Raw genomic sequence first — 72,089 nt, 5'->3', positions numbered from 1 at the left:
CCTAGCCCCACCTGAGCTTGGGGTGGCAAAAACCTAGAGGCAGCACTGCAGCCGTGCCCTGGGAGAAATGGGTATGTGTAATGGAGTGCAGTGTTGTGTCTTTTAAAGACTCAGTAGAGCCTGTTTTTTGTTCAATTCCTTGGAATAAAAATGTTGGGTTAAAATGCTTCACAGTAGCACACCAAGCAATTCTGCACTTGGAAGGGAAGCTCCCATCCACGGACAACATTCCCATGTACAGCTGTGTGTATGTACCTGTGGCTGCCTGCATACCAAAATGCAGAATTCATCTTGTACCTACATGTAAATAACCCTTAGAAAAATAAATATCACTAGTTCAAAAAAGTTTGGGCTATTTATTTCTTCTGCCAAACTAAGCCAGGGTAGAGATGAGACCAGGATTTAAAACAAACACACGCCACCACACAAAAGCATTTGCGTGAAGTTTCCTGCTGAAATTAGATTAATTGACAGAGCTTTAAAACAAACACAAAAAACCAGGACAACCCTAATTGCTTATTACAGCTGATGGAGATGGGAAAGGATGATGAAAGGAAATTTAAGTGACTGACACTACTTCTTAGTCATATATTTACACCTTTATTTTTGTTTCACAATTTCAGTTCGACACTATTAACACAACCTTGAATTTCCTGGCTTTGTTGTTAAGCGCATTGTGTCCCCTCCTGTATTACTTTGCAGCAGAGGATCAGGAAACCAAGAGCCACTGCTCCCTCACAAGCAGCATGGCAGTTTCTTTCCATCATGCAAATACAGCACTAGAATAGAGAACCAGCCAGCCTCCAACCATGTGCTACTTCCCCCAGGGGACATGATCTGTGGGTTGGGAGTGTGTGGCACCTCCATTAACTATCCTGTGTGCTGCTGTCAGTAAGAACTGGCTGAGATGTGCACTTCACAATGAGCCCCGCACAATCCTACTTGTGGCCCCTGTATTTGATCTGATTCAGCAAGGTACTGAAAGTAAAGTTAATTGGAAGGAAAAGAAAGGAAGATGAGGGGGAAATAACAGTGGCATCAGTAATAAAGGCTCTCTTATTCAACTGTCTGAATGGGCACTGAACTGCTACTAATGTTCATCTGAAAAGGAGATCAACATTGAATCTGTCATTTACACTGTATTTTGACATGTTTTTATGATTGCACATTATAGCATGATGTTTTACTGAGAGCAATAACATTTGAAACGTTATCGAATTCATGCATTGTGCAGAGCCAGATGCTCCTCTCCACTTAAGCTAATAGAGGGAGACAAACCAAAGAAAGTGGGTGCAGGGCATGAAAGGGGGTAGCAGAAGCTCTGTGGAAATGTAGGCCTCCTGCCACCACCTTTGAAAACTTTAACAGGGCGAGAGGCTGTTGGGGCCAGGGCCTGTCACTGCCAGGATATTGGACTAGATTGGCCACGGCTCTGATGTTGTCTGGCAATTCCTATGTACGTCTGAAAATAGTGCCACTGGGGAGAATAGAGGGTGTGTTTTACTCTCATCCTAGCTCCCCATCTCTCTTGCAGAGAGGCCAAATGCAGATGCACAAGAACACTGCTTCCTCAGCATGACTGAGAGACTCCTTTACCGACCAAAACCACTAAGTGCCCAAATTTAGCCCTCGCTGCTTAATTAAAAATTGCTTAACATATCAGCCTACTCTTTTCCTCCCTAAAGATGCTTATCTGCCCTATCGGAAAACATTAACAGAAGAAAGACACATTTTTGTAAACCTTTAAAACAAGTAATAGGAAAAATCCTGCATTATCCTCATGATCTTAGTATTATGCAAGTGTCACTGCTTCTCTCTCTGACGCAGGATGTGAACTGCTAGGAATTTAAGAAACTGAGCTAGTCACTCATTCCCAGCTTGGTCTAGAAAACAAGCTGCCTCCCATATTTCCTAGGACCCTGATGAAAATAATTTATGCACGTGCTTAACTCAGAGCACAAGCAGGCCCATGAACTCCTTCAGTGGAACTACTCACATGTTTCAATTCAGCACGCACTTTGCTGAAGTGAAGTTTAATTGCTTCAATAAATCAGGCCTACATGAGTATTTATTATCAGACTGTATGAATGTGATGTCTTGGCCTCAGATTTGCAAGCGTGGTGTATTAATCATCACACTTTTCTCCTTGTTCATGTCAGCATTGCTGTTGAATTACAGGTGTTGCAGACAGAACAAACATATTGATTCCTCTACCCCAACCCCACTAGAGGTTAATTTACAGGTCCATCCCAAAATATAGGTGGCAGTATTGTATCGTAGAAGCGTGCCCGTGCACTGTCTCTCTGCAGAAGCACGGAAGGGAGAGGAATCACTGATGTGCTATTATTCCTCCCTCCTTGTACAGCCTGCACAAGTGTGGTTTGTGGATTCATTTGAGCACTTAACTGGACAGTGCAGAGGAAATAAGTGGGAGACACCTTGATCTGGAAAAGATGAGATGTTTCAATCTGTACTAAGTAGCCGCTGCCCATAATGATTTTAAAAATAAAACAAAAATAAATGAAATATATCAACAATTAATATTGTCATATTATGTCACTAGTCGTACATAATATAATGTGTACTGCTACTACTGACAAGTCATGAAATATTGTAAAAATAATACAACTACTAAAATGACATAAAATCAAATTTGAAACGTTTTGAAATTCTGAAAGCAATCCAAAATGAAGTTTTTTTTCAAAACTGGAAATAATTTTTTTTTATTTCAAATATCCTCTCCCTGGAAATTTAATCAGAATCAACATGATTTCACAAAAACATCAAGGTTAGTCAAAACAGAATTTTCCAGTGGAAAACTGTTTCAATGAAAACTTTCCTAACTACAGCTCGAATTCCAACATATCAGGGGCTACCTCGGAACATCTTGGCTATCAGTAAGTTACATGTGGTGGCAGCTCATAACTCTACGATGACAGCAAAACAAATTCATTTCCTCCTGCTCCAGAAGCACAGGCCTCTCTCAAATATCCATGAGCTGTTAGCAGAATGGGGTTCTAGGACACAAATGAGCAGTTCTGATTCCATCCAGTGACAGTGATGCACAATCAAAATTTTTTTCAAGAGTGATTAATGCCTTTCATCCTGAAAGATAAAAGCATATGAACTACATACAGGCCAGGCAATGTTCAAATGCAGCCACCTCTAGGGTGGGGATTGATACCCAACTGCTTGACATCACTGCACTATTGAACATTTAGTTAAAAATGCTTGCCCTGAAAGCTTTAGGTCAATAAACACCACTAAACAACCATCTCCCTTGGAAAGATGAGTTGAACCTGCTAAGGCTTGGATTTATCATGGTTATAAGGAGCCCAGGGCATTCAAAGGCCCCTGAGATTCCCTCTGATTGTGCAGCATGCAATATGGGTGGGAGGGGAATAACAGTCAGCTAGAAAAAATACTATACCTTTCAAACGTCCAGGGTGATTAACAGAAACAATGCAAAAATATTTTTTTAAATTCTGAAATACACCACAAGAGTCCTTCTAAAAAGCGAGCAGCAGCAGAACGGCAGATAGCAGTGTGTAAGGGCACTCAGGAAGGGGGATGACTCATTGTGACCAAGCAGGGCGAGGGCTGTGAGTAGGACTGGCTGAGAGTAAATGGACGTGGGTGGTTATGACTGAGTATCACCATGGAGGAGCAAATTAGCGAGACTTCATTCCAGTGACTGTTGGAGGGGGAGTCATACAGCAGCAATTTCATCCTTTAAATCTTTTAGAAATAAATACACTTTCTTCAATCAGAAAAACAATAAAAATAAAGCTGATTTTATACAAAGATACAAACCAGAATACTCTAATCATTAAAAACCTGGGGTTATATCATGTGGTCCTTACTCAGGTACTGATCTATGGAAATCTTGGGTATGCCTTCACTGCAGAGTTACCCCGGTTTTTTAGCTGGGTTTCAGCCCTAACTCCCCTACTGTTCACACAGAAAAATCTTTTACCAGGGTGCTTTGAAACCAGGCGGATTTATCCCATGGGGAGTAGAGGTTAGAGGTTTCACTTTAACATGAGCTCCTACCTATCTACTTAGCAGTGTACAGGCTGTAGCCTGGTTTACAGAACTTAGGTGCTGATAGTCCTCCAATGTCCTACCACTCTCCTCTGTGGGCTGGGTTTCCCTGCTGTTTTATCTAGTGCATTGTTTAGAACCATGAGATAGGCCGCTCCTACTGCCTAACCTGAGTTACTGCAGTGTCTACGTGGGTGTGACTTGAGTGTTGTCTAGCAGGGTGGAAGGTCACACCTGGGTTTTGCTTATCCGGGTGCCCTGATCTAGGTAAATTCTGCAATTAAGACATACCCTTTGCTTGAGTAAAACAGTACAGCAGATGCCACAGTGAGGGGAGATACAAATCCCGAACGCCTTTCAAGAACAATTCAAAGCCTGTCATCAGAATTTACTGCTATTAACAGCCTTGAGAGATGACCGGATTTCAATTTTGCAAAAGCCCTAGACACAAAACTTTCCACAGAGAAATCATCTGAGCAAAAAAAGGTTGGAAACACACAGCCTTCATGGCACTGTAAATAGCTTTCCAGATTGAGCGATCATTATAATTAAAATGGAGCCAAGTGTCATGGAAGAGCAGTAGCTAAATTACAGGTCTGAGAGTTGGGGAGAAGAGCATATCTGACTGCATGACACTCAAAAATAGTAAATTAAATTTTGAGGTCCAATACACTGTAATCATATCCAAAAGAGAAACAAGGATGAAATGTGAACATGCATCTAAAAATCTTGTCAACTTAAAGTCTATTTGTAAAAAATTTTGAATCATAATCAGGGAGCAATACCTGTATACACCAAGATTTCTCCAAAGCATATAGCAGAAATAAAAACCAGACGCTCCCACAGACCTTCATGGAAACAACAAGGACAGAAGTCAGATTCTCCTGATCCAAAAACCACAGGTTTGCTTTCATTTGCGCTAAAGGATAAGCTTAATTAGCTGCCAGCAGTACGTCACTTGTCCCTATGATACATTTGAGCAGTTCTGATCATCTTCAGTAGAGGGCAGGATAGCACGTTTGTTGTAATTAAGTGGGTAGACTGTAGTATATTGGAGAAGCACTTACACATTGTACAATTAATTTTCTTTAAGTCACCTACATGCTGCTTCAAGATATTTTCAAAATCAACACCTTTCTCTGTTTGCAAAAGCGTGCTGGGTTTGTTAATCCACATCTGGAATAATCCAAATCAGAGCTGTCACTTTGGATGGGCTATCACCAGCAGGAGAGTGAATTTGTGTGGGGGGGTGGAGAGTGAGAAAACCTGGATTTGTGCTGGAAATGGCCCAACTTGATGATCACTTTAGATAAGCTATTACCAGCAGGACAGTGGGGTGGGAGGAGGTATTGTTTCATATTCTCTGTGTGTATATAAAGTCTGCTGCAGTTTCCACGGTATGCATCCGATGAAGTGAGCTGTAGCTCACGAAAGCTCATGCTCAAAATAAATTGGTTAGTCTCTAAGGTGCCACAAGTACTCCTTTCCTTTTTGCATTGAACTTCTCTAAGAAAAATACTACATTAGAAAATCCATTCCCTTCACAAACTAGCCTCCTGCTGAAAGGCAGGAAAAGATGCAGGTGCACCAATCTGAGCAGGACAAGCTGGGCCTGGGAGACATTTTGCCAAGTGACATGCTGGAAGAAATTAACGGAAGACCTTTCTTAAAATTCCAACAGCAAATTGAAGGGAAGGCTGAGTTGATTGTCTTGCCTGGAGGAGCTCGCTCCCTCTCTGGAATCTGGTAATTCACCCCTGGTGCTTCTAACATCACTACTGAAGAACAATTTTATTTTACAATTGGAATTTTCCAAGTGTCAAATATTTTAAAAATAATTTTCAGGGGCATGATAACCACAGACCTCTCTCCAAGGTCCTTACCCACCCCACCCATTTGAAAATAGCACAGCATGGTGCTGAGCATATGTATCGGAACTCTTCAAGAACAAAAGTATAAAAGTATAAAAACCGTAGGTCCAGCAAGTGCACTTAAGGGAAGTTTTGTTTGCCACAGGTTGTTGCATTCCCTTCAAATGAGATAATCACAGTGGCCCCTTCTGTCTTTATAATCTCTGAATCAGGGATAATGTGGGGGGAGGGGAAAGAATGAATAGGATTCCCCATCTCACTGTTCCCCTCTTCCAGCACACTTTCATGTGTTCAACAGTGGGTATTATGAACTGGGAAAGGAGGGGGACTTCGCTGGAACCACCTGTTAAAATTTGCCAGGATGTCATTGATTTGGTTCTTTGGTTGCCTAAAATATTTATCCACAGATCTTTGATCCTAGGAGCTGGTTTGATGCCATGCACTTTGCTACCATTGACACATAGAACCATGGGCAGAAACTACCTAGTTCCAACAGCAGATGATCAGGAAGAACCCTAGCACATCAGATGCATAGAAAATATAATTTTGAATCATTATAAAAAAAAATAGGTAAGACAGACATTGGGATAAAAGTGAGGACTTCAGCAGAAAGTTTCTTCCCCTCCACCCCAACAATTTTTCAGAATGGACCATTAGGGATATGATTTCCCGCCCCCCCTCAAATCACTAAACACGAATTTAAATAGAATAAAATAAATGTGATGTTACCAATTACATCTGCTCCACTGCTACATTTAAACAAAATTAAGCAAAGTACAGTCAGTAAGATCATATGCAACTACAGTGATAAAACCAGAATGAACAGGACACTTTATCCCAGACCAGCCTTCTTATGAAGAGGACAGGGGCAGAAGGAGTAAATTCTGCCTTCAGATTTGTATGCTAGAGTCATACTGAGGTTAGCTGGAGTTGCTCCTGCATATCTGAAGTCAACATTTGTCCTATAGTTGTTATGAATGTCTTTGTCAAAGAGAAAAGGTTATGTCAATCCAAAGCAGGAATCTAATACTGCCTATTTCCTGCCTATGTTATGAAGGGAAGCTGGCTGGCAGGGCAGGTTTATAGCCACAACATTCCCATTTTGTTCAGTGCTTACTAGATCTGCTAGTTTTACGAAATTATCCAGAGGACCAGAAAACTCTGTTTGGCCAAGTGTGAAGTTGCTACTATTTTTAAAAATTGCTAACTAAAGTGTCTCTACACTTCCCAAAGGTGCCATTAGAGGAACTTGACTATGGAAAGTATCGTGCAACAAGATGAAAAGGAGAAGCAAGCAGGAGTGACCCCCATCTCTCTCCATCCCTTGAACCCAGGATAACACAGGAGGGGAACTTCAACCCCTTCTGGGACTGATCACCCCAATCCGTGCACAGAAAGCTTGGCAATTCAAACCTAGGCAGTGCTTTTTACATGGATTCTTTTTAGGGAAGCCCTACAAGCCAGCAGGGCTCTTATGGTAATAAGCTGTGATGTGAATTTTGAGGATCTAGTCAGTGGACCTTGTGTTCAGCACAAGCTATAAAGGTACAATTCAAATGATACCATAATTACTGAAGCAGTGAAGGACAAACATCAAAGGAGCCAACTCTATTGGCATTAACTGTGACTAATACCAAGTATTCTCCAGGTACTTTAAACAGGGAGATCTATCCTGAGTCAGCTAATTATGGGTTGAGTCCTATTCTCATGGAAGTCAGTGGAAAAAGTCCTATTGATTTCAGCAGGAAACAGGTCCAGTTCCAGTGCTTAGATAGTCGGGTGACGAATGCTATCGGAAAACCTTAGTCCAGTAGTTGCCTATGAACTCCGGCCATGATGCTGGTCCCATGAAAATGAATGGGAGTTTTGCAATTGACTCCAACGGAAGTAGGATCTGTTCCCATATCTTTGGCTCCTTATCCTTGCTGCTTCGCACGCCTCTCTTCCCTACTTCCTGGTTTTCTTTACCCAGAAACAGCCAGTGTATATGTGTGCTTGCGTGCACGCATGTGTGGAGGTCTCAAAGGGATCTTGCCTCATTGCTAAGCAGTGCCCCTCTTTGGCAGGCACATTAAGGTAGAGTTTAGTTTAAGTTATTTCTAGCCAATTTTAAGTAAGAAGCACATGGAGTAACCTCGTGTATAACAACTGGTAACTGACACCCTTAAGTAGAATTTCAAGTAGGAAATGTCTACTGTCTTCAGAGCTGTCTAAAAGGAGCTATTTTAAAGTGCTCCATTTGAAATCTGTGCTTTTAAATTCATTTTACTATTACAGTCATTTCACTAACTACTTAATTGTAGCCATCTATCTGCGTCTGTCTCACTCCGACACCCACAGATGCACCCACCCACACGTCCGCCCACGCAAGCCTACACTCTGACTCATGCTCAGAATGGTTGTCAAAAACCCCACTCCCTGCCTAACGCAAACACTCTTGTGCTGCTTCTTTGATCTATTTCCATGTATTTCTATGAGTCATCTGATCTGTCTCTGATCTAAACCCAGTAGACTAGAGCCTACATGTGTGATGTTTTGCATGCATTTGACTTGAAATCGAGAGCTGCTTGGGTGACCACACTATGGTAAGCAGGCATGCAACATCAGAAAATTGCTGGCAACCTTTGCCATAAACTAATAGCTGATTTAGCCAAAATAAGAGCAATTACTTCCAGTTAGAAGTACTATTCATGCTCTAGAAACCACAGGGAAATATACCAGGGATATTATCATCCTTCAGAAATAAAAATCATAATAATGCTTATAGGCACTTTCCATCAAAGAATCCCCACATGGGTTATAACTGTTAATATATAGCTTCTTAACACCCTAAGTATTATCATCCTCATTTTGCAATGGGGAAATGGAAGCACCATATGATTAAAAGCACACTTCAATGACGTAACAAGCTATTTTATTACTATTGACTTAAATGGTTTTAAGTCAAAGGCAATCCAGGCCACTTACCACCTCAGGATCAGGCCCTATAGAACTTACCCACAGTTGCCAAGAAAGTGTGTGGTAGCATCCAGTCTATAGCCCTGGCGCCTAGGTCTGCCCCACAACAAGACCATCCTTCCTGCTATCCTCGGACAGATTTTCTGTCACTTGTTATCATCTGTCCTCATTTGGATAATCCATTGATTGCCATTCATGATAGGGCTTGGGATGTGCAGCGATTCCCCACGAACAGGGACATCCATGGCTGCATATGCAATATTCTGATTGTGTCTATGATCTGTCTGCAGACATGGATCATTTGTTGAGCCACCTTCCTGACAGAGCTCATGGGTTGTAACATGTTCATGATTCAGTATTCTATGAAATACCTCTGTCTTCATCCAGATGCAAATATAGGTGACGTGTATCACAAGATCCAATTTTGTTGTGTTCCTTCCCATAACCTGTACTTGCCTAACTGTTCTTTTACTATAAACATCTTGGGCAGAGAACACCCTTCTTGAATGTTTGGAAGGCATCTAGCATGTCGTGGGTGCTTCCATAAGCTATGAATGCTTTGGTGCTCGACTTACGTGTTCAAAACAATTAAGTGTACATTTTAAAATACCTTTCATGGTGAGTTTGCACCTAGTGTTGTCAAGTACCAAGTGTATTGGGGAGTTTCTATTTGTACACAGTGTAGATGCATCTTAGAATTTAAAAATAAAAAGGAGCCAGCAGGGGTTATCAAAAGATTATTGTGAGTCATGCTGAGGATACTAAATATGATGAGAACCAGTAATAACAACCACTACCACAAAAAATAGAGACTTGAAAGCCTTGCAATTCTAGGGCCTACTCCTGCTCTCACCGAAGGCAATGGCAAAACTCCCACTGGTTTCTCTGCAAGCAAGGTCAGGCCCGAGATTCTGTGCTTCAGGCATATCAGTGGAGAAGGGCCACACAGGGCCAGATTCTCCTTTCAGTTACACATGTTTAAAACTAGAATAACTCCTTTTTATTTAGTGGACTTTTACTAATGTAACTAGGGTGACCAGATAGCAAGTGTGAATAATGAGGACAGAGGGTAGAGGGTAACAGGCGCCTATATGAGACAAAGCCCCAAATATCAGGACTGTCCCTATAAAAATTGGGACATCTGGTCACCCTAACTGTAACTGAAAGCAGAATCCTGCTACGGGGTTCCAAGCTTCCTAGGTGCTCTGGCACAATCGGCTTTTTATTCCCATTTGTGTAATGGGTCCCATCATTATCATGTTCAGCAACAGCTGAAAGATGTCAGTGAGCAGGGAGAAATGATGCACATTGCTCTCCTACTACCAAGCAGAGCATAAATGTACAAGAGTAGAGAGCCTTTGGGAGGTGGCTGTTTGTTTAAACCATGCCACCAATTCAAAGTGTTACATTTGATTTCACATAACTTAAGTCTTATTCCTAGCACGTGAAAGGGGCAATATTGTTAGCTGCAGAGACACTAGCCCTTAAAAAGCAAGGCTGTTTCTGCACGGCAGGGAACTTCACTATGCGTCATGGCAAAGATTCTGTCTGGGTGGAGTGGGCTGATTATTATTTTAAACATCTTGTAGTAGTGAGACATGAACTTCCATCATATAATTTGCCGTTGCTTAATTTACAGAAACTAATTCCATTGCTGACTATCTTTGTAGTGACCAATCTTTACACTGAAAAACAGAGGCAATGATTACATTTAGATCTAGCTGCTACTTGGATAGCCACGTTAGTAACATCAAAGATAGACTGACAGATTAGAGGAGTAGTCATCACTACACGTTTTCAGTTCATGATCATGGTGAGGATAGCACGGCACTTGATATTCTGTTGAGAAAAGTATATATTTTTGTAACAAACAGTCCCTTCTCCCTATTTTCTTACTTGTTTAGGAGGACGGAGAGTGGGGACGGGAATGGAAAATTGTTGCAGGCTGCATTTTCTGTTAGGTTACCTTTACCTCAAATTCATTGGGCCTGATCCCATTAGGCAGACCTAATAAAATCAAAAGGAGTTTTATGGTTTGCTTGCCTGAAGAATATAATTGGGCTCAATCCAACTTCCAGTTCAACCTGTGGGAGGCTTTCCACTACTTCCAGTGAGAGTTGGATAAGGTCCTTTGAAATCTACAGCTAAAAAGCACCCCGTTGCTTATGTAGTAATTTATGCAGGATCTGAATATTAAGGAATTAAAAAAAAAAGGATTCTCTGTGGCCATACAAACCCTACCTCAAATATTTTCAAAGCATTGGATGCATCTCCATAGCACTGAGAATGAGGCACAACCTTCTGTCAAAAAGCAGAATAATCCTTCTTCCCCTTTTCAATAGAATTATAAGAATCTAGTGGAATAATCAGAGCTTGAGAGTGAAAATTTCCTCTGTGCAGATCTTAAACTCTTTTCAGTATTTTACTGGAATATAAATGCATTGTAAAAGCATCTAGAAATTGCCCAATTTCCCTTTTCATTCCTATTACTGTTGGTTTTTAATGGGGTATCCTTAAGTAGTTGAAGTGAAGTTAAAATATTTCTGTTTATTCCAATATTTCTGTAAGTATTTAACTGATAACAGCTATAAAGACAAATACTATCTATAACCTGCACACAGTTATATCTGATACATGTGTGCTCCTGATATTCAGTCATTTCTCACCCCCAGGGCTGCTTCATGCAAGAAGCGGAACAAACGTGACAGCCGTGTGTGTGGGTGAGTACATGGCTGTGAGCGTAGGCAGGTGTGTGGGTGTGTGTTTGTGCCTCTGCCTGTTTGCGTGTGGGAGTAGAGGACTGGTGTGAGCAAGAATACATGTTAAAAATCAGAGCCTTGCTCAAGGTCTTGCACAACAATTTTGTTTGCATTTCTTTAATTGATTGATTGTTTTGCAATCAAGCCCTCAGGGCTGGACATCTAACACCATGACTATTCTACTGAACATACAACTAGAAGAGTTTGGGATATATGTTTAACTTCAAGGAAAGCTCCCACAGCTTTTGGGGTCTCTGAATACCTATTTTAAGACTTCTCTGGGTGCAATACCTGCTGTCTCTTGGCACTTGACCACTCTCCACCATGAGCCCTCTTCTTCCTTTTCAAATCACTAATAAAGTACCCAAATGCTCATGGGTGTTGAATGTGTTTGGAACAGGGAATGTTTTTGTTTCCACTTTGCAGTTATCACATCTACTACACATGGATTGTGCTATATGTCATACAGTAATGTAGATACAACATGCACAAATAAATAGACTATATATATACACACACACACAATACTATATATATACATTAAAAACAAGTACAGCTGGCAAATCTCAGTTTAGGAATTAACAGAATTCTAAGGAGTGAAAATATAGTGGCATACTATAGAACCTGTCTATAGTATACATTTTACAGGGCACCCACCACACAGTATCTAGGGCTCAGAACGCTATAGGCTTTTTTCAGTTTCCAGAATATAAGAAATAAAAGCTGCTGCTATTTTAAAAACAGGCAGGCTGCCAAGGCAGTGGCCTTGTTAACCATAGCACTGCACAGCATAGGCAGTGAATTGGATAGCAGCCACCCCATAGACAGAGGACTTGGCTTCAGTTTTAGCTTCCATGCTCAGCTACAGGTACTACTGTTTAGCATTCACCCAAATTTATTGCAGCTCAAGCTTCATACAGCATTTGAAAAATATGTGTCTGAACATTACGAAGAATACCCTATAGGACATAACCTACAGTAACTTGGTCTAATGTGCTACCAATACATGGACTTAGGCTTTGTCTACACACGTACCTGCACCAGTTTATTTAAAGCCCTCTGTAGACACTTATTTCAGTTTCGATTAAACCTGTTCCTAGTCAATTTATGTCAAACTGAAATAAGCCTGGTTTAAACCAAAATAAGAGAGTGTCTTTTGAACCAGTCCAACTCAGTCTGTTTTTTAAAAAAAAAATCACGCCTAAGTTAAATCAGTGTCAATCTGCAAGCCCATAGCTCACATATTAATGGAAATACACCATTTGAGGAGCTAGTGCTCCTCTAATTGCAGCTGGTGCCATCTAATCCTGTCGAGAGTAAGACTAACCAACACAGTGCTAAGAACATTGGTGGCAGCTGGTGGAGGTCAATCCTGGTGTTCCCAATTTTACTAACCCCGAAGGACCTAAATGATAGAGAAAGCCTATAATGATCCGGGCACTATATTCTCTGATTCCTAAGGGTTAGCTCGCTGGCAAGTAAAACCTGTTTTTATTGTACTCCTAAAAGTACTCAGGTACTTGTATGGCCTCTATCATCCTAGCATTGAGCACCTCAGATCTTTAATCTTTTTATCCTCACAACACACTCATGGAGGTAGGGAAAATATGTAGTAAAGTCTATGGGCTGAATTCAGTTCTGGTGCAGGTAGATGCAGCTGCCCTGACTTTGGGGGAACTGCATCCTCTAAACAAAGGCTCAGGCTTGCTCCCATTGGGAGAACTGGACCTTATGTTCTAGATGTTATTTAAATTCAAAATTTCCCACAGATCGAGCTTTTCCAGCCCTAAGCAGTCAAAGGTAAGGATATACCTTTATGATAACATCATAAACTACGTATTTTATTCCAGGATAGGCCATGCATGGGGATTCCTGATCAGTCAGTAACAAAGCTTTTGCATCAGGCGTATTAGGCTGGAAACCCTCCAGAGAAATCTATGTCCTCATCAGAAAGCACTGAAGAACTAGCTCTCTTACTATAGCCTACTTGTACATAGAGTGAATTAACTTGCTATTAAAAGGAAAGTTAACCTTAATGGAGTCATTAAGCTTTGCTCATATCATAATCAGTAATCACGTGATCTTATAACTTTGACACTCCTCCTTCCTTACTCCACATCTGTATTGTTTGTTACCCTCAGTTGGTGCATCATGCCTAATTTTAGACAGTCTGCTCTCTGGAGCAGGGACTATGCCTAGCTCTTTCTGTAAGTCACCTAATGCACTTCCAAGTGGTGGCGGTCATCACAATATTCATCTGGTATCTAATGGCCTCAGACATGGTTAATCATGAAATACTGTACCAATCTAGTTAAAGACACCTGGCATACTAAGATTTTTCTCCCCTCCCCTTCTCAGTACAGTCATTCAGACTTTGATCCTTGTGATTTCCTGTCTCCACTGGTAAACAGAAGTGTTAAAGTCAGGCTTTGGCTGCCCGCTAATGAAAAACCCACACTAGAAAGGAAAGCAAACATGCAAGGGAGTCCTCCACCCACTGGAGGATTTTCTGTTCAATTTGAAGTTATGCCAACAATCAAATGCCAGGATAGACTTTAATAGGCAGAAAAGTTTGCCCTGGCAACCTTCCTGCAGTGGAATAGTGTGAGTTTACTAGCGCTAGCTCACAGATCTGTTGGTGTTTCTATTGTGAACCCCTCTTTTCAAGAATAAAAATTAACTGGGCCACAAAAATTAGCTACCAAGAAACGAGCTGAAGCTTCAAGGGCTGCAGACCATGGGGAGGTGTGTCTGTCTGTGTGCTGGGGGAGAGGGAGGGTCACTCATTGTTTAATCTCATTATAAATATATGGGAAACATCCGTATATATTTGTACAGTGCCTGTCACAGTGGGGCCCAATCTTGGTTGGCCACTAGCAATACAGTAATAAACATGATTATTAAGTACTTATAGGGCTCTCATCACTGTAGCATTAAACACCTCGCAACCATTAAAGGATTTTTTCCTCACAACACCCTTGTGAAGTAGGGAAGTGCTGCCCCTATTTTACTGATGGGGAATTGAGATACAGGGCAGATTAAGTGATTTGCCTAAGGTATGGCTGAGCTAGTACATAAACCCAGATCTCAAGTCCAGTCCAGTGTTCTATCCACTAGACCATCCTTTCTGTCTACATGGAAAGTTAAAATCCAAATTCAAATGTGAATTGCCCAGTGCATGCAGGTGTTCAGATCCAGGGCTGTAGCTCCACCCATTATATCTGGTGAGTCAGGATGGACACAGTGCCTGGCATCTGTTCACAACCTTCAGGCTGAAAACCCAGGAAATAGGAGTAAACTGCAGTGATGCAAATTCTGACTTTGCCCATCTAAACTAGGGGTTTTCACTGGAGCAGCTATATTGGGGGTTGGTCACTGATGGCTGAAACCCACAGTGCAATTATCCCCAATTTACAGAAGACAAAGCTGAGAAACAAAAAGTGATGAAGTGATTTACCCAAGCAAGCCAGTAGCAGAGTCAGGATTAGAACCCAGGTTTCCCCATTTTCACTCCCATGCTCTAGCCATCAAGCCAAGCTGCATGAGCATCCCCAAGGTGGAGTTTGGCCCTCACATTTTTAAATATGTGAACAAAAAAGACTGTTTGATGAGCAGTGTTGTAAAGGTTTTATTTACATGAGCTCAGTATTACCCTCAAAAGTGGGGCAGCACCCTGCACAATCACAGTCTGTTCATGCCACATCTGTTCATCTGTGCAGTACTTTCCCCTCTGCATTTTCTCTTTTGAAGTGGAGAAGTTATGATACCATTGCTAGAGTTAGATCTTAGCGATAATTTCTAGAAAAGCAGTATCATTCCAGTCGCTACACTGATTCTGCAGACACTTACACACACGAGTAAATGTGCACATTTGTAGGATCAGGCCTTTGGTTTGCACTTCATCCTGAACACTGGTAAAATATAAGGAGACTGTCAGGTCACATGTGGCTTAACATTTAAGCTTTGTAAAAATAAAACTACCACAGAACTTACGTCCAGGAGAAAGGTGGGGGAGGAGGGCTGTTTTTTTTTTAAGTGTATATATTTATTGAGCATGAGAAGAAATAAGGTAATTCCAATGGAAACAGGGTTTAACCCCGCCTCCCCAAAAAGGCCTCCTCCCCCCATTCTTCTTTCATGTTTGCAACCCATTCCTAGGGGTCCTATGTATAAGGGCAGACAGTGAAATTTAAGTAACTGTTAACAACAGCAAAATTAACGAGTCTAGTTTCTCTGTCCAAGCTCAGAGACTTGAAAACTGTTTAAAGAGGAAATGGAAAGTTGAAAAATGCACCCCTCTCAGATGCCTGGGCCAGATGTGTCTTGCTGTATTCCTGGAAGTAGCCCCACTGAAATGAACAGGGCTACATGCAAGGTGTCTTTTTAAAAAAAATTGGGGCAGATGTCAAAGTGTAAGCATAGAGAACATTCTATTATAATCCTGCAAAGACAGGGGGAGGAGGAACCACAAATAATAAGAAGAGAATATTAACCTATGAAAAGTCCATGGGGCAAACCAAAGTTGAGGGCACTACGCCCCTTGCCCCATAGCAAATGATACTCCTGGCTACCTAATTGAGGTAGGATTTATCCCTGTGTTGAGTTATTCTTTACTTTGTCAAGTTTTTTCTTTTTCACTCTAGCCTTAATATTCAGGGACTACTGTACACTCATTAATTCCTATTTTGAGCAATGTGGTGGATGCAGATGCGTTTAGGCATGCAGTTCAAAGCAGTGGTATGACCCAACTCTCTCAATTGTTGCACCTCTTTCTCCCCCCTCCTCCATCTACTACCACTCACCACCATCAGCAGTGGTTAAGTGGGGGACTATGGCCACCAGCTAACTATGCTTGCCCACAATTTAAGCACTGACTTCAGGACGCCCACCCTCATTTTTTCTTAGTTGTGTCAGCTTCCAGAAGCATTACAGGCTTCCAGCTATGAAAGGTTGTGTAAGCAAGGCAGAGCGCCTCTAATATGTGGAGATGCATATCTTTTGGCACGCTCACTGCTTAAACATCTTATTGATTAATACCCAAGGACTGCCATTACAGATTTGCTTGAATGGATGGTGAATTACTCTAGTTATGGGATAAAGTTCATACATAAAGATTAATCAGCCATGAACAGAAGTAACAAGCGAAGATTGCATGCTATAGTTATTTGCTGTTTATTTCTTTGGATTTCTACAACAACAAAGAGGTGCCCATCCAAAAGCTCTGGGCGCACTGCCATTATTTAAAGACACACGCACAGCATCAGCCAAACTCCAGGCAGCCTCACCCCCTACAGAATACAGCTGCAACCAAATTATTAACAAGCAACCCAGGGCCTCGGACCCTGCCCCTCAGAAGTCACACTCTTCTTAACTACTCAGAAAAACAGGTGGGCTTTGCACAATGACTTGAAGGTCAATACATCTGGGCTATTTTGGACCAAGCCAGGACATTTTGGTGGTGGTGTGGGGTAGGCAAATTAATCATATTCCAGACTGGAAGGGAGAACATCATGCCAGCAGCCCCTCTCTGCAGTATATCAAGGGGACCGCTAGCTTGAGTGCCTCTGCTGACTGCAGTTGTAGGGTTATTGCATGGAACAGAGGGCATCTCTCTCTCTCCTCAGACACACTAATTTTTCTTTTCTTCATAGGCCAAAATTCTGCCCCTTTGAACATGGGGCACTCTCAACTGGGGAGCAGACTCCTAGTGGCTGAGTGGAGGATTCAGGAGGCCTTCTACCCTAGCAGGCTGGCTCAGGGAGCCAGCGAAAATAGGACGCATTGTTCTAGCAGCACACATGCAGGGATACTTTGGGGCTAGCCAAACCGCCAGCGGAGTCACTGGACACAACAGCCTAATGCTGAGAGAGTTCTAATTCCATATCGTGCCCCCTTCCTGTGTGGTTGTGCTCGGGGTGAAGAGGGCTCTGCTGTCTCTTTTCTCCTGCCCCCAGTCCACCTTCCCAAGACAGGCTGGAATTCCCCAGCCCCCCACCCCGATAGTACTATGGTTTATGTTTTGCTGTGGATCTTAGTTACATCAGTTGTCACAAAGGTCGTTGGCTCTGAAGGCAGAAAGAACATCAGTAAAAGAACATTCAAAGCACCAGCTGTTCTAAAGCTGTAGGGACTGGGCTCAAGCAGAGGCTGAGCATACCCCAATGTCACAGTAGCTCAGAAATGAGGGATTTGACTACTCAAGTGCTAAACAATGACTTGTTTATTCCCATTATTATAGCTGTCTCCTAACAGTAATAAGGGAGGAAAGTCAGAGCTGGATATGGAGTAGCGGGCAGCCGAAGTACTTAGTAGCCTTACAAACACAGACTCTGGCCCTGCACGTCAAATGTCGGCATCCAAATTCGGCTTCCAAGTTCTGCCAATGGGTATACAGAGTGGGTAAACTCGCCCCATGCTAGGCAGAAAAGGGAGTGCTGCTCTTCCAAGCCAGGAAGATAAATGGGAGCTTATAAGAGATGTGGGAGCTGTGTTTCCCCTCCTCCTATCCCCATTTACATACTGTACCTGCTAACTTTAGCCCCTGGATACACGGGCAGCCAAATACTCATTGTAGCTGCCAAATGCTCCTTTGAAATGTCCGTTGGAGTACTCGGATAAGCACCAAATAAGTGTTTAATTATCACTATAGTACCTAAAGCTAGGGCTGCTCAAAATTTTTGTTGAATCTCTCTCTCAAAGGAAAATTGGGTTTTTAATTAGATGTATTTGGGGTTGTTTGTTTGTGATTCCCCCCCATCCCCCACCCCAAGAAAACTTTGACTTTTAGTTGAAAAACCAGAACATCTGAAAACTTTTTAGTTTCCAGCCAAACCCCCAAATATTTCAGTTCATATTTCAGTTCACAGTGCTTCAGGGGAGTTATAGTATGGGCATCTCCTGTTCTCATTCTTCTTTATGGGCTGGCCTTGCCTGCCAGAGTTCTATCCTCCATGCTGTGGGTGGCTCAACAAGGAGAGACCATAGTGCATTATGGGAGGCTCAGAGTAGGGTGACCAGATGTCCCAATTTTATAGGGACAGTCCTGATTTTTGGGTCTTTTTCTTATATAGGCTCCTATTACCTCCCACCCCCTGTTCCGATTTCTCACGTTTGCTGTCTGGTCACCCTAACTTAGAGAGGAAAATAGGAGATGAAGCACCCAAACTACAACTCCCAATAGGCACTGCAGAATCATTTCTGAATCAAAATATTTCTGATTTTGATGGAAATATTTTGTTTTTGATTTTTCTCCAAGTTTTGCCAACCCAAGGTCTCTGCCAATCTGAATTGGGGGAAAAATTCCTTCCTGACCCAGAGCATGTTAGCAAGACCCACCAGCCAGACACCTGAGAAATAATTCTTTGTAGATGGGGAGGGCTCTGAGTTACTAGTGTCCCATCACCAGCTGCAGGTATTTGTTAACAGCAGAAGAGGATGGATAATAGGCCATTACAGGCAACGGCATCATCCCATCCCCTCCATAAACTTATCAAACTCAGTCTTAAAACAAGTTAGGTTTTTTGCCCCCACTACTCTCCATAGAAGGCCATTCCAGAACTTCACTCCTCCGATGGTTAGAAATCTGTGTCTAATTTCAAGCCTAAACTTGTTGATGGCCAATTTACAGCCATTTGTTTTTGTGCCAGCATTGGCGCTTAACTCCTCTCCCTCCCTGAGGGTTATCCCTCTGATGTGTTTAGAGACAGCAATCATATCTCTCTTCAGCCTTCTTTTGGTTAGGCTAAACAAGTCAAGCTCTGAGTCGCCTCTCGTAAGGTAGGTGTTCCATTCCTCTAAGCATCCTACTAGCTCTTCTCTACACCTGTTCCAGTTTGAATTCATCTTTCTTAAACATGGGAGACCAGAATTGCACACAGTATTACAGATGAGATAACATCAGCCACACTATCAGAGGCTCGTTCGCCTGCACATCTACCAATGTGATATATGCCATCATGTGCCAGCAATGCCCCTCTGCCATGTACATTGGTCAAACTGGACAGTCTCTACGTAAAAGAATAAATGGACACAAATCAGATGTCAAGAATTATAACATTCATAAACCAGTCGGAGAACACTTCAATCTCTCTGGTCACGCGATTACAGACATGAAAGTTGCGATATTACAACAGAAAAACTTCAAATCCAGACTCCAGCAAGAGACTGCTGAATTGGAATTCATTTGCAAATTGGATACAATTAACTTAGGCTTGAATAGAGACTGGAAGTGGCTAAGTCATTATGCAAGGTAACCTATTTCCCCTTGTTTTTTCCTAACCCCCCACTCCCCCGTTCCTCAGACGTTCTTGTTAAACCCTGGATTTGTGCTGGAAATGGCCCACCTTGATTATCATACACATTGTAAGGAGAGTGATCACTTTAGATAAGCTATTACCAGCAGGAGAGTGGGGTGGGGGGAGAGAAAACCTTTTGTAATGGTAGGTTTCAGAGTAACAGCCATGTTAGTCTGTATTCGCAAAAAGAAAAGGAGTACTTGTGGCACCTTAGAGACTAACCAATTTATTTGAGCATAATTGGTTAGTCTCTAAGGTGCCACAAGTACTCCTTTTCTTTTTGTAGTGGTAAACACCCATTTTTTCATGGTTTGTATGTATAAGAACATCTGTATTTTCCACAGTATGCATCCGATGAAGTGAGCTGTAGCTCACGAAAGCTTATGCTCAAATAAATTGTTTAGTCTCTAAGGTGCCACAAGTACTCCTTTTCTTTTTGCGAATACAGACTAACACGGCTGTTACTCTGAAACCAGAGGAGATCTATTAAGGTTAACTGTAATAGGTACTGGAATTAATTTCCCTTAGTCACTCCCACGACCAGAAGATTCTGAAACTGACCAAGATGTGTGTGCCCCTGTTAGGGCATAGAGAGATGTGTCTTTGGAAAAATTCAGTGATAGTGCAATTAACGTACCTGTGGTGAAGATGGGGCACTATACACCAAAAACTTGACAACTTTTTACAGGTTTGAGAGTTTGTGTGTTTTCTATTAACACAGTCACAATGTTCCCTCCTTCCCCATTCATCTACATTAGAACTAGAGCCAAAGCCAAATGGGCAGGGTGTATCTGTCCAAATCCCAGTGAATAACTCATCTAATATCAAGCAAAATATATTGCTGGAATCCTCAAGTAATAATTTGATAGTGGGAGAAAGGCTGAATACAGAGGGGTAGAAATACCTATAGGTCCTCTACTTCTTAATGTTCTGCTTGGATGATATAATGGATTGTGGCAGGGATAGTAGGACTGGGTTGTCCCTCTTGGGTTTTCTGGCAGAGAAAACATCTCCAGAAGTATCATACAAATGAATGTGGGGTCAATTTTTCAAAATGACTTAGGCTTGAGGTGCCTAAGTCCCACTAACTTTCAATGAGTCACTAAGGGACCTTTTAAAATATTACCTGCAAACCGCTTCTGCTAAAGCCCAAATTGCTTAGGGATCTATTGTCACTTGAGTTGGCTGAAAACTTTCCACCAGAATAGTTTTCCATCTGAAAATGCTGATGTTTAAGGAGAACATTTCAATGTCAAAAATTTTCAAACAGAAAATCAAAATGTTTGCTTTTATATACTAGAAAAAAATATTCATAATAAATTATGTAACATAACAAAAATCAAAGTGAAATATTTCAGAATACAGTTTTGCAAAACATTCAGAGACTTGAACTTTTCATCTCCATTTGGGATGAAGCCAAATTTCAAATCTCATCATTTCACGTGGGATGAAAATTGTGGGGTTTGGTCAGCTCTAATGGTCATACAAATGCAGAAAATGTGTATATTGGGGGTATTCTCCACCATCTTCACATGGTTCACTGTGAGGAAACGGCACTGAATTCTCCTTCCAGGAGGGCTTAGTGGCAGCATAGAAAGGGCAAAGGGATGTGGATTTGTAGTTATTGGGAGCTCAAGGTTCAGTGCGAAATCCTGGCCCTCATCCATAGATCATGGGGCATCAATTCAGCATGCCTGCTCCTTTGTGTGCCCTCCTAGCCCACACCCCTGAAATCAATTTTGTTCTTATGTATCCCACATTAAAGTTACATATGTCATTTAAATGGAAGCCCTCACGCAACACTGCAGCATATGCAAAGCACAACAGCTGTAAGCCAGAGTACCTTGGCATCATAACTAGTCTGGGTATTCATTTCTTAATTAACATTGTACCAGATAATAGCAAGGAGACTTCTTTAATTATTATAATAAAATTAAACCTAGTATTAAATAAGATTTAATTTAAATTAGTTCTTAGATTTTGTTCTCCTGTTGAATATTTAGTTCCAGTCTAGGGTCTGATTCTGCCCCCTCTCTTTCAGTCAATGGCAAAAATCCTGTTGATGGCATTGGGAACAGAATCGGGCACCAAAATTTACAGACTATGTTACTGGGTTATGAAGAGGGACTATATTTTGCACCAATTCTATTATTCACCTTTTGCTTAGGTACACTTCTAAAGGCCGCTATATTATGAACACTCTTACAGAGTAAAAGTCCTGAGCAGCTCCAACTTCAGAGCCTCTATTTGCATCCAGTACCTGTTTGCATTTTTAGATCTGTTATTACGAATTAGAGCTAGGGCTCAAACCACAAAATTCAGATTTGAATGCAGATTTCCCAAAAGACAAGATTGGTCAAACACAGAACTTTGGTCTAGCCCGCTATAGAGAAAAAGGGGATAATTCAGAACTGACATTTCAAGTTAGTCCATTAGAGAGAGAAAAGATGGTCGTGTAGTAAAGGCACTGGACTGGGAATCATGAGAGCTGGGTTCTGTTTCCAGAGCTGCCAGGCACCCTATGTGACCATAGGAAAATTTCTTAAACTATCACTCCCTGCTTTCCCCATCTATAAAATGGGAATAATAATGCTTCCCTTCTTCAGAGGTGTTTGGCTGTGGTAAGTGGTAAGCTCCATAGAAAAATCCTACCAATAAATAATATATACACTGAAAGTCTCACTTCTTTTCCCATAGTTTGGGGATGTTTACCTCCAAGCTCTTCTCTATTAAAAATGGAATAGGTTACAATAGCAACGCTGTCCACAAAGGCTGATATTCATACTGTTATGCTGAAAGGTGCTAATGGCTGCCATCAAGGTGGTCTTGAATCCAAAGCCAAAAAATGACCTCTAAAGTTAATGGGTGTGCCAAGCATTCCCTTTCAGGCTCAACAGAAGGAGCAATTTATGTCGTGAGAGAGCTGCAGACACGGGAGGCTACTGCCCAAGGCACTAAGCCTTATAGCCTGTCTGAGTAGAGCTAAGTCAGGTAGATTAGCAGGGGTCTTCTGGTTGTCCACTCAGTCTGTAACCAATATCACAGCTCCTGTGTTAGAGGCAGAAAGTGGGGTGAGCATGACCCTGAAAGGAAGCTAAGAGACAGAGATTCTTGGGAACAGAGCTCACTGAAATGGCATACTTGGGGATTTCTGAGCAGGGAAACTGCCTGCTAGTTGTTTCTACTGCGTCTTGGAAAATGGGATCTTCTGTACTTTTTTTTGTAAATAAGAAAAGATTACACCAAGACTATACCTAACTCGTGGCCCTGATCTCTCATCCAAACAGAAACAGCCCTGAAAGGGCCCAAATATTGACTAACCACTCAGGCCAAAGGGGCAACATTGTGTGTATTCAGGTATTTGATCTAAAATTCAAATCTGAAAATTATTGTGAGTTTGGGAAATAGCGCACTTCCAAACCCCTTGTCTGACTCTTTGTCTTTAGAACCGCAATACAACTGGCTTGATTCACTGAGTCAGGCAACCCTGAAAATGAACTTCCTTGTCTTGCTGGGTTATCTTTATTAGTTGTAATAAAGAGGGGTAGTAGCTTCAGTGGATGCTTCTGAAATATTTGACACCAGCAAGGTTAACCTTGACTTTTTGCCTTCATCCCACTCTGATGTGCATTCGACACCCAGTAGCACAGACACAGACAAGGCACCCGGATAAGGTTTGTAAAATTTTGAAGATGTTTTTGAGTTGTGGTGGGTGTCTTATCCTTTTAAGGCAGTGAAGGCAATAATAAATAACTGAAATGTTGTTATTAGTCCTTAAATCAATTGACACTGACAGTTACAGCCTAGATATAGCACGAAAAGCAAGAGGTTTACCAAGAACACTAGGGAAATGTTTGTTAGCATTAATTCACACAGATTATCTTTCAGAAGTAAAATGGCTTGTCCAAAGTTTATTAGTCAGGCAGCCTCTTTCTCTGTGTAACCCAGATCAAGGCAAAATAGAAAAGAACATTCTTAAAAAGGCAGAAAATGTTAAGCAAACTCCAAAGCCCCAAGACAGACATTTTGGGGACAGTAGAGTTGCATCTGTTGCCCTTCTGCACTGATCAGTTTGCAAAGAGTTACAAATACAGCATAACCATTCTATCAAAAATACACACTTGGAGCTTGAAGATACTGGAGTCATTTAACTCCAACTGACACGTACATACAATGCTGCTGCTGCTGTCCTTCCCTCCTTTCTCCCCCACCCCACCATGCCTTTATAGACCCAGAGCCTGAACACTCAGCACATCCTCACAGCCCGGGAGTCAGACTGAGATCTCCTGACATTGCTCAAGCCATCATAGCTGCCTCTTCACAGGCTAAATCCTGACAAGTTCTGAGCATCCTCAACTCCTATTGATTTCCTACTTACACTGCCCAGGACGGAGGCCTCTCTGCAATCATCTTACATGCAGAGAACCTGCTGGTAGCTAAAAGGACGATTGTAGACTCCAAAAAGTACAGCAAGAACTTATTCGTCAGCTGGACCGCTGTATTATTATAGAAAAGGTGCCAAGCCATAATGCAGAACACAGATGGTTAAGGAGAGATTATTGGGGAAGAGGAGAGTGTAGGAAGAATTCCTGGGGGGAAAATGGGCTATTAAACGAGGGATTTGAAGGAAGAAGAAAAGAGATGCACAGTCAAGAAATGGAGGTCTGGCACAGGTGTGAGGGATAGCACCATAAAAGACTTGGGACTGAGTGTGTGAAAAAGATGAAAGGAGTACAGGGAAAGGTCTGGGAAACATAGGATGGGAGAGAGCAAGAGAAGGAGGAAATGTAGTCAGAGATGTAGACAGTGCCATCTAGCAAGTATGTGACACAGCAAGAAAAGAATCCAGACTCCCAACTTCCAGTCCTATGCTTTAACCAGGAGACCATCATTTCTGTCCTATGGGGAAGGAGCCCTTGGGTCCAACTCTTTCCCCACAGGGAAAAAAACCAACAGTACTAAGCCTCAAAAATACCACATTCTATAGCGTTCCTGTTTCAACAGCTTCATGCAAGTGCAAACAGCACAGTGAGGAATGGGGATACAGTATGAACACAGAAAACTTTCACATTGGAGTATTACAGTTAACTGCAGACCTAAATCTTGTCTGGTTTTATCCAGCACATGGGAGAGCAGAGTCTCACCTCTGTGTCTTGCCACACCAGTTCTGCCTCACTAGTGGCAGCCTGGTAGATGCTTTAGAAATCTAAAGGCATTGCACATAGAAAGAGCCACAAAAGTTATAAGTAAGATGGCCAAATATCTTCTGTTTAAATGAGGGGTTGAGGGAGGGGGTTGGAAAAGGGAAATGTTTGGTGAAAATACATCCAGTGATGCTGAAAGTGGTCAGGTTTTGGGTCAAAAACTGGAAAAGTTTTGCTTTGGAAAATCATCTTCAAAATGCCGGGGGTTTGGTCACAATCTCACTGAAATGTAATTTTCACAGGGGAAAAGAATAATTTCCTCAACAGTTCTAGTCATAAGCGACATGCACAAGACAATTTTTCACAAATATTGAAAGTCAAACATCACTGGAATGAGTGGTAATTATTCCAAAGTAATTATGTAGTGTTGGAAATGCCTTTAGGGCATGGTCCTACAAATCCTACCATAAATAGCACTTAGTAAAATAAGTCCCAGTAGTAATAGTTGGCAGCTCCATGCCCTTATTCTACATACACTGTACTACATACACAGAAGATTAGCTACGTATATTCACTCTGTATATGTTTCACTGACCATAATGGAGGAGGGGGGAATATCAGCAAAGGAATGCATGCAGGTTTGTGTACCTGCTTGTTTACCACTGAAACTAACAAACAACCAAATATAAACAGTAACAGATGCACAAACACACCCTTGGACAAAGGTATTTTGGACTCCGATCGTTAGTCTCTCTCATAGTTACATGATTTCCCCCTTATTTTCTATACACCTATGACTTGCTGACAGTGCACCTATTTATAGTTTGTGAGAGAGAGACAGATCCAGAACTAGCCCTTTATTTTTCATACCTTACAAGAGTTACTTTTTTGGTTCCCACTTAACCTTTTTACATCAAATGTTGCATATTGATATTAATTCATTACCAAACAGAAAGCTGGCTTCACTCCTTTATAATTAGGATGATTGTGGAAACAAAAAATAAATTGCTAGATAAATGTTCTATTGACCTTACATAATGCTAGTGATGGTCTGTCACTATTTTAATAAGGCTCCACCCCAATCCTTTGTACTAGTCCCGTTGCTCACAGACAGGAGAAAAGAGGGAATGGAAGCTCTAGTCTATTTTTTTTGTTGTTGTTTAAACAAAACTGCTATCTCATATGCACAAGAGGAGAGGCAGCACCACTTGGCAGCTTCGGATCAAGTGCATTGGCTGGAAATGCTTCTTTGTTCCTGACAAATATTTGGGGTTAAATGATGGCCCCACTGAAGTCAATGGGAAAGTTGGCATTGATTTCATCCACTGAGCATATTAGGAATACAGGAATTAGGAAATTAGGAATTAGGTTAATTTGCTGCTAGAATTTTAATACCATACATTCGGGATTCCTTGTTTGCCCTGTAAAAAGTCTCTTTTCACACATCAGAAAATGAGAACAAAGCAAGTTCTATTTAGCCATAGGATTTAACCACCTATTGTAATCCTTTGTTGATTTAATCTTTTATTTTAATTAAAAGACTTATAGTTTGGTTTGCAGCTTTTTTTTCCGGCACTTAGCACAAGTTTTGCCATCTGTTGCGCAGGATTCTGCTCCGGAATGATGTAGCACATCATTCCTAATTCCTCAAACATGTAATTCCCTTCAAATATTTTTGATTTCCCCCAAAATGCATATGGAAGGCTACAGAAATGTGTGCGCCAAAACCTCCGCATGGTTTAAGGAGAGCCATATGAAACACTGTCATGAAAGCCAACAAGATAGGTACAACATTATGGTACACTTCTGACAGGGGTGCGGTTAGTAGAAAAATTTTTGTGCTATGTTTGCAACAAATCAACTCAATCCCTTCATAGCAGTTATGTGCATACATAGGTTTGCATTAATTCCCAGGCACTTCATGGGAACAGATTACCAAAGGGATGTGGTAAATTCTCCACCCTTTCAAATCTTTAAATTGAGATTGAACAGCTTTCAGATAAAAGTTGTTCAGTTAAATGCAAGAAATACTAAGTGAAAGTCTATGGCCTGTCTTACGCAGGAAGTCAGATGAGACAATCATAATGCTCCCTTCTGACCTTAAGATCTATTACTGTATGTTCTAAGCAAGACAATGCAGTTTATCTGGGGACAAATTCTGCCCACCATGTACATGGATGGGGTCCTATCTAGATAGTAGGAGTCATACATGGGCTCACATGAGCACAGAATTAACTTGAGTTTTTCTTGTACTGTCAGGCATATACTTTCACGTAGTTCAGAGGATACTTATGTAACTTGAGAGTTGCCCGCTATTATGTCTGGTGTACTAAGCCTTTGTGCATGTGGAGAGCTCAGTTTGGTCAGCATAATGCACACAGTAAAATTCCTATGGAAAGGCTTCATAAAATCCAGATAACTACTATACAAATTAAACTGGCCTAAACCATATAGGACCTGAATGACCATACCTATATCACATGCCACAAACCCACTGGTTCCTGATTCTGATGCCCTTAGAAGATAATCAGATGCATCACTTAATGCCACTGGTCAGTCCATTTACAATCCTAGAATCTAGGCCATTGTCATATCTACCCATCCCACTTTATTGCTCCAGTTTTCATCTCTATGTAACTGAGGCTGAATTTACTTAAATGTCTCCTGGCTTTCCAGTGGACTCTAATGAAGAGTAGGTCCACTTTCTCCAGGTGTCTAGACCGCCTATGATTGGTTATCATCACTTCCAGACCCAATAGTAGGAAACTGGTCATTCCTATAAGAACTTTTTCGAGATGGAACAATAAAATCAGTCGCCTCCTCCTATCTGCAGCTTCCTGGATTAATTCTCATTGGTCTTACATAAATCTCAACAATTACTACAACCAGCTACATCTTCTGCTCTCTAGCCCACCACATTCTTATACCAGCAACTTTGACTTTCTCCTACCGGTGGCATAAATTAGGGTCTCTTTTAGACCATCTCAATTACTCCCCCACTTACACTTATGGGGCAACCTGATGTGTAGCATTTGCATTCAGTATTACACATCCTTCCCCATGGTATCATAATGCTGAATAATATTACACACATATTGTATGTTTATACCACATAGATGGCTATGCAAGCCAAACACATAAACAGACGTGTGTCAAAATCCTGGTATAAAGTTATATGAACCGACTTTATATTACACTTTAAGAGGTTGCTAAATTCCTCCCACAACCGAATTTCAATAGCTAATAGCTAACTCAGTAAAAGTTATATTAAGGATCTTCTGCAATTGATGCTCGCCTCAAAATGGCCACTGAGCTATTACCCAAGATTTTCAGGTCCATCTTCCCCCCTCCTTTTTCCTACCCTTTAAATAAAAAAAAAAAAAAAATCAATCACTTTCTACCAGACAACGGAATGTTGTTAGCCCTGAATCACCTGAAAGGGAGAAAAAGCAAAGACAATTATAAAAATATGATAAAAAAAAAGAGAGAGAAAACATTGCAACACACATAAACATAAGCCAAATGTGATGGTGTGGTATACTTTAAAGCTTTTATTGCAAGTTTGGAAAGACTTCAGTATTCATTCAGGGCTCTGTGACTCAGCAATCATCCGAAATTCTTGGTAGTAAGATTTATAATGCTCCCCCCCCATCTTTTATCTATTTCTATGAAGTAACAATTCATTGTTTTTTAAGTAAAGAAAACATTTTAAAAGCTTTTTAAAGTCTTGTGCAAAGTACAGCAATAGGCAAGTTTTTAAAGGGCAAATGCCTCATATAACTAAAGAATTTGCGGTGTGAAAACCTGAGCATTTGCACTATTCAAAACATTTTCTATTGTAGATCTAGGAATATACAAGGGCATCCTGCATATACTGAGGAATTTTGCATATAAGCAGCCCTGGTCTACACTACAAACTTGTGTCGGTATAGCTACAGTAATTTAGGAGTGTGCATTTTCCACACCCTTGAGCAAAGAGTTATACATTAAGTCCCAGTGTAGACAGCGCTATGTTGATGGGAGGGCTTCTCCCATCAACATAGTCACCACCTCTCAGGAAGTTGAAGTACCTACGCTGATGGGAGAAGCTCTGCGATCAGCATAGGTAGCATCTTCACAAAGCGGCAGAGGTGCAGTTGCCCTACTGCAAGTCTAGACAAGCCCTAAGCATAGCAACCTGCATGGAGCTAGGAGGGAGGAGCACAGGTTGCAAAAGGGTAGAGTTTGGAGGAGGCACCAGGAAGCCAGGCTTTGTGCCTAGGGTTAGAATGGCAACCGCACCACCTCTGTAAATATTCTCTTAATAAAGAGTCCATTTGGTTTCAGGAACATGGAATACTCATGTTATTTCCCAGCACATGGCACATGAAACATTGAGTTACCCTTCTCTAGTTGTCTTAGGTTAAACTAGCATTTTTTTCCCCAAAGACCACTACGGCATACCAGTAGCTCTCAACCTTTCCAGACTACTGTACCGCTTTTCAGGAGTCTGATTTGTCTTGCATACCCCAAGTTTCACCTCACTTAAAAACTACTTGCTTACAAAATCAGACATAAAAATACAAGTATCACAACACAGTATTACTGAAAAATTGCTTACTTTCTCGTTTTACCGTATAATTATAAAAGAAATCAATTGGAATATAAACATCGTACTTACATTTCAGTGTATAGTATATAGAGCAGTGTAAACCAGTCGTTGTCTGGATGAAATTTTAGTTGATACTGACTTTGTTAGTGCTTCTGATGTAGACTGTTGTAAAACTAGGCAAATATCTAGATGAGTGGATGTACCCCCTGGAAGACCCCAGTGCACCCCCAGAGGTACACATCCCCTGGTAGGGTTGCCAACTTTCTAATTGCACAAAACTGAAAACCCTTGCCCCTTCCCCAAGGCCCTGACCCACCTCTTCTCTGAGGCTTCACACCCCACTCACTCCATCCCCCCTCCCACAGTAGCTTGCTCTCCTCCACCCTCACTCACTCATTTTCACCCGGCTGGGGCAGGGTCACTGGAGGGGGTGAGGGTGTCGGCTGGGGGGTGCGGACTCTGGGGTGGGGCCGCGGATGAGGAGGTTAGGGTGTAGGAGGGGGCTCCAGGCTGGGGCCGAGGGGTTTGGAGTGTGGTAGGGGGTTCTGAGCTGGGGCAGGGGTGCAGGAGGAGGTTTGAGGTGCAGGCTCTGGGAAGGAGTTTGGGCGCAGGGGGGGCTCAGGGCTGAGGCAGGGGTGTGGGAGGGAGTTTGAGAGTGAGAGGGGGCTCAGGGCTGCAGCAAGGGGTTTTGGAGTGCAGGCTCCAGGCAGCGCTCACCTCGGGCGGCTCCCCAGAAGCAGCAACATGTCCCTCAGTTCCTCGGCAGAGGTGCGGCCAGGCGGCTCTGCACACTGCCTCCACCCGCAGGCGCTACCTCCACAGTGCCCAGTGGCATCGGATCTCAATGGGAGCTGTGGAGCTGGCACTCAGGGTGGGGTGGGGGTTCCCCCATGGCTGTCCCTCCGCTTATGAGACAAGGGACATGTTGCCGCTTCCAGGAAGCTGACCAGAGCTGCCAGGGTCCCTTTTTGACCAGGTGTTTCTGTCGAAAACTGGCACCTGGCAACCCTAACAACTGCCGTATGCAATAACTGGGTCAGAAGAGCAAGAACATACTGCAGATAAAAATGTCACTAAGCTTCATAGACAAAAGAAATGAATAGAAGAACAAGCAGGGCATGACTTGCTTAATATCAGTTATATTAAAAGTTGAGACAACCACAGTTAACATCATGATTCAAAGCATTTTACTCACTCCTCCCAGAATTCAAGAAGGATTTACCACCTAAAAATATAAAAAATAAAAAGTTGTTTTAGCCATACACTAAAAAAAATATTCTCCAATACATAAACATGTTACAATCACATTCATACACCATGGTGAGTATCTGTACTTCTGGGCTTCTGGAGGAACCTGGCTGCTCCTCTTGCCTCACAATGCATCCGAGGCCTGTCAGTATCTGTCACAACATGCAGCGTGTCGTGTCTCACTGCTTAATCAAGCAACAAGCAAAAATGAAAAAGATTTGGATCTAATATGTGAGTGGGCTGATGTGTGCAAAAGAAATGAATATGAAGTAAAACATACTGGATGCTAAAGTAATAACCATATATATTCAAAAAAAGACTGGAACTGATCCAGGAAGGGGAGATACTAAGAATGATTCAATACAACTTTAATAAAAACAATGTAAAAGTTCCTATCATTCCAGAATTTGTAAACAGCATAAGAAACAGCCAGCTTCTGATCTTGGTAATACTGGTATAAGTCCAGCACATGCCCACTGAAATCAATTAAATTACTTCAGGGTGGTTGTTTTTTCCTTTTTTTTTTTTAATATAAACACCCATGTAACAGAGAATTTTAGCCATGGATCTTATGTTCTTGGGAAACTTCATGTAAGCGAGGGAAAGGTCCCACTATTGTGGGGAACTTTCCTGGCTTACACACTACCCCAGTGGATATGGCTAGTGAAAGGATCTAAGTCCTCGCTCCCATTCCCTTTACCCAGAGGCCTGCCTGACCTCTAGGACTCCCCTTCCACTCTCCTGTGTGGCTAAATCCTTGTAACCCTACAAGGCTGGGGCTTGTTGTGGTCACTTAGGACAGAGGCTAGTACGTCCCCACTCCAGGGTACTCTCTCTGCTCTGCACGCTTCCCTGACGCACTAATCATTACGTACAAAGCAAATACAATTTATTAAACAGCAACTAATTTTAAAAAATAAGGAAAAAATGGGAAAGGTTACAGGAAAACATTTAGCCCTGCTCTGTGGCCCGGGAAGATCACAACCAGCGTCTCTGGAATGTAAGGGAACTTCAGTCTGCTCCTCACAAGTCCCAGGCCTCCTGCTCAGGCCCTGGCTGTACTGCAGGGGTGCAGCAGGTCGGCCACTTGCTCTGGCGGTGGCCACACGCCCTCAGGAGCTAGGTGGCAGGACCCTTCTTCCCAGCGTCACCCCCCCTCACGTCAGGATTATGATCCCCCTCCAAGTCCAGCCTGCAAGGCGTCTCCCTGCACTGGTCCCTCCGCCCAGGGTCCCCCTCACTCTCCCCAGCTGCTCACCGCACCCAACTCCAACTCCAGCTCCAGCTCCAGCTCCCGCCTCAGCTCCAGGGCTGCTGCTGCTCTGCCTCCAGCACAGCTCCCTGTGTTGCTCCTCTGGCCCCTCGGCCTGCTGCGGTGGCTCTGCTCCCAGCACAGCACTGCTCCCCTGCCTCTGCTCCCAACATGGCGCTGGCCCCTGAGCTGCTTCTCTGGCTGGCTCTGCTCTCTCCTTAGTTCAACCCCTCTGGCCAGGCAGCTCCAGCTCAAGCAGAGGATGAGACCCCCCGCTCCTGATTCCCTCATTAGCCTGCCTGCCTTGTCAATCAGACTCATCTGGAGCACTGACCTCTCCCCACTGGCCCTGGGAACTGTCAGTCTCAGGATCTTGATTTCCCATCAGCCCTTCCCCCTTTCTTTTGGTACTGAGAGATGGCCAACTAAAACCCCCCTACTAAGTTTAAGTAAGGGGCCAACAGTAGCCTTACATTCATTTTGAATACAGTGATCAGGTCTGGTTTCTTATTTTTAAGATGATTTCTAACTGGGCTTTTGGGTCATGGTGAAATGAGTTGGGAAAGCACAGACATGCCTCCTTGGAATTCCTGATGGATGCTGCCTGCTATGGCACACAGCTTTGAGTTCTAACAGGAGCACTGGTAGGCTAGACATAGTTGGAGGCCCAGAAAGATGAAAATTGCAGGGCAAGCTATCTAGGGGAGAAAACAACTCTTCAAAACACACACTTTTCACATTACATTTTTTAACCCACTACAGCAGACAGCTGCTTTCAAAGGAAATGGACCATGAGAATGACAAACATGACCTGGGAAAAATAAATGAGAGACTTGCAGAAGACAAATAAAAAACCTATGCACACCAACAAACTGAGCTTTTGTTTCTTATTGCAGCCATCTACATTGGCTGTGGAAGCAAAACAGTGTGGAAGAAACCAAACTCAGTAACATGTCTGCTCAGGTTACTAATTTAGGCCCTGATCCTGTAGCTAACTCAGCCAGGGCATAAGGGTCAGCCCACACAGGGCCAATTTCAGGATCAGGACCTTAGGGCCCAAATGCATTATATTTACTTATGTGAGTAAGGCCTACTGACATGAGTAAGGACTGCATGAACAACCCGATAGTAAACCCAATGACTCTTCATAAGAATGTGAGATCAGCCATACTGGGTTATACCAATGATCCATCTAGCACATTATATTGTTTTCCAAAAGTGGCCAACGCCAAGTATTTCAGAAGGAATGAACAAAACAGGCAGTCATTGAATGATCCAACCCATTGTCCACTCCCAGCTTCTGGCAATCAGAGGCTAGGGACATCCAGAGCATGGGGTTACATCCCAGGCCATCTTGGCTAATAAGTTCATGGAAGATAGTCATTTATAGACATATCTACAATAATTCATTTTTGAACTCTGTTAGTTTTGGCCTTCACAGCTTTGGCAATAAGTTCCACAAGTTGACTGGGAGTTGAAATCTGTTCTAGAAAGATTAGAGCTGATGCAATTTAAATTAATGTCCAATCTCAAGAAAAAGGACCTAACTTCTAAGATTTAGATAAGCCACAATACTAACAAAAAAGGTCAATTTTGTGGAAAGATAACTGGAACTGGTAGAAATCCAAGTAAGGTAGAGGAGTACAAGAATGTTACGAGAATCAGCAAATAAGGGACTGCTGAATCCCCATTCCACTGTGTAGCTGAGGACAAAACTTGTCTCCTTCCTAACTATTTGAGAATGCCTATAATATTCTGTGTGGATTTCATGAAAGCAGTTTAATTTTATTTGCTTTTCAGTGGTTGAGACATTTTGTACATCCTCCCCTTTGCAGATACACTATGTGCCTAACAACTCTCTGGTTATACAGTAACAATGATCAGTAATTTTAAAAACACCTTGAACACCTAAGAGAATCCCCCCCCACACATTAATATTTTGTAATGGGGGTTCATGTCTATGCATCTTTTTCAAGGGCAACTGTATTCAACCCACAAGCTCTCTCAATAGCCATTTTGTGTCTCTTGTAAAACATCCATCCCAAACGCAGGGAATGATGAGATTCCACCTACGTACTCACCACTGAGTATCATCCTACGTACTCATGCCTGAGTGACCTATCTGTCAGTGCATACAACAGTAATAGGAGAAAGGCCTAGCTTGCTTAGGATTCTGTGGGTGTTTAACATGGCACTTTTTAAGCAGCTAAACACAAATTTATGATGTGTAAACTTTTAATGGCATATAGATGAGTCATTACAGGGTTTCAAAATGCGTAACTATGATGCACATTCTAATTCAGCTCATCACCAGTGGCTTCCTGCTAATTTGTTTGGTTTACCAGGCTGTGCACAAACCTTGGAAATCCCTGCCGTGTCCTATGATGAAAAATATTCCTTGCCTTTGCATTCTTGATATGGTTTGTGAAGAGTCAGGATTTTCCTATTCTTTTTGGCAGTGATTTTTCACTGACAACTTGTGATTTTTATGATCCAATAGTGCTGTATTCTTGCAGCATTTGGTTACAGTTGAAAAATAAGAAACAAAAGCTCAGTCTGATTGTCTGCATAGGTTTTTCCAAGGTGCTTATTTATAATTTTTCTAAATAGCATAGAGAACAAAGCCATCCAGAATCCCTGAGGTAATGAGAAATTAACTGTCTATGCATAGGTTTTAAAGGTACAGTAGGAATTCATAATTGCTAATAAGTAGATACTAAATATTTAGGAAAGCAAACATGATAATTAAATAAGAGCTGGCTACAATGATTTAAATTAAATCGGTCTAGGCTAAGATACAAGAGGCCAGTGTTTACCTTCACTTACATGTGTGTCTTCTGATTGGCTGCTGTGGGGCTATACAATCATGTATGTCACCCAGTGTACTATGTACCACATCATATTGTAGTAGATGATAGACTTCGCAAACTCATATTTTGAAGACCCTGGAATTGTCTTTTTAAGAGAAGCAAAAACATCAAATATTTTGGTATCAAAGCATCAGCTCCTGGGAAAGCAGTATCCTTTACACAGGACATGTTTGATGGGGTAACTATACAAAAACCAAAAAGCCAGTACAGATATGGGAGGTTTTGTTAGTTTGTCTGTCTACAAACTAGATGGCTCAAGGTTTTGGCAATAGTCTAGGTTAAGGGTTCTCAAGCTCTGGAGCATGGACCACATCTTACTAGAGAGATTGTCCCATGGGCCACCGGCAATTTGCAAGCGCACAACACTCCCATGGAAGCTGACACAGTTGCTTACCAACTCTAATGACCACTGGTTGAGATCCGCAGGTCTAAGTCACTGCTTGCTTCACTTGGTTCAAATACAACCTAGCGTAGGAACTAGTGGAAGTTTTTGCCATATTATGAGTCTTTGATGGCTTTCATGAGCAAGAGTAGGGGGACACAGTATTGCTCCAAGCAGATAGGAGGACACCTCCCAAAAAACACAGCAAAAAGATGCTAATAGTTTCAGGAGACAAAACAAAGATTGAAGGGAAACAGAAAGTACACTGACTTCCAGTAGCAACTTCTACCGGGTCAGGATTAAGACTCATAAACAGGGCTGCACAGGAAAGCTTCCCTTGGAGAATACTCATTCTACTCCTTAACTATTCATTTGCTTTTTTTCTGCATTGGTTAGGTTAGGGATCCCTGAGAGCATACCTTATGAAGGAAGCAATTAGGAATCTACAATCTTTCCCCTCCAAAAGGACTTGACAATAGTCATCTTTAATATTCTTTTCCTTCTCTGCCCACAGAGTTCTTTTTCATGGTGGTGTGTAGGTGTATGTGAAGATTTTATCCTTTCCCCACTGAATCACCACAGCATGCCATCTTTTCAATCCTTCTGCAGAGCAGAATGGAAGCAAACATTATTTCTCTTTATTTTCCTGGTAAGAAAATAGACAGATCAGCAGTGCAGTCTAGCTGGAGCCTAGCTAATGATGCAGAAAAGACTAGTACTGTATCTCCCAATCAATGTAAGGAGTGTTGCCTAAAGGAAGAATTAAAGGTTAGTCCTTCTCTATAGCTTAAGCCATCAAGTGAACCTACCAGCTTCTTTCTGCTTATTGGCTACATTAAGCTCCAGTCAACCCTTCTGTGCCTAGTTTAAGAAATGCACAGGTGCTGCAAGACCCAATCAGCTGATGCAATACAGGTCTTCCTGCTTTATCAAAGCCCTGCTGCAGTAGCCATCCCAACCTAATTCTCGATCAGACCTTGTGAGTGTCTCTTAGGTTTAACCCTCATATAAGGAACAGGAAACATTTGTATCTCAGGGATTCCATTCCATGCATGTCAGTCCCACCCTTCCTATAAGCATTTTTAAAAAGCATTATCATGCCATGCAGCTGACAACAATGAGTAAAAGAAAGAATTGCTTCTATAGTCACAGTGGCACCTTTTATTCTGTTTTTAGCTGAATGCTGAAATATCCCATCATAGCCAGCTATGAAGAAAGGGCCAGATTCCAAAACCAATCTCCAGTTTAGTAACCTTACTCCATGAGCAGTCCCACTGAGCTCAGTGAAGCTACTCATGGAGTAAAATACTATTCAGTGTGAGTAAGGGTAGCAGAATGTAGCCAAAATGCTTACTAATTCCCAGATCATTATGTTAAGAAACATGTGGCTTTTAACCCTGGGTCACCAGAAAACTTCTCAGCACTGGGAACTATTTCTGGAGCAGCTGCTCTATTACAAGCTTTCTTTATTTTTAAAAGGTGAAGGAAATGAGGCTTTGCAGTTAAAAGTTTATAGTCATTATGAATAAAATTGTGATTGGATCCTCTTCCCTCAAGCCACATAAATTGCCTATTCAGAACCTCAGTGATAAGGAAACAGCACTTTAAGCAGGTGGCCAATAACCAAAGTTTACATTACAATGACTTTGTTGCCTGCACCAGGATAGTCACATCCTGGAATGTATGTTGATTGTTAAATAAACACCAGCAGCTAGGCTACAGTGGTAGGTGGTTGGGTTTTTTTTGTTTTGTTTTTTAAACATTTTATTGTTTTCAAATGTAGTACCTTCCAGTTGTGGGTCTTGAAGCACTTTTATAAACAATGTTAAGTTTCACAACGCTTCTGAGATGCTTTAGATATATTAACCCCATTACCAACAGAGGAACAAGAGGTTAAGGACCTACCCAAGGTCACACCTGCAGTTCACGAGAGAAGAGGAAACATAATCTAGATTTCCTGACTTTCAGATCTGAGCTTTAGCTACTAGGCCAGGCTTCTTAGCACGGGGAAAAGAGTACTTCTAATGACTGGTGTGCGCATTAAAAATAACCAAACACCATGAATAAACTGCCTGGTTAACTTCTCCGTCCCACTGCCCTCCTCATTCATAACAACCTCCCACTTGTTTGTATGTTGTCTAGATTGTGAGCTTCTGGAGGTAGCACTTGCCTTCTCGGCCTGTAATGAGCCTAGCAGTACTAAATTAACGGTGAAGCATGTGCTCCTTCCAAGCTTTCCACATTCACGGATAAGGATAGGGTGGAAGAATATTATATTTAGTCCTTGGCAGTCATTCTCCTCCTCCTCCTTATTTTCTCCATTCTCAGGGCCATTGTTTTGTTTTGTTTAGTGGGAGGAGGTGAAGGAGGGTGTTTTCCTCCCTGAGTCCATCTGACCAGTTCTGTTTTGAAATGCTCCTCTCTGCTCTGACTTGCACCTGATTTCTTGTTCTGTACCAGTGGTTTTCAACCTTTTTTTCATTTGCAGACCCCTTTGGAAATCTTAGACTGTCTGCAGACCACTAGGGATCTACAGGCCAGGGGTGCCGGAACAGGGAGGGCCAAAGGCTCATGACCCTCCCACTTTTGAAAGTGGACGGGCCTGGCCCCCCTGCTTTTTTTCTGCCTGAGGCCCCATCCCCCCCGCCAGGCCCAGGTAAGAACAAGCCCAGGGAGCTCAGACAGCTGTGGGGAGCCACGGACTTTCCATCTGTCTGGGGTAAGGGTGGGTCCCAAGTGCAGCCCCCAGCCCATGTCCCCATCCCCCAGGCTCTCCACCCAGGACAGATGGAGGGTCTGCGGCTCCCACCATGGTCTGGCTGTGGCTCTTAAACCTCCAAGGCCCTGCCCCCAGGCCGGACTGGAAGCCGGTTCTGGGTAAGAGCCTCGCAGGCAGCTTGGACCCTCCACCTGTCCTGGGGGATGGGGACATAGACCAAGAGCTCCTCCCCTACCCCCAGGGCAGGTGGAGAGGCAGAACCGGGGCATTGTGGCCCTGCACTTTTAGGAAGAATCTGTCACCCCTGCCAGACCACAGGCTGAAAACTCTCAGCTGTGGTGCCTTTCTGTTTTTATATTTCTATGCTTTAGTCTTCTACCTAGCTTGTTCCTCTTCTCTCAGTCCTCCTATCCCTGAACCTACTCCCCCTTTACTGTGTCAACCCTATATCTCACCCAACCTCCCACTTAGTCTCTTCCCAGAAACAGGCTTCTTTTCAGAAAGTGAGGTGAAGTGTGGCTGCTGACCCAGGCACCTGCTGACAGTGGCAGAATGGCTGAGTGGGATAAAGACTTACCACTTGAAGTGCTAGCCAAGGCCACAGTCCCTACTTCCACGTGGCTCTAGTCTAACAACAGATGGGACAGCTTGAGATCTCTCTCAGAGTTGTGTGTGCATGGAGGGAGAGGAGAGAAGGACAGGGTGGCCACATAGGGCAGACTGTGTTGCAAGACCCCTGTGCCACACATGCATGCAGCTGGCCTGTTGGCAATTTGACTTGCCCAGGTGACTGAGGCCTGCGGAGTTTACAGCAAATGAAAGAACTCTATTCTAAAGACATCCAGGGCATTCCCTGTTTTCGGAGTCACGGTGCCAACCTTTAAAGAGGATTAAAGTACATGAGCAGAACTACACAGGGGAGAGGCTTCTGCCAGCAACTGTGGCACTTGAAGCGTCTCCTTCTCCCTCACTGCAGGTTTCTGGACGACTCCTCTTCCAGGAAAAGTAACCCCTCGTTTTGGAAAAAAAGGAAAATAGGAAGAAAAACAAGAGGGGGAGGGGGGGAGAAAGTTGTCCTGGTGAAATTTATTTTTAAGCAACTAACAAGTGCATAAGAACAGGCATCATTTGCCAGGCTGGACTTTGGTCAAAAAGTACCCTGGGGGGAGCCAGAATCCATCAATTCCCCACAGCCAGTAGGCTGAGTAAACCTTCCCCTATACCTGCAATGGTGCCTCTTCTTCATCAGCAGCCCAATAGGGTACCCACTCATAAGCCCAGCCCATCTCTCCTCAGAGGGGACTGCTGTCAGCCAAGACTCCCTGCCTTGGAAAAAATGAGTGATAGACTATTTGCCATTATCAAGTGTATGAGGGATCTGGGAACATCTTAAATAGTTTTGTACCCAGGAAGTTAAAACTATTACACAGCTGCACATTGAACATGATAAAAAGTGCCTCATGTATTGGGAATGACATGGTCCATTGGATTATAAACCAAAATACCATCCTAGAGCTAACCCACTGATGACAACTTAATCATACTGTATTTACAAACTCAAAATAAAAATATCTATTATATACTTTAATTTTAGTAAATTTAATACATTAGTGTTTACAAAATAAATGTTGTATTCTAATGAAACCATGATGAATGAAATGAGCTATTTTCCCCTCCACCTGCTGTAAACCAGACCAGTAAACTCTTAATATATTTAAGAGCTTCATGTGGTCCAGCAGAGATTTTGGGCATGTTAGATGTTGACAAAACAAACAAAACAAAACAAACCAGAAGGAAGTTTCCTGAATCTTTAAAAACTTGTTGCTTGTTAAATTCTATTACTAAACTTGTACAATTCAAGCCTTTACAAGCTTCCAAACTGTAATACTGTACACGAAACTACCCAGATACAAACCAGTACCATGACTAACATAACGAACGGAAGAAACATACTTACTACCCATTCTATTACCTCTCAACATAAAGGAGCAAATATAACAACACATTCAACCTCTTATTTCTAGCAATGAAGTTGCAAATTCCACTCAAAGTAAGTTTCTTCAGTAGTGAGACAGTACAATACAATTCAAGAAACATTTAAAAAACTCAAACGTTTTAATAGTATAAAAAGTTGTTTACTGGTGTTTCTACTATAAAGCTTCGTTCCACAAATCAAAAGTGATAAAATAATTAAACATGTTTACAGTGATCAGAGACTGCAGTGTAGACATTCCAGCTCACATTTTGTTGACAATTTCAGTACAACGTACATTATGATTGAATAATCATTACATATCTAGGACACAGCAAAACTGCAGATGAAGTGCACACCTCACTGTGGAAGTTTATCCATTACTTGGTGACTTACTTCCCCGCCTCAGAGAGCACTGTGGGTAAAAATTATATTCAAAACTAAGGTGTATAGCTATTTTGACTGCAGAGATGCAACTATACAATAGGAGTTACACTGACATTATGGATGTCTACACACACACACACACACACACACACCCCCCCCACATTAAATACCAAAATCCCTAAGTTATAAGCTAATTCCTTGTCTTTAGACAAAATGGCATCTGCAAAAATGAAAAACATACAAAAAAAAGAGTCAAATAAATAACGAATACAGATGTTAACTAACATATACAAAGGAACATATTGGCATACTGTATGCAGTATATGGTATACTCATAGAATCACGTGGGTTGGGAAGCACCTCATAATGGGTCATTTACAAGTAACGTATCCCCTTCCCCCTATTCTCTGTTATTTTATTGTTCCTGGATATTGAATATAACCTTTTGAATACTGATGCATGAATCCTGCATTTTCCATCTTTGCCACACTTGTGATGCATTTTGTCTTTAACATCCACAGAGAACTTCAAAATATTCTAAGTGTCTGAAGCACAACTTTTGCCATCCTGTCCATAATGTCTAGTGTTCTGAGTTCCCTCCCATATGAGAGCATAGGAGCCCTGGCTTAGCTACACAGTGTCTGAAATGATTGTTCTGTCTAATGAAATTGGAGCCAATAAGCAGGATGCTCCCATATTCTGGCTAATATTTTCCTATTCACCATTCCCATGTAGTGGATAGGTATATACTGTAAATGTATTACACATAGGCTGCTGAAACCATTAAAATAACATTAATAAGTGTCAAATGTGTCTGCTATAATACAGGATCAGCTTTATCAAATGCTATATCCACATAACATTTTAAACCATGAAATATTTTATGCATTTGGTATTTTTTCCTACAAATACCATTGCAAACTTGCTGTTAGTTGTGTCACTCTAGGTTTTCTTACACTTTCTCCAAGGATTTTTAACTCAAATGTATAACAATCATATCTATGCTAGATACATGTAAAGTAGACATTGAAATTTCAAGTAAAATGAACTGTAGCCACATCTACTGGACTCCATACGTGTCCCAACATCTAGATTTACTTTGATAAGTTATACAAATACATAATACATTCTTAAATAAAGGAGGCTCACAATATTAATTTGTGAACCTTTCCACATTATAAAACCACTTTAAAGGAATGTGTATCCACCTGTATTACTGTTTTGGATTGCAAAGTCTCTTGTTTTTCAGTCTCCACAGACTGCTGTACCAGTTCTTAGGCTTTGGCTATGAAATCTCTTATTTGAATGAGGCAACACTGGTTATTAAGGCTTGTTTGTTCTCTTCTAAAGATTTATTCTTTATTCTGATGCCATTTTCCAGAGTAGGATGACTATCTTGTATCTTCAGGTTCTGTTTTTATGACCTTCCTTTCTATGTTGTTAAAAGCTGAGTGAGGAAAGTCTTTTAAAATACCAAGGCCTTCTGCAAAAAAAAAAAAAAAAAAAAAGGGGGGGGGGGAGGGGGAGAAGAAGAGGAGCTGTTAAATACTGTGTCGAAATAAATGTCTTCTGTTTTTGCCCACTGAACTACATGGGTGCTGATGACATATCAACATTCACAGAAGACAAGATTCTGCCCCACCCTCCTCCCAAGGCATATGAGCCCTGAACTATGTCAGAACCACCACAGTTCCACAATCACTTCTCTGTAACCCCCCATTCAACAGGAAGCAGAGCTCAGCAATACTGCTCTCTGCATGAGCATGTGGAATATTCCTGGATGTGGGAAGACCATGGACTAGAAGGTTCTCCAACCACACAGACCCTTGTTACAGGCAGCAGGTTGCAATAGGGAGGGGTTAGGATAGGCATGGATAGGATACACACAGCATTCTGCCAAGTGCTCAAACAGCACAATAGTCTCAAGAGGAACCGCTACTATACACCCACCCTTGAGACATCTCATTATTATTCCTAAACCTTGAGGAAGAAGAGTCTCAAGACTGCTCTTAATATTATGCCAATGCACCAGTTTTATATGTAAAATGCTTTGCCAAAAAACACAGGCATCCAATTCAGACTTCATAGTGGAAGAAATATTCTTAATAGCATTCGAGATTTTTCTCTGTATGCCTGCATTAAACCACAGGAGAAACAGTGACCATAAGTCACTGCATAGAAAGGCTAGCAGAAGCACTTAAAAGCCAAGTCTACAGAGTCAAAACAACAGAAACTCTGCTGTGGCTGAACCAGGTTCTAAAATGGTTTGGTCCAACCCAGATAGATGGGGCTAAATCTTTATAAACAGAGTTGAAGGCACCTTTTCAAAAAGTCTGTTTGTAATATCATTTGATCCCACTCACACAGACTGAGCCAGATCATGTTACAACCATGTTCCGCCACAAGAGAGCTCAACAGCAGTTGTTCTGCTTGGCTGTTTTGTCTGTGTAGATGGGTCCCAAGACTCCTGCCTTATGTGTGAATAGTTATTGCATCTCCTGCCCAAAGCATAACTGAAAACATGGCAATACTTAAATCTCTCATCAAATGTTCAGTATGTTTCTAGATTAACAAGTCATTCAGAGGTTTCAGTTGCAGCTTGGTTTCAAGGTATCAATCTGCAGACGGTGTCTAGGAACTAAATTCTTCTTTGAAAGGGATAAGTAGGTGTGTGGCTCCCCACAAACTTTCTGAAAGCCACCTGTCAAAGGACGTTACGGGGCAGCTTGAGGTGCTTTACAATGGATAACACTTACCTGAGGGCAGAGACTTTGCCTCCCCACTGGAGTAAAGTCGGATCAGGTCACTGCACAGAGGCTTTCCTACGTGCTGCTCTCCGTCTAGCGAAATGTGTTGCAACTGTCTATTTTGCAGATTTGACATTCGGAGATTCAGGGGCCTCTCACCTGAAAGAGGTCAATACTGAAATATTCAGTATTGAGTATGAATCAAAGCAATGCTAGAAATCAAATTTAAGGCTAAAAAAAGGACACCACCATTTGATCAGTGAAAAACATTCTAGATTTCAACCATGCAGGAGAGATTTCTAGTACGTAAAATGCTGATTTGCAGATGACCTTTCTTCCTCTCCAGGCTGCTAGTGCTGCTACAGATTGGTATGGCTGAGCATCAATCCCTCATTTTCCTCAAACACACGTCAAGATCCAACTTCCCCTTCCATGCTGAGCTTTGTTAGTCACAGAATTTAAGGCCACAAGGTACCACCAACTCATCTAATCTGACCTCCTGCATACCACAGGCCAACACCACACTAAAGCTAACAATCAAAGTTAGACCAAAGTATTACAGGTCACAGGTGGCTTGACTATCATGTGCCACAGCAGAAAATAGGAGAGACCAAAGTGCCCAATGCCCAAGGCTCCTGCAGCGGCCGGGAAACAATTGAGACACACCCAGATGGCAAGTGACCCTCACCCACATGCTACAGAGGAACTGAAAACCCCCAAGAAGGCCACTGCTAATCTGAGGGGAGAAATTATTTCCCAACCCCACATATGGCACTTGGTCACACCCTTAGCATGTGAGCAAGAAACAGCCAGTCAAGAACCTGAGGGAAACCACATGAGGGTTCAACAAGCCTGCTACGTTGTGACTCTGTTTAAATCTTCACAGCTGTACTCTCTTTACATGGCATTCTTCTGAAAATTATTGGTCCAAAACTCACAAAAAAGCTGCGTAATTTGTAATGTCACTTAAGAAATAGTTCCTTCACTTCCCCTTCTACTCTATCTCTTTTTTTAATCCTTACCTCCTTAAATATTATGTTCTTGTTCTAAAAAGAAAAAGACCTTTTTATATATTATATTTTGCTACATTACTAATATTTAATTTCATTTCACAGTAAAAACATCATTTAAAGCAAAACAAACCCTCTCACGTTCTAAACGTAACACAGACACAAGAATCCAATCTAATCCTCCTTCCAACAAAAAGCCTCTGGACACGCTATGGGGATTACCATGGGACCCTTTTAGAACACTAAAGACTGTCAGCTGTAATTAAAATGTTCTTAATTCTTGGGGATTGATGTAACCAGCTCCCCATCTTCTGGTCAACTATTGTGTACAGAGATAGTTAGCTGGAAGTGATATCCACCAAGTCACCAGCTTTACCTTCTAGGTTAGTAAGCAAAAGAGTAAAAGTCTTCTTCCTGGGAAAGGGCCTTCTGTATCTCTGCCAGAGACCCAGAGGATCCCTTCCCTCTCCCATACACTACTTCTCTGAAAACATCATAGCTCAAGCAGAGTACTAGGATTCCTTGTGAATGCTATGCCCCTCCTTAAAAATCAGCTGGAGTAGTCACTGTGAGATGCCCCTGCAGCACCCCCTGGATGAGGTGCAAGAGACTGATGAGGTGAGATGAGGTGCAAGGTGCATGAGGGAACAAGACTGCAGTACAGCTCTCCTGCATGGCAGTACACTGAACCACAGTTTCTTGCCTACTTGTAAAGTTTTAAATAGAGGTAATCCAAGGGCCAAATTCTGGCCCCAGTTACAAAAGTCTATATACAGAACATCTTCACTGAAGTCAATGGGGTTTCCCCAGAGTTACTGAGCAGAATCTGGCTCTATCTCTGGTTGTATCATTTAAACCAGTGGTTCTCAAACTTTCCAGACTACTGTACCCCTTCCAGGAGCCTAATTTGTCTTGTGTACCCTCAAGTTTCACTTCACTTAAAAACTATTTGCCTACAAAATGAGACCTAAAAATACAAAGAAGTGTTGCAGCACACTATTACTGAAAATTGCTTACTCTCTCATTTTTACCATATAATTATAAAATAAACTGATTGGAATATACATTTTGTACCTACACTTTTGTGTGATACTTGAGCCTGTTTTTCACTTGTGAGCCTCGTCTGAAGCTGGAGTCCTGGGGGTGGCAGGGCTGAAGCTGAAACCCAAGCCCTGCTGCCGAAGCATGTAACTTAGCTTTGCAGAGCCCCCTATGGCATAGGGCCTCAGGCAACTGCCCTGCTTGCCACCCCCTAAGACCAGCCCTGAACTTGTGATCCCTCAAAACCTATCCCATGACCCTCCTGGGAGTCGCAACCCCCAGGTTGAGAAACACTGATCTAGATGAGTTGACTACCCCCTGCAAGACCCCTGCGTACCCCCATGCACCTGTAGTTGAGAAACACTGATTGTGACTGTAAGTTCTTCCAGGCAGGGATCTTGTCTTTACTTACCTGCTTAGCATCCTCCACACTGCTGAAGCTATATGAATAACATCAGTACTAACAATGTTTGCATAACACCAGACAAATTGGATGGCAGCAATATCATGCCTGGAAGCTACTATACCTTGTCCATCCACATTATCTAACGTCACGCCATTGGGGCTGTGCTCTTCTGAGCTTTGTCTGTAGTACCCTGTGGAAAGGCGTCTCTCTGAGTGTTGCAGTCTCTCTAACCCTGCTTGGTTACAAAGAAACTCCATCTGTTTGGCCATCACCTTTTCAGACTGCAAATAAAGCAAGAATATATATGGATGTTGCTCTACAGGAAAAAAATAATACCAGCAGGTAATCAAGCAAGCAGTCTAGATATAGTTCTTTGTTGGCTCATATGTACACGTGTGCTTTACAGCGACCTCAAAACTATCAAGCAAACAAAATATTTTTGCAGCCACTAAAGCCATGGAAGACAGTGTCATTCAAAGTGCATAAAAACATGTGTTCTGTTTTAGCCAGTCAACGTGATATTTCTTAGTTCTTACCTGAGGAGAACAAACTTTCTGTACTTTAGGACTGCAGTCTATACTTACAGAAATTCCCAAATGCAAGATCTGTCTCTTACTTATCAAATTTAGCCCTATTGGAATAAATGGCTCTACAAAATATTCCAAGAGCAATGGCAACATCTGCTAAAAACTTATGCCAAGATTTTACCAGACATCTTGGAGACTTTATTTTAGGAAACAACAGTACACAAGTTTAAAAATCTGCCATTGTGAAAGTGTAGGATGACAGTATGTTTGTGGGGGATAAAGGTGTGAAATGTCTGTCTAGAAGATGAAGAAGACCTATACACCTCGAGAGAGTGAAATTAAACAATGTGGAGCAAAGTGGGAGGGAATGGTGTATAAATGTTTGTCATCAACTTTAGTGCCAAGAGAATTTTAACTTTCAAAATGATCATGTTCCCAAGGCTATGACTAAACATCGTATGAAAATAAAAATAAAAAAAAATTAAAAAATCACCAGTTAAAAAAATGTCCATTTCAAAGAGCCACACAGAAGCATACAAATAGAAAGGGAAGCAAAAATATGTAGAATTAGCATCCATGGATGCTAGCAAACTGTGAAGTTCATTGATTTCTCTTTGTATTTTATAAGTGTCACCATTACTACTTGTCTCTATTAAAAAAGAAAGAGCTGATTCTTGCAAGGGGCTGAGCGTCTCTTGGGAGATGTGAAGTGACCTCAACTCCCACTGACATCTGTGTGCTCAGAAGATAACACAACAAATTAGCTGACAGTGTAAAAGAGAAGACCACGTCCTAGGTTCTCCAGTAAACTGATGACATTTAGAGCAGGGAAGGAACCTGTTCTGTGTTTCTCCTATAGAACAGGATGACCTCTAAAGTGGTCTGAGTAAATATAGAACCTTGACTTTAGGTCTCGGCACATAGGTAAAGGGAGAAACAATTTTTTAACAGTTTACTTTCAAGTGTATTTTAATCGATGGTCTACCTGGGGATTCTGTTAATATTTTACAAACAGAAACATTACTTTTACTTTTAAAAGGGTTTCACTTCTATGCGGCACGTACTGTAATGTCAGTATCGCGTTCGTTCCCAACAGTAGATGGTGCATTCCTTCTCTTGTCTCAAGCCTAGAAGGTGAGATCCTTACTTCCTTGCAATGAATGAAGATAAAACTATAGAGTGTCATAACAGCTCAAGAGTTAAACCCATATTAGCAGTGGTATTATCTCAGCTAGCCCAGGTGATCTTTGAGAAATGAAGGTAATGATTTTAGTCATCAAAATATTATACAAAAATCAGCCTAGAAAGCAACTGTTACTATTCTGGACAGCATCTCAGTAGAAACCTGATAGTTTCATGTGGTTTGTTTACCTGGGAATTAAGAGCTGCCAAATCATCACTTTTGCCTTTCGCCAAGGCAAGTGGTACTTTCTCGTGTTGATAAAGTGTTTGGACTGTGTCCTGGAAATCAGGAAAACCATCCTGTTGAGCAAAAACAAACAGGGCATACGATTTTGTTTTGCTTTTAAAGAAAAAGCAATGTATCATATGACTTAAAAGAGAATATTCTTTAACTCCAGTGAAAAACCTGAACTGGGATTTAAGACCCTGAAACAAGTTAACCAAACTATGCTTCAGCAGTGCAACATACTGCAGCAAATACGATCTGGCTCATACCACTTGCAGATTAGAGGCTTGTGCCACGCCTAACACATCCAGGTATAAATCCAGAGAAATGCCATTGACTTCAATGGAGTTATTCTGGAGCTGAGACAGTATAACAGAGCAGAATTAGGCCCAGTATTTTGTGGTTTTCTTTTGGATTTAGCAGCTTGGGTTTTTTGGATTTTTTAAAGAAATCAATGTTATAAATGCAGACTATTGCTCTAACTTTGACCATTTGCATCTGTAGCATCCATGAGGCTTGCCGTACATGCAGACTAAGACCTTGAGACTGATCTTAGATACACAGTAGTAGAATTTAGTAACTTAGAAAACTGGGCAAACCACCACAAAATTCAACATGCTGCAAAGACACACAAACTATACTGGTCTCACTGTAAAATGGTAGTGGCTTATCTTTACAAGTTCTCTGCATGGCAAGCTGCCCACTGAAAAGCAAAGTAGCATGGACTTTGTATGCGGCAGGTAACAGTTCTGCTCTGCCAGGTGCATGGATGCTAAGCCCCCAAAATTATTTATCCATCTCTAACTTTTATGACTTGCAAATCTCCCAAGTCTCTTCTGCATGGGAAAATTGCAAGTTGCCTTACAGTCACTTGCTGTATGTAGCAAGGTTCAAGATTAAATATTCATGCAGTTTAGTGCTTTACAAGCAAAACTCATGTAAAGCAATGGAGATGCATTATTATTCACAAGAAAATGCAGCAGGGAAGAGAGCTAAATCAAGGGAGGAGGCTGGAGAAAGAAGTAGCATCTAAAAACAATGAAATTCATAACTAGGAGATCATAGGCCTCTTGTCCCAAAGTAACATTTTTAGGAGGATTACAGGCAGTGCCTATAGCGGGGGTCGGCAGCCGACGGCACACGAGCCCATTTTTAACGGCATGCAGCAGCAGTGTGCCATTAAAAATCATATCCTGCCCTGCCCGGCCCACTCTTCTCTGCCCCCCGCCCCCTCCCGCAGGGGCAGGGGGCAGAAGCTTGGTCCTGCCGGCTCCCCTGCCTCTTCCTGCAGTGTGCTGGTTTCCTGCCTCTCCTCCTCCTCTTCGTCCCTCCCTGCCTGCCAATCAGCTGATGGCCCTTGCGAGGGGGTGGGGGAGGAGCGGGGTCAGCTGCTCCTGGTGGAGGCAGAGAAACAGCGGGGGCAGGGCCTTGGAGAAGGGTGGGCGGGCGTGTGTGTCTGAGAGAGAGAAACAGGGCATACCCCCTCCAGTCCTCTGCCGTGAGCACCCCACGACCCCAGCCCACACCCCCAGCCCTCTGCCCTGAGCCCCCTTCATACACATCCAGCCCTCTGCCCTGAGCCCTGCACACCTCCCAGGCCCCTGCCCTGAGCCCTGTACCCCCCTAACACACACCCAGCCCTCTGCTTGACTCCTTCACCCCCCCCCCGCACAACCCCCGCCCTGACTCTGGCACCCCCACACATACCCAGGCCCCTCACACCCCATGCCCTGACACCTGCACCCCCCTCACAGGCCTCCAGCCCTCTGCCCTGACTCCTGTACCCCCCCACATACCCAGCCCCCCTACATCCCATGCACCCCCCACATCCTGACTCTTGCACCCCCCACATCCCCACCCCCACCCTGAGCACCAAACGGGAGCTCCTGTACCCCTCCCACCAAATGGGAGCTGACCAGGTAAGCTCTCCACACCCAAACCTCCTGCCCCAACCCTGAGCCCCCTCCCTCATTCTAGCTCCTAGCCAGACCCTACACCCCAACCGCAAGCCTGCTTCTTCACCCCCAGCCCTGTGCTCAGTGCACTCCCACCCTCAGCTCAGCGCAGAGAGAGAGGAAGAGAAGGGGCCAGAACCAGGGAGAAGGCAGATACCCACTGTATGTGGGCAGGGCCAGGACCCCAGACCGGCAGTGGGCTGAGCAGGTCCAGCAGCCGGGATCCCAGCTGGCAGGAGCCAGCGGATGGAACCCCTGAGCAGCAGCGGGCTGAGCCGCTCAGCCCACTGCCGGTCTGAGGTCCTGGCTGCCAGCCCCACACAGCCCGCTGCCGGTCTGCGGTTCTGGCTGCCGGCCCCTTGCCGGCCGGGGTCCTGGCTGCAGGCCCCACTCAGCCCACTGCTGGCCTAGGTGAACGGAACCCCAGACCAGCAGTGGGCTGAGTGGGCCGGCGGCCTAAGAGCAACATTTTAATTTAATTTTAAATGAAGCTTCTTAAACATTTTGAAAACCTTGTTTATTTTACAGTACAACAATAGTTTAGTTATATATTATATGGACTTTTATAGAGAGAGAGACCTTCTAAAAACATTAAAATGTATTAGTGGCATGTGAAACCTTAAAGTGAATAAATGAAGACTCGGCACACCACTTCTGAAAGGTTGCCAACCCCTGGCCTATAGCACGCTAGGTACTCACACACAGGAAAATAGTGCCTGCCCAAAGAGTTTATAATCTAAGAAAGGGAAAGGTAGCATTCCCAGAAGAAAAAACTGCAGAATGATACACTACCTCTGACTAATAAAGGAAAGGGAAAAAAGACAGAAATACCTAGTGAACAATGAGGCCTATGCAGTCAGTGGCCTATGCAACAGTGATCAGACACAAGTGTAAAAAGAAAAGGAGTACTTGTGGCACCTTAGAGACTAACCAATTTATTTGAGCACAAGTTTTCGTGAGCTACAGCTCGCTGCATCCGATGAAGTGAGCTGTAGCTCATGAAAGCTTATGCTCAAATAAATTGGTTAGTCTCTAAGGTGCCACTTTTCTTTTTGCAAATACAGACTAACACGGCTGCTACTCTGAGACACATCTGTGTCACTTTAAATGCCGTCAGGAGGTCTGCTTCCCCCTCACAGTGCAACTCCATTCACTTCAGTGAGGTTACTCTCGCTCCTTGAGAGGAGAATCAGGCCCAGCGTGTTTTATGCAGCTCTTCCCCACCCCAATTTCCCCAACGGAAAAATACAATCCAGTAAGTATTTACCACTTTAGAACAGTGTAAATTCTCCATAAAACCTCACCTGGAAACAGAAAGATGCTGGAAGTCCACTAGAAAACACTAGCTACTTTTACACTTAGACCTCAGTTTATTGTGCGGTGGGAGTTTTGTTTAGTTTTTTAACAAGAGGCCTCAACTCTGCCTGTGAATGCCTTACGTTCATATGTACATGTAGCTGAAATTTTGAATATGGACGTACAACAGCACCAATGATGTAATTTAGTGCCATAAAATGTGCTTGCATATATTTACACCAGCATTTGTATGCCAGTGTAAAATTGAAGTCCGTTTTTCAAAAGCAGTCCCACTGAGTATGAATGGTTTCTGCTGCTTTGTGTTATCCTCACATACATTTCTTCAATAGGCAATTGGATTCTGGATCACCATTCCTGAGAAGTGCCCCTACCGCACTGTTCTTTTGTTCACAAAGACTTATGATATAGGAATGGATGACTAAGAAAGAGGTAGCAGAAGGTTAGGCAATTCAGCATGACATCCGTCCATGGCCTACTCCTAGCTAAGCATGCCTCTCCCCATTCCTCCTCCCTACTCCATACTAGGAGTCTGCAACACACAGCACACGTGTTTCTTCAATGCTGCTGCATTGTTTTTAAAGTGGTTTCTTATAGCAGATATTCTCAGTCTCACATGTGTACTTTCTTTCCCCGCCAATAACACTTTTCTTACATGAACAGCAGATTTTAATGCTTCTGTTCTTTTGATCGGGAGAGAAAGAGAAATCCCACACCTCTGATCTTGGTTCTCTTTTCAACCTGCCTGGCAATGGTGTAGGTGGGCATCTGCCTTCCCTCTTTTCTCTCCAGAGCCGGCACTGACTGCAGATGTTTCCTCACAGCTTCCTCTTTAGTCTCGCATTCCCCTCTGGGTCTCTTACTCTCACTGAGCTTTTTGAACTTGGCTGTCTCAGGCTCTCCCACTCCCCCGCCTCTGTTTTAACATTGCCACTCACTTGAAGATTCCTTTGTTATTACCAGCACAGGGAAGAGCAAGAACTTTATAATTCTCCTCTACTTTCCCCTCCTGGCCATCAATACTATATGTGGAAAGCGAACCTCTTCACACACAATTTAAAAAGGCAGAAATGAGGAGAATGAGTAGCCATTCTCTCTATGCCATTTATGCAATATACCTGTGACTTGTTTTGTTTTCTGAATTGCTGCCACAGCAGCTCATTGCTTTGCGCAGCATTACCAGTGACTCATCAAAGATGACAAAATAAGGGTCCCCCCCCCCCCCCGCCATACTCGTCACAGAAGGAGATGGCTGCTTCGTGGGAGAACGGAATGCTGTTTGCATCTTTGCTCTTCCCTACTGTAGTTTATGCAGAAGAAATTTAAGAGCCACAGCACTTTCTTTTTATTCACTCCCAACTCCCATCCCAAGTAATTCCAGTCCTTCTCTCACTCCCTCTATTCCTTTAGCCTGCTATTTTCCTAGAATCTCTCTCTTTTCTCTACACTCAACTCCCACAGCCTCGCTGCCCACTCTATCAACAAAAAGGGAAGGGCACACGGAGGAAGAGAAAGGCTCTTACAGGTAATCTGATGTAATTCGTGGTATTTTGTTTCTTTGTAATGCTTGTGTGAATTTAGTGCTCATGAAGAGGAAGGATTTGCAAGAGTGGCTGGAAGCAGGCAATGTGTAACTTTGCCCACACAGCCCTGCTGGTACACCTACATCAAGCCTAACCTGCAAAATCCCAGTTGTTTTTTTTTTTTTTTGAAAAGGTCACTTTGCCTGTTTCCGAAAGCACTCATTTACATCCATGCAATGTGAGGTACGAAACACTTCTAAATCGGCATATTGGCCTTTCACACTGCACTTTGTAGAGGCATGACTACTTAATTGGCAAGGCAATGGCAAATCATGCTCCAATGTTCCAATCCTGCCTCATGCAATAAGTGAAATTACCTTTTAAAAAGAAAAGCCAAGGTCAGGCCTGATGTCTCCACAAGTGAAAAGCCAGAACACTAACCCACTGTACTTCCTCACTCTCTGTATTCAGAGACAGAAGATGCAGCAGTACACCTTTCAAAAGCATGGATGGACACTATTTCCATCCAGTATGGAGAGAGCGAATTCTGCAACATTTGCTACAATGTTTTCTCATATTCTACCTTTTGTTAGAAAAATACTGCTAACAAAAAATAAAAAGTCAACAGTGAGATATGTTTCCCCAAGAAAATAACCCTGTAAAGGAAATGTGTAGTGAAACAATATAACTATATATTTTTGAAAAATTAATATAATCTGCAATGTAAATTAGAGCCACAACTCATTAACACAAGTGAAATAACTGTCCTGCCACATAAATGCTATCTACAATAATACAGAACTCCCAAACATACAGAAAAACGTGGTGGTAAAGTTGGGCGTGTCACCACTTTGTCAGTCATTCTGTATAGTCGGGATTATGTCCTCTTTAATGAAACAATGTTTTGCTTTAGTACATCTGTGCAGCGCACAGCAGTAACAGGAAGATTCAGAAGAACATCGTTTTGTAGACTGAGGACATTCAGTTCTTCAAGGAAAAATATCACATAATTGAACTACTAGTCTTTTAAAATAAGTAGAAAGAGTGTGAACATATTTCTTCTGAACTATAGTGCTGAAACAGTGAACAAAAAGCCTGAAGGTTCACAACTCCGTAAATACGAGAATATTTTCTCCAGTGGTGTATAGGTCTCCTCTCCAAAACAACAGCTTCCCAAACAACAGGCTAAAGCAGGGGTGAGCAAACTTTTTGGCCCGAGGGCCACATCTGGGTTTGAAAATTGTATGGCGGGCCATGAATGCTCACAAAATTGGGGGTTGGGGTGTGGGCTCTGGGGTGGGGCTGGGGGTAAGGGGTTGAGGGTGCAGGAGGGTGCTTTGGGCTGGGACCGAGGGGTTTGGAGGACGGGAGGAGCATCCAGGCTGGGGCAGGGCACTTGGGTGCAGGAGGGGGTCAGGGGTGCAGGCTCCAGGAGGCGCTTACCTCAAGCGGCTCCCAGAATCAGCGGCATGTTCACCCTCCAGCTCCTACGTGGTGGTGCGGCCAGGTGGCTCTGCGTGCTGCCCTGTCCACAGGCACCGCCCCTGCAGCTCCCATTTTCCCGGCCAATGGGAGCTGTGGGGGCAGCGCTTGGGACGGGGGCAGCGTGCGGAGCCCCTTGGCTGCCCCTACATGTAGGAGCTGGAGGGGGGACATGCCACTGCTCCCGGGAGCCGTGTGAAACAAGGCAAGCCCCCCAACCCCACTCCCTGGCCAGATGTGGCCCCCGAGCCGTAGTTTGCCCACCCCGGCCTGAAGTCTCAGCTTAAATCTACTATGTTTTCCCATGTTTCCATGGTTCCCCATAAAAAAAAATCCTATAAAAAAAAAATCAATCACCCACCCATGGCTTGTCATTTCAGTTGCTTAACCATTGTTAACTGCTACTGAGCAAAGGAAAAAATTTCCTAATGGTGAGATCTCAGTCTAGCAAGAGAAGCAGTGGAAGCACCACTGCTTGAGTCATTTAAAACTAGACTGGGCAAAAAACACTGGAGAATATCTATAGGGAACTACGGTACTGTATATTGGCCAAGGGTAGCGATGGTGTAGAGATGGAGTAGATGACTTAATCGGGCTTTTCCTAGCTCTAAATTCTAGGTTTATAATACAAAAAAGCCAAGACAGGTCAAATCCCAACACAAACACACAGAATTACTGGCATGGGAGCTCTGAGTAAACCTTCAGAGCACACATTTACACAATTCAAATTATATATTTGTAAGTGCTGTCCAGTGCTGTAATCCATGCGTTGCACAACAAAATGACCAGAGTGCAAAATGACTAACTTTAAAAAACGCTTTTATTTATACCTGGTTTTTCAAACTAAACTTCTCATTTTCAAGGGGAAAAAATGCACCTGGCTGAGTATTTGCCACAGGAGACTGGCCTTTGCATAGATAACAAATGTAAATACTTGCACTACTTTGAAATAGTAGAATTGACATATGACATATCATTCCTCACTGAAGGAATGAAATATGAAAAAAGTGCTATTCCAGTGTATTGCAAACCCTTACATTATGGTTACATGATGAAGAACATAGCATGTAACTTGGAGGTATGTGGTATTATAATGCAGACCCCATACTTAGCACATCGTAATATACTATACCATTTATTTTAGTAGATGATATAAGGAGAATTGTAGCTGCATCAGATGGATACCCAAGCATGAGTGAAAAGGCTAATCAGTTAAAAAAAATCATAAAGGAAGATGAGCCAGTCATATTGGATACTTATGTATATCTATGTAATGACCTATTTAAAATGGACTGAATTTACTTTTCAGCAGCAGAAACTTAAGATATTAAGTAATACTTAAGGTACTGCACATGCTCTCAGTCTGACCTTGAGAATATTTCCTCTTAACAAGGAACTGCCAAAAGAACTTATGTTTAATTAAAGTTGTGCGTAGATGTGAATTTTTATATTTTATGAGTGTGTGTGATATATATACATGCAGACAGATATAAGTACACACACTTTCTATGTGTATGTGCGTATATATGCTGATAGATACATTTTCATTTGCAATTAATTTCTCACTTATTGACAGTTTTGGTGATTTACTTATAGGCACATATGGCCCATATCCTGCCATCAATTCCTATGCAAAACTCTCAATTAAGTCAATAGAGAGTTCTACATTTTAGATCTGATCCAAAGCCCAATGAAGGCAATAGAAAGACTCCCACTGACTTCAGTGCAATTGGGCCCTATAGGAAATAAAGCTGATGGGAAGATATTGCCTAGAACTTGCAGTACATTTTCCAATGGGAAGAGTCCCACTCAAACATGGAAAGCAGAATACTTGGACTGGACGTTCCGCAGGGCAGAATTCTGGCCTATGTTTTCATAATCTAAAGAAAACCAGAGTCTGATGCTCTTTCTATACATTTAACTTTTTTTTTTTTAAATTAAAAATAGGATACAGAAAGTAATGGAGTCATCTATTCGGTGTTTATTTTTCCTAAATTAATATTAATACTGTGACAGAGGTGCCTAATTAAAAGTAAAAATTATTTTCTCTAAGTTTACAGAACTATGTCAGAGCCTTATAAGAATTTCCCTGAGCCATAGAAAAACAAAATAAAAACATACAAGACAATCAACTTCAATGGAAAGAAATCTCCATGAGGAACCTCTGATAGCTTCCCCCACACTGGTGTCTCAGGGGTGGACAGGATTTGTCTCCCAATCTCATGGCCCAAGTCAGAGAGACTGCAGGAAACGCCTGAAGATCCCTTGGGATCTGCAGCAAGCCCACTGCACAGTGGTGGCCATACATCTATGTCAGTTCTGCCCCAATAGTGCAATTCCCCAGTCCCGCTTCCCCTAATCCACCTAGTATCTTCCCCCACTTCACACACAGATCCCTGGACAAAAAAGGAAGAATGTTATCACAAACAAAATGGATATTGCTATACAAAATTGTAAGCCATCAGCATATCAGGTGCTCTCTAAATTATTTCTTTTAACAGGTTCTCTAACTTAGGGGCAAATCAATTTTTTGCATGTAAAACTTGGCATGTAGGAGTCACAGTATCATACCTCTAGCTTAATTCTCTTCGGTGATAGTTCATCTCTATCTCCACATTTAGATCTAGAAGAAAAACCACACACAGTGTTGATAAACAATATAAATATCCTGTCTTTACATAAAAAAATAAGGAGACAAACTTATCTCTGCTATAACTCACTAGATTTAACACCATTGAAATCAAGGGTGAATATGGCCCACTTAGTGTGGGGGAAAACATAAATGTAGGGTCCCATCCTGCAACTCTTAACCACCCAACTGATACAGTGGAAATCATTGGGAGTACTCGGCAAGCAAGGATTTGCAGTATTGGGCACTTAGACAGGAAAGCAGTTGAAACTCAACTAAGGGCAAGAAAGTTTGGTCAACACGATGAGGTGACGGAGCTGAAAAGTCTACTGTTTGTGCTGATCAGCTGTTAGGTAGAAAGGGCATTATTGGGGAAAAACAAGGGGAATGGAATCAGGGCAAAACCAGACAAGATCATGCAGTGGGACTAAAAAAGGCCCCCCAATAAAATTAATCTAAATTAGGGTGAAATTCAATCCTGTGCAGGAGTAGCACAAGGCCCATGCACCACTTAAGTCCTCAATAAAGCAGTACATAGGCCTATTGCTGGTGTTTTGAACAGAGATGATTTTCACCTTAAAACTGAAAGTTCCAGCATAATCTTTATGACAAAATGCCCTTTGGCCTCTGTTACCCAGGATGGGAGAAGACGCTAGCGCAGCCAGGCATGTGCATTAGACAATATTCTTAAAAAATTCCTGAAAACATATGAAAAATATATTTTCAGCACCATGTATAATATCCGAAAGATATCAACTTTTGATAGTAATATATAGACTATACTGAAAAATATTAGTCATATCTATGGACGTGTTTTGTAAAATGCATGTATTCTATAATACACAGATGATAACCTGATATAAAAACATATCCTGTTTTCCACTGCTTGATATGATAACTATTTTAAAAAGGGACACTGTACATTTAAATTTGGTCCCAAATTATTATTTTTTAAAACAGGTGTTTATAAACCACCCTCAACTACCATTGTCTTTCATACATGCTCTGGCTATGCTGTTTAAGCCCTGCCGATTTATATTAGCCTTGAAATAACAAATGACTCAAAATTTAAAATACTTGCTTCTTAGAGATGGTACATGGAAGGAAATATACTGTTTTTGAATCTGGAGAACCAAAAGGTAGGTGAAAGAATTAAAATAGCTACATGCCAATAAAAGTGATTGTAACAATATGAAAGATTCCATGGGTTACACAGTATTACTGATGATTTCTATTTTCCATATGTATGTGCTCCCTCCGCCTAATGTAAACATTTTGCTAGCTGCAGAGGCGGAAGAATGGAAAGAGATTTCTAATGCTTCATAAGAAATTCTGTTAAACGGATTACTTAATTGAAAATAAAGTTCCCCTGAGTTTATTAAAAGCTTACTTGGTGGTCCTGTAAGTGTACTTGTATGTAACTTCTCGAGAGATCTGCCGAGCCAGCGCAAAGAGTTCATCTCTCCTGGTTAACAATGCATTATCTTTTACACACAGCTGAGCGGCTGCTTCATTAACTGTTAGCTGGAAGTTAAACACAAAAAAATATTCTTGACTTCCGCAAAACATAACCTATTGACCCTTGTAAAAGTATCCAATTGTGTGAAATGATGACAGATTTCAGCACTGAGTCACATTACTTATTTTATATTGAATCCAGAGGATTTCCTCAAATTGTGAATACTCATCCTTTCCCAGATACTTGCCTCAGTTATGAAGAGACATAAATACGGTAGATACATTTAGTATTCTTTAAAGTGTTTATTATAATACTCTCTGATGTAAGCTACCTTTTCCTCACCCCAATGTTAACTAAACCCCAATATGAAACAGCACCTCCTAATGTTCAAAGCATTTGGCTCCCAAAGATTTTTTTTTTTTTTTATAAATGCCAGTGCAGAAGAACATGCACAAGGCTTGAAAAAATCTACTTGACAGGGTGCGTAGGAAGATTTCCCTGATGAATGACATGTAAGCCATCAGTTTCTGCAGAACGTAAACTGTCTTATAAAAAAGCATGTTTCTCACCCTTATTTACTTGTGAAGATTATATCTGAACACTAATCAAATCTAAATCAACGCAGTAATGTCTTCCTGAGCCTGCTGGGACACCGTCCTGGTGTGTCTGAGGCTGCCCACAGCTTTAAAAAGCAGCAAAACGAAATTAACAAGACTCAAGTCAGTTTCACTACTGCTATGCAATCCTGTAAGGCAGTGGTTCTCAACCTACTTACCATTTTGGGCCACAGAGGAGGCCCACAATGTGTTATATGGTCCGCATCCAATACTACCTGTCTGACCCTGAGGATGTCACATGGGCCGCAACTGTGTGCTGACCGGGCCACAAGCTGCCCACGGGCCACGGGTTTAGAACCACTGCTGTAGGGAGTGGTGAAACTGTTAAGAACTATAACAGTTTCATGATGTTGCTATTTGAGAAACCCATCAGCAGCAGCGAAGACACACACTGAAGTTACTAATGGAGGCAGACAACCCAGAACACAGACACTGGAGAAGTTGTAGATCCTCCCTCCTGTCACAGCAGCGAAGAGGGTGACGAGCACTTTGTATTTATCAGATGCATACCAGCCAAAGGCTGATATGACAGATATATCCTCCAAGAAAGGTCCAGGAACAACGCCTATTAGAAGTCTCACCACCCCTCTGCTTTCCAAGAGTTGAATTTTTAGGGTGATGGGCTTCTCACTGGAGCATTCTCCCTAGGCCTCATAGGTATCTATTAATCAGGCTACTGGATACCTGCAGCAAATATGTTTTTCAAATGCAGTCAGCATGTTCCTTATGAATCAAGTTCTGCTGTTCTCCAATTGTCAGACATACCCTTGTGGGAGTATGACGTTCTAAGGGCAACAGACCAATTGCAGTTCACTGCACACGGACATGGCTGGCCACACACGCACACACACCAGCACAATACTTAGCAGCTTCCTGCAGCAGCACAGAGGTGGAAGAGTCTGGGAGCAGGACAGTAGGCTTGCAATTACACTGAAGCACTGGCAAAAACTATGAACAACTTGTCCCCCACTCCCTCGCAACGGTGCTTTATACCTTGGAACCTGGGAAACCATCCCCACATCTCTTATGAAGATCCCCTTGTAAGCAGACCTTTTAAAAAAATTTGCCTTAAAGGATGAAACTGGTCATGCAAACTTTTTATTCATCGGACAAGTTTACTGGCTTGAGTTGGAAGTTCTTTGGAAATATAACTTAAAAATTATCTTCAGTTCAATTAGAGTCTGTGACGTGGCCTGTTTTATGGATTTAAAGAATATTAAGAAGCTGAGATGAAGGGGCATTGCTGAGACTGTCAGGTCTAGCAGATCTCAGAAGTAACTACTGTTCATAATGACATTTCTTAAGTATATTTCATGTACTCAATGTGATTTTACACTAAACTACACTATTTACAATATAGACCTGAAGACTCAGGAAAGGCATTCTGGCCTAGCAGCCACTGCACTACATACATTTAATAGATGAACTACATGTATTGTTTGATCCTACAGTCACTGAAAGACCAAACCGCTTACTGAAGTCAGATGCACTAGAGTGACAGGAATAGATCCATTTTATAATGCAGTTACTATATATTGTTAACACAGACTGTACTAAAATCATGACTAAGACAGTTACCTAGCAGACCAGAAAACTCAAGGGGTGATTTAAAAAAAAACAAAAACAAAAAACACCCTATATATTCTTTTACAGAAAGAATACAGCAAAACAAATAAATGCAAAGGCAAGAGATTTATGAATACAACACTCATATAAAAGAATTGGTATTCAAGTGTTAACGTCTGTACATTACTTTTCATTTACTATGTTTTAGATATCCTTTGAGGATCATTCTTCACACACAATGCTTGCTACTTCAGCGTCAGTATGATATTCATAGTGTACACTTGCATAACAATATGCATTATTTCGTAACTGGATATAGTCTTAGAAGGTTACAATCATAAAAAAAAGATTGCAAACATTTCTGTTTATGCCTGGCAAGTGCTCTATCATAATACTCAAGGATAGTCAATTATTTGAAGGGGGTTTTTTTGTTTGGGAGGGGGAGGGGAGTTTGTTTTTCTTTCTTCTCTTAGCCATTTTCTCATGATCACTGCAAACCCAGCCTTATTGAGCCAGAAGTACATGTTATGTTATGGCTTCTTCCCTTTTAATCGGCAGCAGTCTGTAGATAGCAGGTAGAAAAATTCAGTGCTATGTGCCACAAAATAAGAATTCCTTCCTGGGAATCCTAATTGTAAAAAGCAGGGATTCTAGCAATAATTACAATTAAGTATACATTTCCATCAACAGAGTTAGATGATTTTCCTGCCACACACAGACACAGAGAAAACTGAATACAAAGTCTCTCCCCCAGCTCCTTTAAGTCAACAACAGTAAATAACCTAAGTAAAGTCAGACCACATTTATTACTCATGTTTGCTATTCCTGTGTCTTTTTCACCCCATGATTTTCTTGTGTTTTACATGTAGTCATACAAACAGCAAAAAATACCCCAAAGTTACATTTGTAAAACGGAGCTGAATCAAACACCTATGAGTCACCAAGTTCAAGGGTATGGCCAAAACAATCTTCCTTTAATCCAATCCATTGTGTCTCAGTCTCACAGCATAAGAACGCCCCATATTTGGAAACCTGTGCAATACTAAGACAATGGGATAGATTAAAGACAGCGTTTTAATATTAACTCAGAACTTCCTTGTTCTGAAGGTTGTGTGTCAGACCTTAACATTAAGTCAATGATGGTTTTAGTTTTTTTCTTTTTTCCTTTGTTGATACTCATGATAAAAACCCACAATAAGCCTAGTTTTTGAAGAATTCCTAGCACCCACACTTTTCTCTGGCTTCTACTGACTGCTCAGCACTTTTGACAGTTGGGGTATTTATGTGCACCTGACATGGTAACGAATGGGAGGTCTGAAGAGGAGTTCTGTGTAAGCTTGAAAGCTTCTCTCTCTGACCAACAGAAGTTGGTCCAATGAAAGATATTGCACCTTATCCACCTGGTCTCCCTATTATTACATATTAGCAGAAAGGAGTGAATCCTGCCTCTGCCACAGATCTTCAGCATTCTGTTTAGCTTGCAGTGTCAACATGCAACCACATCATTCATTGTAGCAGCTCCTTCAGAGCCATGCACTAACAAGACAACTTAATGTTCAGTAAGGGACAAATCCTCTCCCCAACATTCAACCCAAGAAACTCAGCTGGACGCTGGGAAATTCTCCACGGGAAGAATTCCCTTCCCAGGCTTCAGCGCCTCTCTGCAGCTGCTACTCCAGACAGAAGGCTAGAGTAGAGTCTGCAAGCCGTGCATGCCTCTATTCTATGAGAGGGAAGAGAAGGAAGGATCACTGAGGATTCACCCCGCCCCAAATCCTGACTGTGCAGCAATGTACACAGATCTCCCAGAGCCGGCAGGGATTGCACATGCCCAGCAAGGACTCTTCAAATTCTGCCTCCATCGCCTGTGCACTGAGACTGCACTTGGCCTGCAGTCATAGAGTAACAGGACAGGATTTGCATCGGTATGTTGGATGACCTCATAACACTGAGCTACGAATTTTCAACGTAGTGCACAAGCAGGAATTGCACTGCTAAATGGGTGTGTTAGTCACATGGCCAAATCGCCACAAGTTCCATCAAAAATGTATCATCAATATGTATTAAAAATCCCTATGAGACGTAATTACTGGGAATGTGCAATTGCCTCTTAGAAGTAAATAGTAATTTTAACTGAGCTTGGTGTTTTTTCAAAAACACCAAGAGGGTCTAGTTTACATTATGGATGACACACCTATAAAAACTTATTTTTAAATTGTCATTTTAAGTTACAGAAATGAAAACAAGTGTAAAACCAGTAAGCTTCTTTTGCACGCCTGTAATATGAAGATAACCCTTCCTTTCGGGAAGTACACCTCATGACAAATCTCAGATCAGACTGAAATGTTGCAATCACTTAACTGACAAGTGGTGATGCAGCATTCATTATATCAACACTTATCTGGCACTGCTGTAGTTTATGTTTATTCTTCTGTAGTATCCTACTTCAGCACTAAAACACCAATTCCCAACAAAGACAACCCTACTGCATTACAACATATACAGTTACTAGCTTCAAGAAAGAAGGCTAGAATGAAAGAGTACGTGTGTATGTATGTTCAAAGCAAGGTATGTAAGCAACTCTGCCATTCTTCAGGCATCCAAGGACAAGCCCTCAGGTCAGAGCCTACTCTGCACTGGGGCTATCCTCCACCCCTGCAAATGACATTAACACATACTTTTTACAGCCCAGGTAATCACCCTAGATTACCTGTACTGTGCCCAAGGAAATGTAAAGGTTTTACAACTAATCTCGAACCCAATCCAGATAATAACTAGGTCTTGTGGGCCCTTGTCTTCAGAATTCCCTCTGCCTTACACCAGCTACACAGCGAGGCCTAGAGCAGGGGGAAGGCAGTTGAGCTGTATCAATCAAGTCAGGTAACAAGGTCACCTGAAACAAGCAGTTTCAAATATATACAGAGGAGACTTGTTTACTCTCTAAAAGCGGAAAGACGTACAGAAAGGCAGGACTAGTCTGGAGAGAGGCCCAGTGTTTAGAAGCCTTTGTATAATAACAATGTGCTGTTTAAAGGGTTGATCTGTTCATTTCTATTTGTTCAAGTCATGTATTTCAGAGAGACTTAGAACTCAGAAGATGTGCATTTTAAACCACTAGTGCAAACACATACAAACACAGGAAAGGGTTCCTATTTCATCCCGTAACTCCGTGGCAGTGCTGACTTGCACAGACACACACTCTTCTCATTATATAATAGGAAGTGAAACAAGTGTCCATAAGAAAACTGCATCCTACCATCTAAAAAGGGGGATGGTAACAGGGAAAGCTCATTCCAGACTGAGTTATTTTTACCTCGTGGAGCGTGAGATGTTTGCCATCCTTTCTTTTTGAGTCAAATCTGCCATATATTGCACTGTATTTCCTAATCTCCTCCTCTTTGCGAGGGTCCTCATCACTCATCTCAAAGATGTGACCAATCATCTTTGCCAGCTTCTTGTTCGTTTTCAGTAACTCCTTTACTTCATTGAAGTCACTTTTGGGCAGGGAGGGAACCATGCGTTCCACGCATTCGGCAACTGACAGAGCAGCCGCAGCATCTAGGGTCTCAGTGTTTTCCTTTGGTGAAGCTGGAGAGCCAAGATCAGCAGGGGAAAGGCTGTGTTCGCTCTCTGTAGTGTGGTGACCTTGCCAGAGTCTTGGTTCACTGCTGCTCTGCAGCGGTAAGTTTCCTACCACATCAGATTTGCCTGCACCCACGCTTTGCACGCACGTGGTGGCAGCGCATTTTGGAATCTTCAAGTGAGGCTCCCTGGTATTACTATTCCTTTCATAACTAGGGCAGGATATTCCCAGCCAAGCAGGGGACCCTTCTGGTAATTTATAGATTGGAATGCTACTGACTGGTAAGGAAGTGAGAGGCTGATTAAAAAGACCAGGGTTTGTGACCCAGTCCCTCAAAGCCTTTTGCAGTCTTCGGACATGAAGAGGCTTGCTAGCCATGCCTACAAGAGCCATTATCTCCAAGAATTCCTCTTCACCTGCTTCACATAGCTGCTGCACATCATCACCTCCCTGCTGAATGAAGGCATCAAAGTAGAATAAGAGATTTGCTTTTTGTAATATTCGATAGAGTTGCAACTCTCCAAGGGTTCTGGGTAAAGCGGACGCCATCACAGATGATAGAACCTGCAAAGAGTAAGAATGTTAATTACAAAATAGTCTTTAAACTATAAAATCTTACTCATATTCCTAAACCTAGGATGTTAGACAGACAAGGTGGGTGAGGTAATAGCTTTTATTGGACCAACTTCTGTTGGTGAGAGAGAAGCTTTCAAGCTTACATAGAGTTCTTCTTCAGGTCTGGGCAAAGAAGAGCTCTGTGTAAGCTCGAAAGCTTGCCTCTCTCACCAACAGAAGTTGGTGCAACAAGATAATATCTCACCCACCTCGTGTCTCTAATATCCTAGGACCAACACAGCTATAACACTGCACAGACTTCGGACTATTAACTCAGAGGGGAGGGTATTTTTTCTCGTTATAAGATCTTTTACAGCTACAAAGAAAGGTGTTGCATTTTTCCCTTTGACCAATAGGCATGCTATTGGATAAGGCATAAAGATTAGGGACGAAAGTCCATGGTTGAAACATTTCTGAATAAAGCTCAATGGATCCCATGCTGAAATTTCAATGAAGCTGTGAAGGAAAAAAGGTAACTCAAGGATAGACTTAGCTTATTTTCAGTTTCCCCCTTCAGATTTGTTCCTAAGAATACACCACCATATTTCTTTTGCTGCTGCTTAGTGGAGCTCTTTGCGACTATTTCAATTCAAAATATAACCAACTACCTCAATGGTAACATAATACTTGCAGACACAATAAAGGAAACAGCCCCCCCATCTCTGACTTCTCTTACCCCTGGACTCATCCTGTCCCCAAATGTCAGGATTAGAGCTGGAAAAATAACCTTTCAGGCATCCTGTAAAACCTAACAAATCTGTGCTCTGGTGGACTGTGATGGGAAGGTGCTGAAGTATCAAGAGTTCCTCAGACTTCTTGAGAAGACCCTCCCATTTTCAGAGGGGGACCTAGTACCTGATTCTTATCTCAATTTTGGCAATATCACACAAAGGGACGGAGAGAGAGAGACTGACTGATACTCTCTCTCGGTTCGCAAAGTACTGAAGAATTCAGAGGTTTTACAGCTTAAATCCGCATCTTGAACTCTGCCTGGTATCTAATAGGCAGCCCATGCATATTATACTGATTGATGTTCATGCCCTTGACATGAAGCCCCACTCAGTAAGAGGGCTACTGCATTCTGAATAGTCCCAATATGCAGCCCCACCTAGAGCACAGTGCTGCAGTCCACGCTCCATGGAAGAAGTGGTCTACTTTCATATCTGCAGACGAGTATTTGTATTCATTTCAATAAAGGGAAAAGGGCATCAAAGCCCCTTGTTACCCATAAATCCTGTGAATGTTACTGCTGATAACCAGCAATTTTCTATTTTTTTAAAATTATAAATATCAACTCAAAGGTTAGTTTTACAGATTCAGTGGGGTAGCTTCCAGTATTATTGTTTTACGCTAAATCATTGGTCATGAAAGGCTGGATTGCATAATTTATAGTCTGCTACAGAAGTACTGGGACTACAACATGAAACAGGACAGCTAATATTCTTCCTGATCGCCTCTCACTCAACACCGTAAAATGGACAGATTAGAAGCCTACAGGGAAAGTTTGAGAAAATGTGATGCATTCTACAAATTACTGGTCAGTGCTATAACTTCCAAAAACACTTTAATACCAGAATGGATAACTGTGTGTGCAGGCACATTGCTAGTAAAAAATTAAGCAGAAATTATTTTTACATTTATATGACCTTTTGCCATCATTAACAGCCCTTAAACATCCCAAGAAAATTGCAGGAACTAATAATGTTAGAGCTGAACTTTTGGTAACAAAGGTTTAGTTTTTAGATGCCTATTAAAAAAGCTTTGATTTGATTAAATACTACCGATGAAACTGAAAATTAAGAGAGCTATATAAACTTCACAAACTAGATATGGTAGTGACAGGATGTATGCGAACGTTCAGGTAAGAAAAGGACTTGCACAAGTAGTATTAAATTTTGTCCACTGGTGTGTCTGAATCACAATTGACAGCATTAACTGTTTTGAGAAGCCACCTTAAGTGTCACAACTGGTTAGACCAGAACCTAACAAAGTATAACCTATGAAATGCAATAATGAAATTGTATAGATTTATAAACATTAAATATTGCTGCAAAATAGTTTAACTTACTGCAGATATCAATACAGATCATCATCATCCTCACAAGTTATCATGTGACATATTTCATTAAAAGCTACATAATTCAACAATTTATGAACTCTCATTAACAGAATGACAATACACTAAATGGACTTCATTCAAATTTTGGGAAAGCAGCAGTGGAATTACATCCAGCCCGTAAGCCCTAGGCAAGGTATGGAGCTGCCTTTCCAGTCTATAGGCTGGAAGAATGGCCACAGCCCAGCAGCCCTTACCCAGAGGTTCTAACCAACACATCTCTTCATGACAGATAAAACTGGATTCATATATACTATGAAGGCATCTGTAATGAGTCCACAGTACTATCTGTGCTGGATTTGCATTTAGAACAAGACTAAAATCCCTCTGTCTTGCATTTTAAAAACTGAATTTAGTCTTCAGATTTAGCATTGCAACTCTTCAGAGGAAGAGTGAATTTTCTATATAATTTTTTACGTAAGGTAATTACTAACATTTGCAGAGGAGACATTTACAAATAAATGCTCCTTTTTGAGACATTGCCCTCTTTCCCCCCTCACATTTAACTGGGTTCTTCTAGTTCAACTCACACACACTAATATCATCTCAGACATAGGCCACCTGTGGACTTTTAAAATTAAACAGAAACTGTCATTCCCCTTGCTCAAGTATAACCTTATGCGGTTAAATACTGCCGTTTTCTGATGCTGCCTGCCTCCCTGACTTACCAGCTCCATTCAGCCCACACACACTAAAGCCCAGGAGTAGGCAGGCTGGTCAGGAGGAGCATGGGGGAAAGAGATGGTGCTTGAGCAGGAAGGAAGCTTACAGGAAGGAGGACTGTGAGGAATGCTGTGCAGGGAACTGGAGTCTCTATCGGAGCCCATATTAGATCTAAGCTCACAGCTTGGACTCCCAGATGCATTGTTGCCTGGTATGCTGAAGGAGTCAGGCAGCACTGTCAAGGCGTCAGTGCATCCATCCAGGGCTCCTCATGGCAGTGCTGCTTGCCATGCCAGGGAACTTGAGGCAGCATGTCAAGACGAGACATATATCGTCAGTACTTCAGCACTGCTGCCACAGCTTCCTGGTACAGCAAGCAGCAGTGCTGAGGAGACCAGAGAAGCAACTATATAAAGAAATGCAATAGTGAGACCTCTATGCACACCTATCCAGGACCCTAATTTATGCTCCCCCGAGGGGAAAGAGTTGGCGATTTTACCAAAGGAGGCATGGGGCCTATATATGTGCCCTCCCTCATACCCTTCTTGGGAGATCTCAGCCTCCCAATCTCTAGTCCCGGTATGATGGCTGGCTTGGGTCTGGTAGATTCATACTCTCCTCTGGCAACACACAGGAATGTGTCCAGAAAAAGCTGACACTGCAGGAGGCAGCCAATAGCTCTGTCTGTCAGACACTTCCAACTGCAAGTCTCTGCCCTCTGTTATGCTATGAGAATGAGACGTGAACTCCCCGCACACTAGCATTACAGCTGGGGAACGTGAAGATCTCTCCATAGAAAGTCTGTGGGGAGCATGGTTTCCTCCTCCCGCATCCTTGCTAACCCTTCCGTGCCAGCTTCAAGCCACATTCTTTCTGTCGACTCACTTTCGGGGAAGAGGCAGGGAAGAGCATAAGGGGAGCAGGTACGTGTGCATAATTAAAGAGCAACCCAGACTGGGCATGGAGGACCATGGGACTCTACAGAGGGCATATGGGGAAGAAATGTGTAGAAAGCCAGAACAGAGAGCAGGGTGGGGACACAATGAGAAGAATCCAAATTAACATTCATGTGAATAGGTACAAATAACACTGATGCAGACTTTTTTAAACATACAAAACACCCAACCTAGGAAATTCCCCAAAACAAGAACACTTTAAAATACATTTAAGGTTGCATATATCAACAATACAGCCACTAGTTAAATCTTCACCCATCCTTTGCAACCCAGAGCCTTGCATTCTTCTTCTGACATCTCCTCACTCCCATTCCCCACCCATCATGTGTGTTCTCCCTCTGAACACCACGTCATCTTAACTCTGACCACAAATATTAAATACTGAAAAAACAAAACACAGCATTATTACAGACTTTCAACAATAACTTCCCAGAATGCTAAAGCTTTATTACAAGCAATTCCCTCCATTAACACACAAATGTATCAGACGTCTACGCTACACATAATCACTTACTTCAATGCCACATCAACATCCTGAACAATCAGAAAGCAACCATTTCTAGCAATTCCAGCTGGTAGGAGTAAAGGATGCACGTTTTGTGTGGACGTACAGGGAGGAGGCATACTAGCTGTACGCGATGGATGTGGGGAGGTAAGGCAGAGAAGAACTCAGGGTTGTGGGCTGCAAGTGATTTCCCAGCTTTTTTATGGTTGTGTTGTTGCAGCTGAGCAATTTTAACAGTGTTTTTAGTGGAAGTTTTTGTTTAGGGGAGATAGTATTTCAATTAAGCTGTCACTAATTAAAATAGGAGTTGGCATAAGAAAAAAAAAACTGAAACATGTAGCTTTTTTTTTTTAAACCACCTTTAAGGTTAAATTTATTATAGCCAAAGCATGTTAGCACTACAGTACTTCTGCATCACTGCAACGTAAGACAAGCAATTTTGTTTTTGTTACCAGCTTGTATTTTTGAAGAATTTTGAACTGACACCAAATTCATTCCGTCCTGAAATGGAACAAAAGGCTTAAACTTAAGAGTGCGTTTAGAAGGAAACTAGTAAGGTTAGCAGGTCCAAATTTGGAAAATCTTTTCAAGCGTTTGAGCAGAATGTGCTAATTTACTGATTTCCCCACCACTGCTATGCCACATTCTCAGCTCACACGCATTGAAAATTAGGTGCTATGACTTGGATGTCAGTGCCAATCTTCAATGAACCACTGTGTGCATATGTTGGGAGGTTCAATAAGAGTTAATGATTACAATGAATCTTCACTGCATCTTTTAGATTTCAAATATAATCTAAACTGCTTAAGTCTCTCTAAAAGGAGACAAAAATAAGGTACCAGTGCTCTGATTCCGCAAGCTGCTCTGCACAGGTGGACACCTCTTCCTACATGGAGCTCCACTGACATCAATAAAGCTTCACATGGGCACAGGGGTCTGCTGTGCAGAGCATGTCACAGGATGTATTCGTGTCAGGTTCCTACGTCACAATCCTTCTTACTGTGGTAGCTGGGCTCCAGGCTCAAGTTATTACAACAGTACCCATAAGTAAGTCCTGCATATAAAAAAGTGATTATTCCATAATATATTCTGATCACTGTTGGTGTTTTGAAAAGTCTCTAAAGACTAACTACATTCAGATCTGAGAGTTAGCTGCTGTGCATATTCGTTATATTTTTGTAGTCTTTCTAAAAGACTTTTAACTATGGAAACAAGTTGCAGTAACCAAACTTAAAAAGTGATAAGAGGTAGACAAGATTATTGTACCAAAATAAAAAAAATTCTAAGGTGATTCTCAAGTGTAGTCTATTAAATATAAATTTCATAGTCATATACAACAAGATGTGTATCTACATGATAAATATTTTGAAACTGTAAGACAACTGGGTACTGGAAAAAATGACACCACTGAACCTAAATATTTATTTACCAACTACAAAATATTCACTACAGATGCTCCATTTTTAGTTAACCTTGCTATGCCAAGGTAATCTATCAAGTTTTGTTTATGGCTGCCAAGATATTAGTTACAACCAAATTCACAGATCAGATGTCCACTCTTTCACACAACTAAGGTGCAACTTGGATCATAACAGAATTGGCTTGAAAGGAAAAACAAAACCAGATACCAGAAAAATATTTTTCAATTTTACATTTAAATTTGTATTTAAAAAAAATCTCTTTACAATCCCTGAATTTGGGAGAAACAAGACACCTAGAATCAGAAAACTAACAGTTTCACCTAGGTTTTGGGAGACCCCCTACAAAGGCACATGACCTTTGTAAATCCATTTATTAAGGTGGTTTTGATTTTCTATTAATGATGTGGGTACACAAGCATGCACTATTACTGCACATGTGGGTGTATGTACTGGATATGAAGTAAAACAGATACCCAAGCACAAAAGAATTGCACTTATTTTTTCCTAATCTGTGTTTCTACAGATCAGATTATTTTGAAGACACAATGCCTAGAGAGATTTTTAGTGTTTCTTTTAGCAATGAGATACAACAAACCCAAACGAGACAAAACTAACGAAGCAATAAATTAACATTTACAACACTTTTTATGAAGTAAAATCATTAACAATTTGTGCAATTGCAAAATCCTTCTACTACCCGGAGCTCTGGGGCACCGAGCCCACAACCTCACACCCAATGCCGTAACTGGTACAGTTGGGATTGCACTCCCTCCCCCAACTCCGAAGGAAGAGACAATGCAAGGATGTTTCTGTACTTTCCGCCTACTCCCTTATCCCTTTTGCACTGGATTTCTCTGGGAATCACCCACACACACACACATGAATCCGCCCTCTCCTTCCGGCAATCTGCAGCAGCAGGAATAAACTCCTCAGCAGCAGCAACGAAAACACCCCACAGGGCAGAGAAGCAGCATTTTTTCTTTTTTACAGTCCATTTTATCCTTCTCTTCCCCCTCCCACCCCATCCTTCTCGCCCTTCATGTATCGACAACTACAGTACACAGCCCCTCGTCCGCAGCAGCATCCGAGCACCTAAGCAAGGCTGAACAATAACTTTTCACTTCCCTTGCAATAGCTCACACAGACCCTTTGCTGTAGCAGATATTTATAAACACATACACGCAAGCGTCTATTTTCACACACTTTCCAGAAGATAAAGCGCACTTTGCGAGAGGAGCCACACTCCCGCGCTGCACGCTACACACGCTTTACAAAAAACGCAGGTACACATCGCGGCGATACACGACCCGCAACAGGGTAACGCAGGGGGGGTTAACACGCACGCTCTGCAACAGGCTGTCGGCACGCGCCCCCCCGGCCAGACTTTGCAGCGGATCCCGAGTTTTGCAGCAGGCAGCGCGCACGCTGGCGGGGCACTAGCCGTCTCCATGCACACTCGCCGCGCAGGAGGGGACATACATACTTCGCAGGAGGATGCTGCTGCTACTGCCGCCGCCGGCGGCCTGGGGGTTTCTTCCGTCCTGCCCCGCCGCTGCAGACTCAGCCCCGAAGTTACTGCCAAGGACCCCCCCTGCCTGCGCGCTGCCGGCCCAGACTCCTCCTCTCCCATGGGTGGGGCGGGTGGGCGAGCCGGGCCCCTCCACCTCTTCCCTGGCCGGGGCTCGGCCGGCGGGCGCGCGCGCGCGGGGAGGGCGGGACGGAGGGAGCCGCCTCCCGCCCCCGCCGCCCCCTCCCGCGCGGTCACATGGGGAGATTCCGCTCTTGCTCCATGCGCCGCGCTCCGGCGTCCTCCCACGCGCGGCTGCGTGACGCAGATCCTGGCGTGGGCCGCGGAGGGGTGGGGGCGGCTGCGGGCTCGGCTCGGCGGGCCGGGCCCGGCCCGGGGTGGGGGAAGCGGAGCCGCTTCAGGCGGGGAGTTCCGTCCTGCGCTGCTGCCCCGACTCCCGCAGGCAGACCTCTGCTGTCGGTGACAGGAACCCGCCCCGCGCCCGGGTGCAGCCCCTCAGGGCGCCCCGCCGAGGCGCACGGCCCTGG

At 42.4% G+C, this 72,089-nt stretch overlaps 1 protein-coding gene across 2 annotated transcripts; it reads right to left on the bottom strand.

The window, feature by feature from the left end:
• Positions 1 to 39,808: 39,808 nt before the first annotated feature.
• On the bottom strand, positions 39,809 to 71,671 carry NAB1 (NGFI-A binding protein 1). Of its 2 annotated transcripts, XM_077830236.1 has the most exons (8): positions 71,518 to 71,666; positions 63,489 to 64,322; positions 57,924 to 58,057; positions 56,476 to 56,527; positions 47,594 to 47,704; positions 45,817 to 45,976; positions 43,248 to 43,397; positions 39,809 to 41,974 (listed from the first exon to the last, which is right to left on the bottom strand). In XM_077830236.1, the coding sequence occupies exons 1-8, from the start codon at positions 71,662 to 71,664 to the stop codon at positions 41,883 to 41,885; spliced, it is 1,680 nt and encodes a 559-aa protein (XP_077686362.1). In that variant the 5' UTR covers positions 71,665 to 71,666; the 3' UTR covers positions 39,809 to 41,882. The 2 variants fall into 2 exon arrangements, with proteins under 2 accessions (XP_077686362.1, XP_077686363.1); XM_077830237.1 differs by lacking the exon at positions 39,809 to 41,974 and having other exon boundaries at positions 43,388 to 43,413; positions 71,518 to 71,671.
• Between the last annotated feature and the right edge of the window lie 418 nt (positions 71,672 to 72,089).

The sequence above is a fragment of the Eretmochelys imbricata genome, chromosome 11 (assembly GCF_965152235.1).
Source record: "Eretmochelys imbricata isolate rEreImb1 chromosome 11, rEreImb1.hap1, whole genome shotgun sequence".
NCBI classification, from domain to species: Eukaryota; Metazoa; Chordata; order Testudines; family Cheloniidae; genus Eretmochelys; species Eretmochelys imbricata.
This window is presented reverse-complemented; position numbering and strand designations above follow the sequence as displayed.

Coding starts and splice junctions, on each gene's coding strand:
- NAB1 (XM_077830236.1), bottom strand. CDS start 71,664: ATGGGAGAGGAGGAGTCTGGGCCGGCAGCGCGCAGGCAGGGGGGGTCC. Junction 64,323..71,517: donor CAGCAGCATCCTCCTGCGAA/GTATGTATGTCC, acceptor TACTCTTTGCAG/GTTCTATCATCTGTGATGGC. Junction 56,528..57,923: donor TACACTTACAGGACCACCAA/GTAAGCTTTTAA, acceptor TTTTTCTTCTAG/ATCTAAATGTGGAGATAGAG.